Consider the following 72089-nt stretch of genomic DNA (forward strand, 5'->3'; position numbering starts at 1 on the left):
GACACTAGACATTTAAAATGCCGGAGCTTTATGTGTCAATGGACATTTAATGTGCTTTATTATTGTGTGCTGAATCTGTGTTTTTTAGCTTCACGCAATTTAATTTTGAAACTTGATTACTGCACTGATCATTTTATAATCTCTTCTGCTCATAATCTTACTTTTTCCTTTTTTCGCGTAATAGGACTCATTTCTATACCATCTAAAATTCCAGGGGATTGCGTCATTGGAACAATAAGCCCTATTAAGTGTCACAATATGTTGTGAAGTGCTTTCAGTGCTCTCCATGAAAAACTGTGATTGGGTTTCAAAATTAATATTATCCAAACTATAATGCAAATAAAAGACTGTTGATGTTAGAGTGGGGAGATGTGCCCGAGTGTGAACTGCAAAAAAAAACAGGTAGTGGGGAATTAACCTCTGCTTTTTCCATTTTTGTAGACCTAAATGATCTACTGACGACAATCAATTCAACATCAACACTTCAAATGCTTGCAGATATACACTTGCTTTAATACAGCAACTGCAGGACACAGCAAGAAAGTAGCATCTATCTGTGCATGATTAAAAACCACACGCTTTTGCACTCTGAAGCAATTCATCCACAGTGCCCCCCATTAAACATTTTTTAATTTCATTTTTGCTTTATAGCTAGACTTTAAAAACTGTTTATTACAGAGTACTTTATTACAACCCTTTCCACTTGCTACGTTTAACTGCTAGTTCCTATCTCGTGCACCGAAATGCGTTTAGCACTGAGCTTTAACTCCCCGTGCTAAACATCCTCAAGAAATGGTATTAGTCGTTTACTCCTAAAAATGTTCATTTCGTAGAGTCAATCACTGTGAATATCATAAATGATTGTTCGCTATCAAGCATAAATTGACGTGGATGTTCATTATTTGTAGTCTTTATTTAGTCTACATTAAAATCTAAGGAAGGAAGATGGGAAACATCCATGTTCACTCTACCTCCTAACATTTTCAAACAGTAAAAGAAAACGCTAACTAGAGCAGCGGCAATATTTCCTCGTAAATAATCATACTGCGGAACAAGCTAAAGTGTGATTCCCTGGAGTATAGTTGTGAAAGTTCGCAGTGTTTCACTTGAAGCATACAAAAACTCATCGGGCAATATAAGCAATTCTGACGGCAAATGTAGGAGTTAAATGCTTGTCTTGCAGATCTTGTATAGGACACATGTACGCTTAACCTGTCTTTTATACATAATTTATTAATTAACCTATAATAATATATTTTTATTTAAAGGTCTTGCCCATGTTATTTGATTATTGTTTTTTTCTCGTGAGCAAAGCATCGAGTTACCGTATGTAAATTGATGAACGTCCTGTGTAAACACAGTTTGGGTTCAACATGAAGAGGAAGTTGGAATACTAAAGCGAAAGTTTTCTCTGTATTTAATACGTCTGGTGTTTTTCAGGCTCAGCAGAAGACGGAGAATAGGCAAACTGAGAAGTTCGCGTCACGAAGGTACTGTTACAAGCTAATCTGTCATTATTTGCTGGTGATGTCGTTAATGTATGCTGCATATGGTCACTGTGTCTTGCCTAGGTTTAGCGTTATTACTACTGTAGCTTAATTATGACACTTTCTGGTACCAGATAAAAAACCGTGACACTAAGGTTTATTACTAACTCTGTTCAGCGATGTCTTCATTCTCGTGGACAATATGATGAAAGAGAAATATTAAACATATTTTCTAGTAATTACGGTAAAGTACTGTATAAGTAGTGAATTACACCTTAGATATTTGTCAGTGGTCTTTAGACTTCTGAATGTATTGCTCCTTTCTCAGAAACGCAGTACCGTTGTGGTGTATAGTTCGGACCTAATTGTTTTACTTTATTATGGGCTACGTGAGGATTACATTAAAATACTCAATTAATTAGAAGTGAGTGTTAACGGGTGTGTTGACAATATTAGAAACAGTAACAATTACTTTGAATAATAACAGTCCGTTGAGGAACGTCAACATTTCACCGTTTCCGATATACAGTACCAATAGCGCTTTGCAATGAGTGTTGTTGGTTCCAGCTGCAGTTTTCCACCAAACTACATTTTTATAAACTACATTTAAGTGTAGTGATTGTAGTATTCAACGCAAACAACCTGTTACCAAACTGATCGGATTAATAATCCTGTATGATTTTACCGCTACTTCTCTTGCCATTAAGATCCCACCTACACTTAAAAGAAGCAGTTTTAATTTCACAGCTAAAATGCCAAAGGTTGTCTGAGTGCAAATTTTCGTACTTTGCACGGAAAATAAGTATATTATATAGCGAATACGGGACTTCAGAAGGTAAGCTACCCATGCGTGGGTGTAGTTTTACAAGATAAATGTACTGTAGGTGTTATTCGCATTATATATTGTATAAGGCGCGGGGCAAGCCATTGAAGGCGTTTACAAGAATCCACTATGATGAAATGCTATGTACTACCCACTTATTTGTTTCAATTTGACAGTCCTGGTATAATGTTATATTCCGTTGAATAAGTCATGCACTATTTTGCTGACAACGGTGAGTGCCAAAGTAATGGGTGAAAATAAATCTGTCAATCGTTCGATAGCTGTATATAACAAATATGAATGACATTTCACTGTTGCATTTTACGTGGGTTGATGAACCAAAGTAATCCTGTGTGGGCAGATTTGATACATCGTACCAAAGGGAAAAGTATATTGCTTTTGATTCTTCCTTTCCGTTTACTTATAGCACATTACCGAATTAACTTTTGACATAGTTCGCGGTGTTAGTGCCAATTTCTGCTCTTCTTCTCAACATATATATACTACTGTAGTTCAGGTGGGTAGCTGCGTCAGCATGCGTAGGCTGCAAAGGAACAAGTAATAGGTTTATTCCATGCTGAAAAAAAGAAGAAAGAGAACACAACGTTACAGCCGTGGAGCCTTCTTCATACTTCTTCAACGTTGTGTTTCGTTGTGTTCTCTTTCTTCTTTTTTTCAGCATGGAATAAACCTATTACTTGTTCCTAGATATACTACTGTCCGAGTTACTGAATGGAAAGCGTGTTTTGCGGGAAATATTGACAAGGCTTGTGTGCTTAGATCATTGTATAGTTTTCTACTTCAATCACTACAGTTTATTTATCATCACAATTTTAGATTACTTTAAACCTTTGTTTGTCCAGCTGATCATACCTATGTGTATATAATCCTGTGAATCAAACTGTCTTCCAGTTTTTACGATTATTACTGTATGTGTTAATTGTTTCTAAGGTTTGGAAATGCATACTGTATGTATAGTGCAGTCCATAAGTATTTCGAAATTTAAGTGACACAATTTGTTATGTTTTGGCTCGGTACTCCAGCACATTGGATTTGAAATGAAACAATCACTATGAGGTTAAAGTGCAGAATGTCAGCTTTAATTAGAGGGTATTTACATCTACAGTATATTGGGTGAACCATATAGGAATTACATAGTCCCCCCAATTCATGGGACCAAAAGTAATTGGACACATTTATTATCCATACTTTTCTCTTTCCATCACTCTGGTACAGGTTAATCTTCGTCTCATCTGTCCATAAGGCTTTGTCCCAGATCTCTAGATGCTTTTTTATGTACTTTTTTGCAAACTATAACCTGTCCTTTCTGTGGCCTTTCTTACCAGTGGTTTGCATCTTGTGGTGAACCCTCTGAGATGATGCTGGTGTATTCTTCTCTTCATGGTAGTCTTTCACACATCTATGCCTACATCCTGGAGAGTGTTCCAAATCTGTTCAACAGTTATAAAGGTGTTTTACTTCACGATTGAAAGTATTCTTCGGTCTTCCGTAGTCTACCAGGTTGTTTGCTATGGCTAAGCTCACCATTGCGTTCTTGCTTCTTTTTCAGCCTCATGACGGCCCGCTTTAATGGCTTTAACACTTCTTTGGTCCTCATGTTGAGAGACAACAGCAACAGACTCCAGATGCAAATGCCGCATCTAGAATCATCTCTAGACCTTTTGTTAGCTCTCTTGTGCATGAACTAACGATGCAACAACACATAGCCAATGAGCAGCCGATTGTCCAATTACTCTTAGTCCCCTAAAATGGACTTAGTCCCCTAAAATAAGACTGTGTATATAAAGGGCTGTGTTTCGTATATGGTTCACCCAATATAAACATAAATACCCTCGAATTAAAGCTGACATTCTGCACTTTAACCTCATAGTCATTGTTTCTTTTCAAATCCAACATGCTGGAGTAGAGAGCCAAAACACCACAATTTGTGACACTGTCCAAATACTTACAGACTACACTGTATATGATGATTGTTTACTGTGGGTTGTATCATCAATGATTACTCATAATTGCAAAAACAGAAAATTGTGTGAAGGTGTTCATTTGTGATAGTTTTGATAGTATTTAAAATATTTTTGTTGAAAAGAGATGGATACAAGTTTGTCATATTGTTGTATGTCTCTCGTAAATAGGAATGTGACTGTTATACAGTGTAATATGTGTTGTGGGGAAGAGAGGAATGCATTGCTGTTAGGAAATGCTATTTTCATTAATTACTATATGTGAAATTAAAGTATATTAGTCTGCTGAATTTTGAGAAAGTCAGTTATATAGGTAATGTATGTAATTATGGTTATGTAGGTACTGTATTTACAGTATACTTTCTCTTCCTCTTCTAATACACTTTTACTATTCCTACTAAACTTTAAATAACAAACAGGATGTAAGACCACATTTTTAATTGTGATGGTGTTCCACATGAAAAGGCACTACAGATGAAAACTGATTTTATGAACTAACAGAAACACACATGCATTTTCTCGGATGTCATAAATTCTCGTACTGTAGGTGTTCAAGACACTATGTCATGTATCCCGTTATAAAGGTCCCTGCTTGGTTCTTTTTGGGTTGAGTAAGTGGTGACTTAATTCTACATTTTTGATTTGTGAAGGCATTATAATTTATGATACGATCTTCCTTAAACACTTTTGTGCCTTTTGAGTTAACAGGTAGTATTCTCACCAAGAAAATTGGAATGTATTGAACTGGTCCTCTATAGTTTGTCAATTGTGGCCTTCAGCTTTATTCACCTGTAATAAGGCCATTATAGCTTTGGAAATGTAACACAATGTATTGGCCTACCATGTTGTTTTATAACCCATGCTGTTGAATCTGACACCTTGGCTTCTTTCAGGAAATGTCTGGATAACTTTCTAACACCTTACTCTGCTCAAAAACACCTATTAATTTTTCATTTTTTTCAGAAGAAATCATAAAACATTTAAATAATTCTAACTGTGTTCTTTTAGTTTCTAGCAGGTTGCCTTTAAGAGCTTCGTTTCAAATTGGATTAAATAAACTTTAGCAGTAGGCCTTTTCCAAATTCCATTAAAATAATTGTGAATTAAAAACTGTATTTTTTTTTACTGGATAATGTTTTCTGTATTTTCAACTATTTTGTAAAGCAATGCTATTTTATAGAACATTTTTTATTTCTATTTAGATTATCCCCTTGGGATATGAAAGGTGAATGGACATCAGAACCCTGTGGATTTTCGTAACAAAAAACAAAAACTAAAATACCAAGATAAACCAAACACTTTATTAATATAAATTGATTTTGAATTGTATTCATACATTAATAAATTATACAAGAATGTGCTGTTGTTTCATCTTCTGTTGGGTTATTCAATCCGGAAATATCTTGTATTTTCTCCTCAAGCTCCATTTGTGAACATGTTAAAATGTTCACAAATGTTAAAGTCAATGGTTAAAAGAAATGTTAAAGTCAATGGTTGAAACATGTGTGTATTTTTGTCTATATTATACAATATATTAATTATGAATGGCTCTTATTTCTGATTACCTACAGAGAACCTAACAAAATTCTATTAATTTTATTCTCTGCAGAGAATCTAATCGAAAAATAGTTTGAAATCCCATGGAAAACATCCTACTGGTATCCCATAAAGTTTTGGAATAGGATTTCAGTAGCATTTCCTACTAAAATTTTGTTTATTATCAAAAATAGGAATTCCTTTGGAATCCAACAGAACATTCATTTGGAATCTACAGAAATCTATAGGATTTCCAGTAGTGTTTCTGACTCAATTACTTTCATCTGTGAGATCAAATACCATATTTTTTTTCTCCATTTTGTGCTACATGCACTCCACAGCAGGTTAAGAACGTTATATTCAACAAAACACTGGATGTTATCTTGGCTGGACACATTTGTACAACCTTAAATGGTTACTTTGCAATTTTGAAACAAGTAATGATAATTATGTAGAATAACAAAGCTTTCTTTTTTTGGTCACAAGCTGCTTAATAAGCTATAGAAATATTTATGAAAATGCAAACCATTCAAAATGATGGGGTGCAAGATTTGTGATTAATAGATGTGCAAATGATGTAATTTATTTTCTGACTCATACAAATTTGACAGATTAATTGTATGCTTTGTAAAGTTTCATCTTATTTGTTTTCAGGAGAAATGGATAACTCAGTCCTTATTATATTTCAAGTTGCGATGTGGCCTATGTTTCCAGGTATGAGTTATGTTGTTTTACTTTTTATAAGACTTGTGGAAAATGTTAAAAGTTGTTATTATCAAAAGAAATAAGATCTACAGCTAAGAGCTACAGGCTTGGCCTGTTTTATTTTTTTGGTGAGCAGGTCCACAGATTCACTGCTACTTATCTATTTATCATTGCAACTTTGCAACATCACATACTGTGTTTCCTGCTGTAGGAACTCCTGCTATAGTGTTTATAATTTCTATAGTCAGGTATACCGGACATTCTAGATATTTGTCTCCATTTTGTTGTGTGTAGGCAAAATGAACTACTGTATAATGAAGTAATGGCAGCTTAATTCAGCTCTAATGGAATCTGACAGTAAAGTAAGATCTGGTGCCCATAATAGATGTTGAAAATGAACAGCAATGCTCATTAAAGGTCTAAATTAGACCGTATGTCGGATCATTATTAAGTGGAATGATATTTAATTTGACCTTTTTTTTAATCCATTGTTAAACCTGGACTACAAATGCAAGATGGCAAATGAGAGTGCCTACATTTTTCAATTGAAGAACATTTGAAGAGTTTAAAACTTTTTTAGGAACATCCCAAAGTATATATCAGGGTGGTCAATCCCCTGGTTATGGAGAGCCAATCCAACAGGTCTTTACCAGCCATGCTTATATCATCAATGTGTAAAAGTGTCAAGACCTAGATTCTGAGACTTGACTCTCATGAGTAAATTAAGTAAGTTATTTAAATCAATTCAGTCTGGAACTGTAGTCTGTACATTAGTGTCTTCAACCATCTTGTGCCTTATGGAACACATATACTGTGTTTATAGTTAGTGTAGAACAATAGGGTATTGTAGAGTACTAGTTATTGCTTTATAATTAAAAGATTATGGGTTTGAGTCCTGGGTTGTGCTGTTGTACACCTTTGTAAAGAATTCACTTATACTACTAATATTTTAATCAATGAAATTAAATTAAATAAGTTTGATTGATTTACATTATTTTAGATTATTAATTAGCCTGCAGCCCAACTTTGGAAGAAGCAGTTAGAAATTTAATGGATGGATTACTTATTAATATAATACTGTATTTTGCCATTGGAAAAGTTGTTCAAGTACATTTTGTAAAGTAACATTTAATGGTGTATGTACCAAAAATATGATTTTTTTTCTGTTTTTCCAGCTCTTTTCACTGTGGATATGACTGAGTCTTCCTTTCTGGCTGAGTTTAGGGGGAACGTCACTATGGAGTGTCGATTCCCTACAGGGGGTGGCGAGACCCTGTCCAGCCTCAGAGTCTACTGGCACCGCATCCTGCCTGAGCCTCTCCTGGAAGTGTACAAGCTGGAGAGCGGAAAGGAGGACCTGAGCACCCAGCACCCCAGGTATAAAGGCAGAGTGAACCTGCAGAAGGACAGGCTGAAGCAGGGCCAGGCTGTCCTACAGATGTCCAATCTCAGCATCTCTGACTCTGGGAAGTACAGGTGCATTGTTGAACAGGGAGGAGCTGACTATAAAGAGGCCACCCTCAATGTGAGAGGTGAGTTACATATATTTGCATTTTTTATTATATGTCAATTGCTAATAGTAATAAATCCTAGATGTGCCAAATGCTTCCAGTGCTTCAGACCTTAGACAATCTAACTTTATACACGAGGAGAGAAGTGAGAGACAGTGATTATCCTTCTCTGTGCAAACACATTGGCTTGCATTCAAATGACTTGTGATTTGATCTGTAAATTATTTGTAAATTATCAGGAACACCAGCCCTCTGTCATGAATCAAAGATGCACATCACACATTAGAAAATCACATTCATACTCCTATATACTGTAGGTCTGGCCCAATTCTTGTGAAAAATATTTCACAGAAACATCCAAAAAACATGACAGATAACTGATGTCTGGTTAGTTTCTGCTGTTTCTTTTATGTTAAAAAGTCCCAATAATAAAAAGGTTACAGGACACTGTACACATACTGTACATGTGATATGTATTTCAGAACAAGGAAAATAATTAAGTTAAGGAGATGAAAATGATTCCAGAACCTCTACTACCATAATAAAACCCTAAACAGAAACACATACCTTCTTAATGAATAAAAATATGTGCTAATTGCATAGCTGAGAACAGTGCCTCTTTAAAACAGTAATTGATGTTAATTATTTATGTTATTTACTGTAAGCAATCTCAAAATGCATAGTGAAATCTGAAAAGATAATGAATTATAGGTTACTTAATAGGGTACAGGTGTCCTTTTTACAATTATACTTTAGAAAGTGGCTGGAATGGACCGCATAAGAATAACCAAAACTGGCCTTGGTTGAAAGCTTTACACCTGCAGAGGTGTGTGTATTTTCACACTAAGCAGCTCTGGCTACTGACTCTGTTAAATTTTTCAACCAATATTTTGATGCCAGATAATACTACTCTATAACATTTGTTTTCAAAGCCTTGAATAAACCTCTCTTTACCTGTGATAAATGCCTAAATGTCCTATAGGTGTTTTTATTCCATGTAGTTTTATCTTGTCAAATCTTACAAGGTCTGTAAGAGGCCCAGGATGAATAAATGAATATCTGTGAACAGATTGTTCTTACATATTTTACTTACAAGCACCAAGTTAAACTCAAATCTCTTAAAAGCTCCCCTCACTTATAATATTTCTTACTTTAATGTAGTTAGAACATGCATCCTTTTGTCTTTCAGCTGCCTATACACCTATAAAAACAGACATACGTCGAACCCCAGATGATGAGAAGGTGGAACTGACCTGCGAGTCAGAAGGCTACCCCTTGGCCAAGGTGATCTGGTCAGATGCAAGTGGTCTGAACCTCACCTCAAACGCCAATGAAAGCATATTCTTGCTCCCTGATCAACGGTACCACATAAAGAGCTGTGTCATTGTAAACAATACCATAAATAACACATACACCTGCACTTTCTGGAACGAGAGTATGATTAACTACGCAACGAATCTTACTATTCCAGGTATGATAGCAATCCCTTCCATCTATTGTTCCCATATTCTTCAAAAACAAACATCTGGCAAGAGCTCCTTTAGTGTTTATTACAATGCTCAATTCATAGTAGATGCTTTGTGTGTGTTGCACAGACCTATTTAGACACCTATTCCAAGGGACACTTTGAGACAACTGAATATTTCAAAAGTACCCTTACACACAAAATTAAACAACTGTTAATTAAAAGTTTAGTTTATTTAGTATTAGTTAATAACAAATTAAATAATAGCTTTATTTGGTTATGAAATTCCCACTTAAATTATATAACATAGCATGATAGAAAGTAGAAGGTTAGACCCTAATACTTTTCTAGCAATGTCATTTCTTAAATATTTTGTAGGCTGGGCTGGGATCTGACATGAAATAGGAATAGTTGTGTGGAGTGATGCAGGTACAACAGTATATCTGTACATTACCAATTGCCCCATACAAATTTAATTTATCAGAGGAAAGTCAAGATTAATATTCTTGATTAAATTAGGCATGTGAGGAAAGGGAAAACCTTAACAAAACAAGAAGAAGGAAAGCTGTTTTAAAAACAATCAATACTATGAGCTGCATGCATACTGTATAGTGTTATTAGATGAAAGGACAGTATTGTTTTAAATGTTCTTCTGGAAAACCTCATGACATCAAAAAGAGAAGTCACATACTGTATCTCTCCTGTCTGCAAACAAGGATGGAATTAGCATAGAAAATTCATGTGAAATCATTTAACATTTCCGTAAAACTAAATTTAGAAATGGGAATGATGTTTTAGAATTCTTCTGATATCCTTGTTCTATACACTACACCATAAATCCATCATGTGCCTTAACGTGGAGTACATTTGTTTAAAAAAAAATAGAAAAATCTGGAACCTGTTATTATGTTGGCCTCTGTTTAATTTGCCAGTTATCCATCGGAACTTGCTGTCGCAGAAATACAGTCATGTGTTAAAACTTTGTATCTGCAAACTATTATCATTTAAGGCAAGTAAGCAGAGATGGTTTTTCTCATAGTGAAGTTTCAGAACACAGACAGCAGACAATTTATATTTACGCAGGAGCGCAGTGTCACTGTTAGATACAGGGATCTCCTAGTCTATTCTGCAACACCAACCCAACCCTGGTACTTTTTGGGTAACTTTGCATAATCTCTGATAGACCTACTTGCAGCAAACAGTAGGTAGAATGATCAAGGCACAAGCTTGGGTCTGCAGGGCATGATGTCTTTCCTCATCTCCTGGCCTTTTCTAATATGAAAAAGGCCAGGAGATGAGGAAAGACATCATGCCCTGCAGACCCAAGCTTGTGCCTTGATCATTCTACCTACTGTTTGCTGCAAGTAGGTCTATCAGAGATTATGCAAAGTTACCCAAAAATTAGCCAGTCAAGACCCCCTCCACCCTAATAGTGATATTTAGTCACCTGAACTTGTGAGCACAGATATCCTCTGCAGAAGCATCAGTGATTCAGAATCTGTGAATAGAATAGATAATTTTCTAAAGGATATGTTTTGTTTCCTTTGAGAAACACAGCAATAAGCTCAAAATTGTGGATGAATTATCCATTTTCCTGAAGCTGTTTATTTGTTTCAACTAGTATGGAAATCCAGATTACATTTGTGTGTGAAAGTACAGTATATGTGGTAAGAAAACCATTTCACCAAATTTGTGATACATATCAACAACTAATACAAGGGGAGATGAGACTCTCTCTGTTGCAGGTGATACAACAACAATACAAGCATATTAGAATTAGGTATAGATTTAGATTATTTTTAACTTTTCATCCTTGAGATGAGAGTATGTTATTCAGATAAAAAGGTGAACATTTTTTAGATTTACCTACTTATCCTTTGCAAAATTAATCGATAGACCTTAGTGCATTTCTCTCTTATGTTTGCTATTTGTGTGCGTTGAAAGTGTGAATTCACATTGTGGATGATATTGCGGTCAGGGCCAGATTTAGACTATCACAGGCTCTAGGGCTAAATATTTTCAGGGAACCCTCCCCCCTCAAACACTCCAAACATCACTACCAACCAACAAACATAACTGTGCCCTACATGTCATTACATTTAAAGTTCAAATCTTGTTCAAAACATTGTACAAAACAGAACTTAAGACAAGTTAGAATCATTTCTTAATAGCACAGTATTATAGGCTTCCTGCATACTGGCTGACATATGAATTTCGGACACTTCAAAAACGCTTTTTACACCGCCACAGACGGTCTTCTCAACAAACACAAAATGCATTCCTACGTTATTCCCAGAACAACAGACTCAAAACTGCCCACCCAAAATCACAAGCACCATTATAAAAAAATGCAGTTAAATAATGCAAATCGCATAAAATCATCTAAAATGCAAATAGGTCTTTTACTCCTCCGTGGCGGGAGTGACAATCAGGACCATGGCTGTTAGCCTAGCTGATAAACCTAGTCAAGACAACGTAATCATTTGACCAGTGATTAATACAAATAACAGTAGAGGTACATGTTCAGTGAGAAAAAAACAAACATCTTAGTTACCCTCAGTAAAGCTGAAAGCAATGCATGTGACCTGAACTGAACTTTTAAGAACAGTGAAAAAAACAGTTTTGAGTGTGGAGAAAGAGTTTTCGTATGTTGCTGTCGAATACTGAGGCCTGTTCCTCTTACATTAGGGACATGAGGAATCGGCACGCAACTTGGTACACTTCATAAATCGAATCCAATCAAGGACGAACTGGCACCACCAGGCATTCTGGGTGAATTAACAAACAACTAGGGACAGGACAGAGAAGGAGCGCCCTCTGGCTACAGAGGGCGTGACAGTACCCATATGCACTATACTGTAAAACACACAGCACATAGCCTACGAAAGCAAAATGCAACATGTAAAACAATGCATAAGAAACTGTGAACCGTCTATGGAAAAACAGCTAGCTACAGACTAATGAACAAAGGCATTCTGATGCTAACACACCATCCCAACGAAATTATAGCAAGCACAATTAAGTTAGAAAACTTTACAGAGGTCGAACAGAGATGCCACGGTTGGCACGGAAATAATAACATAATCTAAACAGGCCTAATTTAGTCTAATATTCAACTTAGCCCTCCCTTTGATGTATTTTGAGTTGCCATGCGATGTTTGGTCTACATCGCAAAGCGAATACGGCAGGGCCTGGCGTTGAATATGATAACTGTCCAGAACTGGAACAGTCCAAGCATGCTTTTTTTAAAAAACAAATGACATTTGTTATCCATGCTAAACTGATTAACTTTGGCAAGCTCGTGTGCGAGTAGCTTACTCGATGTTGCACCACAACTGGCGGGATTTAACAGTACCGGTACTTAGCGATACATGAATAAATTGCAGCAATCTACTGTCGTTTCCTAATTATACCCCAAGTGCCCCAGTGGTCCTCCCCCCTCCCGCCCCCGCACCCAGTCGGGGAGCCTCAGGCTTGAGCCCCGGTAAGCCCGTGCATTAATATGTCCCTGATTGGGGTTGGTAGTGATTACTGCTTTTTACTCCTTGTGGCAGGTGCTGAGTAAAGGTTTTCTCTTTGGTTGTTGATAGATTGTGGGGCTTCCCCTTGCATTTTTCCTTAAATGGAAAAACATCATCAGTTTTTTTTTTACTATATACCCACCTAATTTGGAATTTCCAGTCATATCTTTATGTTTTGGCTCACAACAATGCCCTCTGCAATGAGAAAGTTCCAACTCCACCCACCCGTCAACTTTTGGACCCGTTACAAGTTTTGCAGCAACATGCAGAGGTTAAACATCAATTAGAGGAGAGGTTTGTCCCTCAGGGATGTCACCACGGTGCTGGAGATGTTGAGTACATTGCAGGGCATTTGCTTAGCTGTGAGTCAGGAGAGCTCTGGTCAGCTAGTCCCAGCCCTACTCTGATGGGTGACTTTGGCACCTCAGCTTGTGGCGGTATTGCCTCTGGCACAGTTAACCTCTGCCACGGCATGCTGGAATGAGCACGTCTGCAGGCTGAGCCCCCAGGGAGCCTCTCCCACTTGATTTTCTGCATACTGTACGTGTGGAGACCCTTGAGTGTAGACGAACCTGTTCTACTTGACTCTTGCAGAGCAACACTGATTGAAACTCCCTTTTGTATTAGTTGTGTACAATTAACAGATTTAATGATTTTCAGGTGCTTGCATTTCTCTTCTATGCAATCACTTTTAGAGAAGTGCTGCCTGTCTGGAATGTTCTTTTTGTGAAATTAGGTTATTTCCAGCTTGTATTAATGTCGTGGAACATTTACTGCTTAGTCACAGCTAAAGTTCCACAAATTCTAAATGAAGCTATCCAGTCTGCTGAGTAGAGTCCTAAAGTGCAGTTGAGGAATGCAGAAAACTTTAGGACACACTGAAGAACACTGATCTCATGGCTGTTTCTGTCTCTGAATGAGAAATGAGTTTTAGCTTCAATTAATTACATCTGTTGTCCTGTTTATTACTTGTACTGTAAATCAAAAATATTTTTGTACACTTTGTACACAGCCTTCTCTTGTTAAAATCCTATGCTCTTGTATTTTCATTTTATTTACTCATCTTAATTTTGTGAACATACGGTACAACAATGTACACTATGATACTGTTATTGAATGGTTTCTACTTTCTATAATGAAAGGTGGAAAAAGTACATATTCTATAACATACAAAAAGATCTGTTAACAGGTTTCCAAAAACAAAAGATTCATTAGCAAGCTTTACTTTACACATATCATAAATATTTCATATTTAAATAAATAATACATTTAAATAAATATTTATCATAATTGGTAATTTGATAAAATTAGAATAATCATAACATTTCACATAACATTCCATGTTTTGCCTTTCTTTGCCTCATAGATGATATGAAGAAAACTGAAGAACAATCCCCAGCAGGGAGAAAGTCTTCAACTATAGTTTGGGCCATAATGGTTGTGGCTGCAATAGTGGTGACTGTGGCTATCTTGGTAAATCACAGGTTTAAAGGTAATTTCTGTTTATATGTAAGATCTCTTAAAAATAACAGATCAAGCCTATGGTCTGAGCTGTGTTGGTTCCAGTGATAATGGGCCCGAGTTACCATTTTCACCAGGGGTTGTGGCAACACTGAATAATGAATTGCTAAACAGTGCTGCACCCATAAAGTCCTAATTACATTTGTCAGTTTTTCTAGTCTGTAACAGGGCTTTGTTAGCTAATGCTGTCATGTAATCTCTATGGGATGCTCAGTTCTAGTTTGCTAAATCTAGTACCTAAAAGTTAAGACAAACTCAGATGAGGCGAAATATAGAGCATCTTGTTTCATTAACACCTCTGTAGCTCTGCTTTGCTTCAGTAAACACTGTAGCTTTTAAACTTTTGTATTTCTTGAAGAGAAAGTTGAAGGTTCCCTGTATGCTGTGAAGCAACATATTGTATTCACCAGGGGAAGTCTATGATGGCCACAGAAGCCTTAGAAACATTGTATGCTGTAGCCATGAAAAAATATATATTCTGAGTATGACAATAAGTAGGACTTTTTCATTATTTTTAAGTATTGTGTAATTGTTTAACCGCATTTCTTGTTTATTAAGTGGCTTAATATGTGCTTTGACTTTGCATTTTCTATATTACTTTCAACTGCCTCTTTTGAAGACATCCCCTCTGTGGCCCATAACCTTAGGGAATTTAAAAACATGGGACTGTGGATTTCCTTTAAATTCATTTTTTTTTTCAAATCTATTTTCACAGATGTAAAGGGACTCAAAAGAAGTAAGAGAAAGGAGGAAGACTTTGATGCCTTATGTATGTATGATTAAGATCGTAAGTTAAGTATGTCAGTCATATTGCTTTGTTGACGAGGGTGCAATAGGGTTGTAACGTGTAACGTATTAGGACAATATGTGCAGTCTTAACACAAATTAACAAACATATTACAAATTGTATTGTGAAATGTAGCAATATGGTTTCAAAAAGATCAAGAATGCTTTAGCATTTGAAACCATTTGTGTTCAAATCATTCACAACTGTTAGACAGTAGATCTTTCACAATGTTATTGTGCCGCGAAAAATTGTGATTCAACAAGTATTCCAGGCTTGAAATAGTCTGAACATTGCTCTTTTATTAAACATGCTGATATAAGGTTCAGACACATCTAAATTCAAAACTGACAAAAAATCTCCATGTGTCCTTATGAAGGTAAACAGAATGTGACAAACAAAATAAATATAAAATAATTAAAATAAACCTCAGTGGTTGGTGTAATTTGCAACACCTGAATTCTGGTCATGTACATAGGTTCATTATTGTCTGGCACAGTTCTGGCAAAGGAGTAATAAAGCAGAAGCAAATGTGAAAAAACATTTATTAACAAATATCATAATGAAACACAACATTTTACATACAGTAACATACAACATTAAACAAAAACATGTATTCCAGTTACATTGTTTACAACACAAGGCATCTCAGAAGCCTACTTTCTACAAACCCAGACATTTCTGAGTGCTACCCTGTAACTTGAAATCTTATACAACACTTTCACAGGCCTAAAAGACAGATAAAAGAACACAATGCAGCTCTGAATCTCCCTTTCTATTACATGGATGTCCAAAAGCGAATGTGAATCTATCTTTCTATTCTAGGATTCCACAGTAAAGGAAATCACAATTTCCTAAAATAACGGATACCAATATGTCTAAAACAGGGATCCAAATAATTAGTCAGAGTCTGGTCTCAACCTGGCACAAACGTAGAGCAGGAGACGGGTGACAGTGTTTCTTCTCTCTGTCTCTCTTCTTTCCTTTCCCTCTTTTTAATCTATGTTTCTGGACTATTGAAGACTTTAACTAACTAGAGTAAACAGTGTTTTTACAGTGACTATGATCAGCACATTTTGCACACACCTATGTATTTATTTTTATTTATCTTGTTTGTCTTTTGTTTTATAACTATTCTGATGTCTGTTTTGCTTGTCTTGGGCTGGACTGCTGTAACACATCAATTTCCCTACGGGATTAATAAAGTATTATCTATCTTAAAATTAAAATTCCCTTTCATACTCTGTGTTTTTCTGTCTGCACGTTCAACTGCAACTAAGTTAAATTAAACATTGTTTAAACCCATTGTTTCTACCCATTGTTTCTAAATTTTACAATACCCCTCCATCCCTAACAATATAAAGGTGAAATGAGTAGTGAGGATCTCCATTAAATGTGTCATCTAAAGGACGGGTGCTCCCACAGCACAGTGTCTCTTGTCTCTGTACTGTGGCAGTGTTTTGGAAATTCTGGTGCAGGTGGAAGAGTATTACCCACTAAGCCAATAGTGCAACTTACAGCAGCTACAGTACCTGGTGCCCCATGCCAATACGGACCAGGCCTTGCTTTGCTTCTGAGATCTGTCAAATTTACACAACAAGGTGGTAATGCTGCCATCAACTAATCTTTTGATTAGTCTTTTGAATGACGAGTGATGAGTGATGCCTGTCTCGAATCAGTATACTGTACATCAATTATACATCACTTTGTTTCCCTTGAAAGACGTACTGCATCTTTAAATAAATGCAAATAAAATCAGTGAATTTAAGTGTGCTTTAATTCCTTTCTTACTTTCTTTCACTCAGAGGGTAATGGTCCCCTGCAGCCTTCACTTTGTATGATATGTAATTGATGCTACAGGTAGTGATTTATGTGTCTGTTAAGTTGTTCACTGATTTTTATGAAAATGTTTTCTTAATATAATGAAATGATATCCTTACCTGTTATGGTTAATATATTTGATATAATACGTCACTTCCTATCTGCTTCCTATCTGATTTTCCACTTCATATCAAAAGTAATCTTCTGTGGAAGTTACTGGGTGTGAGGTAGACACATTTTTTGTTTTGTTTTGAAGCTGTCGCACTTTGTCTTTTTTAAAAAAAAAATGTCAAACTCAATTTATATTGTTTTCTATACTGACTATTGAAAATATTATTTTTCTTTCAAACAGCCACTGCCCTCACCATAAATAGTGAAGTTCCAACTTCTATTGTCACCCATGAAGAAGGTACGTCAGTTAACTTGGTATTTCAGCTGTACAGAACTGAATCCAAGCAGTTCTGTCAGACATACTTGCCTGTATGGAAAAGAAAAAAAAAACAATTGGTCAATATTGGATATTAGAAAGAGGCCACATCTGTAACCTGAGGTCAACAGCCCTCTCAAGTATAGAAAGGTTGGACAAAAGGTTACGTAAGAGAGGTTCTGAATGATTGAGTATTGTTCTTCAGGAAACCAAAATACCAAATTAGTGTCACCCTGTGTCCTCATGACTAGAGTCACAAGTTGTTTTTATTAATTTTGTCAGCTTGATTACTGGTGCAGAATTCCTGTCACAGAGCAGTAAAAAATGATGAGGAGGAACAGTTGAAAAGCCACAAAGCATGTGATCTTCTTTTAAAAGCTGTTTTAGCTATTGCATAAATAAAAGCACTTCTAGTAAAAGGAATAGGTGGAAGGGGTTAATTTGAGGTAAAATGTGAGGTACATTACCTCACATTAACTGCTAGTCTAGGATGGTCACTACAGAAAGTATACTAACAATACTGTACAACATATCTCAAAGAGCTTACAAAAATACTTTCCTAAATAAATTCCTAAATTCTGTATATATAAAACACAAACAAAAGTACACTCCTTATAGAAATGCAACAGATATATTATTTATTGAAACAGGACAGACCCCAGGCCTGGAGAGTGGAAGCTCAGGCCTTGTTTATCCATATTGATAAAATATCCATAAAAACATCCAGTCACATCTGTTGTGGAGACATATTAGGAAGGACCCAGTAGTAGAAATAGGACCTTCATTGTCATTTCATATTCTTTGTCATTTGCCAATAAGAATAGACATTCATAGACTCACTGTGTAGGTGGGGAATACTAAACAAAAAGAGAACCTGCTTTTACTAGAAAGTATGTATTTCTAAACTATGTCGCTAGGGGAGGAATGCTGATGTTAGTCATCCAGCAGGGGAGAAGCATTTAAATAACACTGAATTATCTAAGAAAACAGTTAATGAGGAGTCTGGAGCTTGAAGCATGTATAATGAAATAGAAAGTGAAATCAGATTTCCTTTATTGTGCAGTGTCTGTGGTCTGAGTTTCAGCTCCACCCTTGGATTACAATATGTAAACCCTGAAGGAATGATTATTTAACAAATGAGATAAACCTTTGGGCCATCTAGACTGTTTGCAAGGATGTCATCTAGCCTTTTCTTAAAAGACGGCTTCAACATCATAGCTGCGTGACTTGCTTTATAATAAACATGCCTCACTGTATCTGAAAAATGTGGAAGGCATATACTTTGTTTCAACATTTTTCTACCCCTATCTTTGAAATACTTTCAATATTTATTTACTTACATAAACAGTAGGAGAGGTTATTCCAAAATGTTGGATAATTGCTATTTGTTTTTAGGGTTATCAGATATAATTTCTGTAATAAATATACTCTTGTGAATGCACTGTGTGTGGTAGCATGTACTATACCTTGCAGGCTTGGAAGGAGAGAGAGTGAGCTCTTTTATGCTTACAGGCCAAAGGTACAGCTTAGTCTGTAGTGGCAATAATAATAATAAGAAGAAGAAGAAAAAGATGATGAATTCCTTACACTTATATACATGTAGAACTTTTCTGGACACTCTACTCAAAATTCTTTTCTGGTAATAGGGACTCCCCTCCAACACCACCCATGTGCAACATCCACCTGGATGATGCAACAGCAGCTATAGTGCGCCAGTACGCCCACCACACACCAGCTATCAGTGGGCAGGAGAACAGAGTGATGAAGCCAATTCATAGATGGGGATTATTAGGAGGCCATGATTGGTAAAGACGGACGAGACATTTGACCAGGACACTGGGGTAACACCCCTACTCTTTTTGAGAATATTTTTTCCTGGGATTTTAATGACCACAGAGAGCCAGGACCTCAGTTTTACATCTCATCCAAAGAACAGTGGTGCCTTTTTACAGTATAGTGTCCCCATCACAATACTGGGGCATTATGACCCACACAGACCGCAGGTCTCTCGTCCAGGTACTGACCAGGCTCACACCTGCTTAACTTCAGTGGGTTGCTAATTGTGAGTTGCAGGGTGACATGGCTGCTGCAAAACATGAGTGAGGGGCATCACAGTTTCTGGACAGGAGAGCTGCATTAGCTCATTCAACAGGCCCAGGTCAATAAGGAATGAGGAACAGGGAAGGCCTGCTGTACTTGGGCTGGAGGTGTTGACACCTGAAGGAATGAGGCATTGCTTAGCAAGGAAACAGCATATCTTCTCCCCAGCAGCCAAGAGGGATGTGCCCAGAAAGCAGGTGGAAACCTTTTTTCTTCCATATTGGTCTTATAATCCTCTTACTTAGCCCAGAGGAGTGACTGATTCCATGCACTACCTATTCTGACAACCTCTTTCCCTCACTCAGACTAGCTGTGCCTTATTGTACAGATTTTCCCAGTTAACAAGTCATTTAAATAATAATAAACTTTATTTTATATAGCCGCTTTAAAGGTGGCTTCTCAAAGCTCATTTTGGCTCAAAACTACACTGCTGAGCCTGGAATGTCAGCCAAGATGGTGACTATCTCATGCAGCCACCTCTCTCTATCTCACACACTGACCATACAAATTGAATAAAAATGAAAAAGCCAGATACTGTCCTCAATTAATGACAAAGCAACCTGTCGTAAGTGGTGGGCTCAGCAGTGATTCTTTGGTCCTGTTTTCATCAGTTTGTTTATAAATGATATAAGCAGATATGCTCATATTAGTTGTTTCAAGCCCACCCCTTCTCCCCTTTTAAAGCCCTTATTTAATATACTTTTGCCTTGTTTTCATGCTGCTTGTAATCAAACTAAATTCTAGATTATAAAAATATCTCAACAGTAACATTAAATTTCACTCATCATAAATTAACAAAAAAATATTTTAAAGATCAAAAGGTTGCATCTAATGCCATGGATCTAGGCTTCAGTGTGAAATGTAAATAAATAATGTTCATTCAGTTATATAGACAGCTACTATGGAAATCTAGTTCATCTTTCCACATACAGTGTTGTACATCCGGAGAGCAGTATTGGAAGCTCTGTGCAAAAACAAGCCCTTAGAGATCAGTAAGCATATCTCCTCCTGCCCAGTCTGAGGCCCTGCTTAAGTGAAAAAATATTGTAGCACTGTTTCTGAAATTGTGATACATTCTTCACTAACAATTTTCTCTAAACTACAGTGCAAAGACTTACAGTACCAATGGTTTTGTACAACATTTTAAAATTAGGTTCTTACCCTTATGTTCTCTTTTTTATGCTCTCCTGACAGGCAACCTCAAGGCATGACAGCCTTACTGCCAATGTCACAGAAGCTGACGATAGGAGAACAGTCTCCTTGTGGAGAAACCGTCCTGGTCAATACCTCGGTTACTACTTGGACACAGGCCAAGAGCTTTGGCGCCTTCAGTCTCCATTCATGCAAACCGATTGCTGCTTCATTTGGAGGGTGCCAAGGGAGACTCTGTATGATGAAATGGCATACAGAGAACAGTTATATCAGTGCAGCCTGAGGGCATCTTTGACAGGTCCTGTTGATGGTGTGTGCATTCTAGTTGAGTACTGCCAAGAGAATGCAAAACTACAGGACTCTTTGAAAATGTTTCAAGGGGACCATCAGTGTGGAAGGGTTCTAGTCAGAGCTCGCAATGGAGGATGCAGTAACTTCACAGACTGTTTGGATTCTGCAGCTCTGCAGATAGCAGATGAGCCACTAGATTACAAGAGGGAATGCTGCAAAATGCCTTATTATACGTTTGCAATGGGACTTGTTTCATGTGTAAGCTGTAGCCAATGTTGTGTTTTTATTTTGTTTGCTTTTTCAGCACTTTAACTCCATGAAAACACATTGAAAAATGTGTTGGAAAGCACTTTTACCTCAGTTTGGCCTCTAACTCTTGTATTTATTATATTATTTATAAATGCAAAACAGTTTTGTTTTACTGCCGTACACAGTAGATTAATCTAAACCAGGCAATTGTTGCATTAAACATAACTACTGCTTTCAAAAAAGAAAGGCCATAAATGTCAGTTACCCGACTCTTTAAATGTAACTATAAAAGTTATTTTTTTGCAGATTTTCAATAGCTTTTATTGTTTGTGTAGATTTAATAGTAATTCATAAGATTTAAAGCATATTTGCTAATTGTATTGCCGTCAGGATCGCTGTTACAAATCATTCAGGAAACCAGAATTTAAAACCAGATTTTAACAAAGAATATCAAGGTCCTTCTTGAAGTTGTTGATTGTAGCTGAATTGTTTAACTTCTGTGATAAATTCTTAAAATGTGTTATTTATTCTAAAAGGAATGAAAAAGAACTAAGTCTCCTGATTCAGCAAGTGAAGTCATAAATGATTAGGACAATTAATTCAGGATGATCTGGAATTTCATGAATAATGAAGTATTTAAAAGGGAGAAAATAACATGCCACTGATTAAAAGACAAGCCACTCAGTTCTTATGTCTTATGTCACTCTATGACAGAACATCAGGGAATGAAGTGTAAAACAAATTGTTTGGACCAAATAGTATTTACCCAGCTCTGCTTAAAGAAATCATCTGAGCTTGTAGACCACTCACTAGGGGATTTCAGATGACTCTTAGGGGAGTGAATGTGTACACTGATGTCAAATAAAAGGGGACAAAATACAGCCAGAATTATCGCCCAATCAACCTAATACCAATTACATCTGAAGTTAAAAATGTAAAGAACTAAATCTGAAAGATCCAAATTAACACTGTATTCTAAAATGCAGTCAGTACAGATTTAGATTTATAAGACACAGTTAATGCACAAATAAGCCATAGTGCGCCAGAACGCTCACCACACATCAGCTGTCAGTGAGGAGGAATGCAGAGTAATGAAGCCAATTCATAGATGGGGATTATTAGGAGGACATGATTGGTAAGGGCCAATGGGAAATTTGGCCAGGATGCCGGGGTACACCCCTACTCTTTTCAAGAAATACCCTGGGATTTTTAATGACCACAGAGAGTCAGGACCTTGGTTTTATGTCTCATCCGAAGGATGGCGCCTGTTTACAGTATACAGTGTCCCCATTACTATACTAGGGCATTAGGACCCACAAGGACCGCAGTGTGAGTACCCCCTGCTGGCCCCGCTAACACCTCTTCATTTGATTTTGTCATAGCAAGTCGTGGGGGCTGTTAATAGCGCTATGACTGAGTATCTGTGGGTGTTACACTACAGAACTGACGGTAATGGGTGCGCGCTGCGACTCTCTACAACTTGCTGTGATTTTCTTAAGATTATGTAAATGAAGGCTATGACTGAAAATCCTAGAAAAAGTTGTGTAGTGTGGCATTAAGATGATATGTTGTTTCTTCTATTGTGAAACAGTTCTCAATTCATGTGCACATTTTTTCTCAGTTTTCTATCACTTTGTAATTATTTATAAAACCTCTTTCCAAAGCAAAGGACACCGTACATAGTGAAAAAGAAAAAGACAAAGTACAATAGAAAGTAAAAGAAAAAATTTAACAAAAACATACAGGATAGAACATAGGTCAATCAGACATAGGCCCGAGTACAAAGGTGAGTTTTGAGTTCAGATTTGCAGAGAGTCAAAGAATTTGTCTCTGTTAGAGTCTGAGAAAGAGCATTCTGTAAAGGACCAGCGACAGAGAAAGAACTGTCACCAAAAGTCTGAGATTTAGTCCTGGGTGCAGTGAGCAAAGGAAAATCCTCAACTGAACGGAGTTTACTACATGAGTTCAGAGATATACAGTATGGGGACCCAGATTATATATAGCCTTAAATGTCAGTAACAAGATCTTGTATCGAATACGTGACTTTACAGGCAATCAATGTAGAGACTTTAGTGTAGTGATATGCTTCCAAGATCTGGTGTGGGTTAGAAATCTAGTTTTGTATGTTGCAACTTACTGTATTAAGAAGAGTGTTAGGGAACCTATAGTGTAAAGAGTTGCAGCTTTAATGTTTGATGCATGAATCAGGTACTCACTTTTGGATATGGATAGAAATTGTCTAATGCTGGCAACATTTCTAAGTTGAAAAAATGTATTTTTCTGCGGGGCTCAAGTCTTGTATGTGACTCCCAGATTCCTGAATACGACTGACACATGAATAGGGAAGCCATACATCATTATTGTAAAGCTCTCCAGCTTTTACAGCTAATGTTTGCTGCCCACCAGTAAAATTCCTGTTTTGTTGCAATTTAGATTCAGGGAATTTAATGTCAATCAAAGCTTGATGTCATATAAACAAGAAATAAGTGATGGATCACAGGGGGAAGAGGTCTTAATGTAAACCTGAGTATCATCTGCATTACAATTAAACTGAAGACTATTTTTGTGTACACTTTGACCAAGAGGAAGCATATAAACTGTTGAAAGTAATGTGCCCTGTTGCACACCATGAATGTGTGAATCAGTCTTTTTACAAGAAACCTTATCAAGAGCTTCTTTAAGTAAGATTGATTAATTCACCCCTATCACGAGACCTGGCATGCATGACTGTGAATTTAAATCAAAAGCCATTTACAAATTAATTTGGCTGAATATTTTAAACAAAGCAATGTACAATTGTACTCATTCACATAGCTTTGAATGTTACTTAAGTAATGTGGGTGTAACCTTTTCAAGAGTAGTTTTACATCTAGTATATGAATCCACAACTTTCTGGAGAACCATAACCACTGTTCCACACTGCTGCCAATCTCTGTTTTAGGACATCTGAACATCTAAAAATTCCTTCAATCCTGAAATGAGTCAGATTTCTGTAAAAAAGGCACAGGCTACACAATTTTAAAAGCCAGAAAGCTAATTAACCAGTAGAATTTTGAATTGATCTGAATTCATGCTTGAGTTCAATGGGGCAACAGTGGTTAGCAATGTTGCAGCACTTTAAGTCCTGGGGTGCTTGTGGATTTTGTATATTCTTCTTGGTTCTCATGGGTTTAGTCTGGATACTCTTTTCCTCCCACCATCTAAAGAGATACTCCAATGTAAAAACAATTGCCCTGGTATGAGTGTGTTCTGGTGTCTGTGCATGTTGCAATGAACTGGCTTCCCTTCCTGGCTGTGTTCCACCTTGTGACTGTTGCTTGCCAGGATAGGCTCTAGCTTCCCCTGTACTGGATAAAGCACTTGAAAAAAAATGAATGGACAATCAATTTGAATTAAATCATTAAAATTGAAACAGGGGCCACACGCAAAGAAAAGTGAAGCTGTACTACTGTCTTTGGGATCCTGAGAACGTAAATTGTCTCTAGGAAAGTCCACCATGCAGGTGGAATTGATCAGGTCTATCAGGGAACTGGCAGGTAGTTCTCCGGGGATCCTGAGCATAGCCGTGAGTCCTGCAGGATGCAGAGGCAAACAATCCAAAACCATAATCCAGAAGCAAGGTTGATGGGAGAAGCTAGAGATCACTAAACCAGAAAGAGCCAAGATCAAAAGGGAAAAGTTAAGTCTAAAAACCAGGAAATTCAACAAGACAAAAACACAGACTGGAAAACACTAAAGGAGGCTTTTCAATAGTGAGCAAGGTTTTGTGCGTGGGAACTTTAAATAGTGAAGGGAGAGAGACGTGGTTGGATAATTGGTTCAGGAGTGAGAATATGTGGAATCTGGTGCATGTGAGAATGTGATGGGTTCAATTAGGAATGGGATCGTGAAACAGTGGGTTTGGGAATATAATGGCATTTGCGAGGGAGAGTGCAGGGCGTGACAAGGTCCTAGTGGATTAATGACGTTACAATTCTTTTGAAAGTCTGAAGCCTTGGCCAAGCTTCTGAGAACTGGGAGACACTGCTGACAGACAACTAGACACTTATTGTGTAAATGGAAAAGAAGCACCCACACAGTGCCCCAAAAAAGACAATGTGTTTTGCAGGTAGATTCGTCTTTCTTTTTATTTGTTCACAGACAAGCATATACTCAAGAGACATGTAAGCTGGAAAGAGGAAGGCAATTTTATGGCAAAAGGTGAAATCATAAAGTCTAATTACATTGAGTGCCAGATAATTATCTAGGAGACCTCTGAGGACCACAATCTCATAGAATTCAACCAAATGATACCCATCTATCTGAGACCCTCTGCAAAATTGTAATCAGAATATTTTCTTCTGTTTTTTTGAATAACGTTACTCTTGTAATTCTCTTTTTAAATAAAAAAATGCCATTTTAATACCAGTAAAATTAAGTTTTTAAAATTAGGAAAAAATTGTCCTATGAAATAATCATTACATATGTCATCAAGGGTTTTTGGTCCTGTTGTTTTATTAAATGAAGTTCATTAAACTTTACTATTTTAATTCTCACTTCAGTTTTTGCTTGGAAATAACAAGATACTGTAAAGTGTACTGTGACTACCACTGGCATGTTTAAAAGGGACGTTAGGAAGAGGGTCACCATTGCATTTTTAATCAGAGATAAGTGAAATGGAGCTACAGATGACAGCAATATGGACAACCTTACTATTGATTTCATTAAAGGACTTCCTAGCTTTGCCTTAAGGATTCGCAAATATTCTTGAAAGTTGTTTATGTTCTTTATGTAAAAACTGTAAATGTGTACTTCATAGCAATCAATGTAGCTTTGTAGTTTTTAGACAAAGAAAAGAGAGATAGCAAGAAAATCCAATTGTAGTTGAGTAATTTGTAAACAGTAAACTTTCTCTACAAAAATAAATATAATTTAAAAAAAGAATTAAACACAGTAATGTTTTTATTTGGCATATTCTGTTGGATTCTGATGCACTAATAAAGTACTATTAAAACCTTGCATTTTAAAATTAATGACTACATCTGTTTACATGCAGAATTACATTATTACAGTATGTTTGCAGTGTTCTAACAGTTGTGCACTTTCTTCAAGATTCTGTTCCTTCTGAACTCTGGATGCAATAATGGCATACATATTTTACACCCATGTGATCATAGTGCTATACCATTGACATTTCTTACTTCAAAACAGTTGTCTTACAGGTGTCTGTATACTTTGTAAAGAACTTGTGGCTTATTGACAACAAACAAAACTAGTGATTCACAACCGTGTGACTTCAGGTGCACTGTCATACGTTGAAATATAATTAATACTATTTGGCGGATCCACATTTCCTACAAACTGATTTCAACACTTAATATTTTGCATGACTGAAATAATTATTGACAAAAACAGAAGTTCAAATGTGTGATGCAGTTTCCAGTCAGTACTGTTTTACAATTATGTCTAAAACAATCTGTTAATCCAAATTTAAAGCATCATGCATCATTAGAGTTTGTTACTGTAGCTAGTTCTATTTTGTATTGTCTGTGCTTAGAACAAAGATCACATTTCTAAGTAAGGTTGTATCTCAGTATTCCTCAGTTTTATAGAAAATGCTATACACATGTCTTAGTACATATGCAATTCCTATAGATTTTGTTTTAGTTAGAAGTTATGATTGAACAGGTTTGAGACAAGCAGTTCCTAATGTCATGAGTTTAGACAGTGCTAATGCTCAGCTCAAATGGCTCACCATGGTAAACTTTCAAGTAGTTCACCACCATAAGCTTGCATACTGATTTTGTATACTATTATTTAAATCTTCACCATTAGTTTACACCAATAATTCATATAAAAAATGTCCATAAATCTCTGCATTTCAGTGTGCCTTTGCCAGGAATTGACTATGATTTACTAGAATATAGATTATTCAAAAGATTACAGAATTCCTTTTTATTGCACATTCTATACAAAACAGCTCCAGAATGTAAGGACTGAGTATTTACAGTATTCTTCAGTGTATACTGAAAATGTAAAGATAAGATCATTTTGATCATATGTAGGTTTTTTGTGAGCATGTTGCTAAATGGCAACCATAAACAATCCTTAAAGCCAATGTCATGATATTTGATTCAAAACAGTTTTCTAAAGCAAACAAAATCACAGTCTTTAACAGATAAAAGAAAATGGGCTTTTGTGTCTTGTGACTGTGCGGGGAAAAAGACGGACTGCCCCATTTTGATTTTATCTGTTAAGCTGATTGACTTTCTCTCTAAGGGCCAAGCCAGTAGAGAATTCTCAGAGCCTCATGCACATGTCAGGTACTACACGCACACTGCAAGCTGAGCTTCCTCTTTCTGACGTGATTGCTCATGGGACTTTTGTGTGAAGTTTCCCTATGCATGACAGTGCAAATTTCACTGTCACATGTATGGGCAGTTTGCAGAATTTACAGTCTCATGGTTTTTACAGGTAATAAAGTCATTAAAAAGCTTACAGCTTTAAGCACAAATATATTGAAATGCTTCTCATGGTAGCAGTAATGGTTTCCTGTGTTTTTCTTTTCAATAGGCTGTGTGAGCCATGGTTTCTTAGTTATTGGATTTGGGCATTATTGAGACCTATTAAGCTGATTTCCGCTATCAGTTTTTTCAGTTACCTGTTTCAGTGAAACTTCTCATTCCTGGCATAAAGAGAAAGATTATTCTGGGTATCAGTCACTAAGTGTTTTCTTTTTAAAGCAATTAAAATTTATTTGATGGATTAAATGTTAAATGTTGTCAAAGATGATTCCCTTGTGAAGAAAGATGTGAAGACGGGGGTTTGAATTTAATCTTTTCTGTAGGGGGTTGAGACTTCCAAGTCACAAGCAGGGGTTTATGGCAGGAAAGGGGGTTAACTGATAAGGATTGCAGATGCCAGCTAGGAACCCCCCTGGGTGTAATGTTAAACTGACCATTTGCCCAGAACATCATAAACTGGCCAAATACCATGAACTCCCCTCTTTACCATCAGACCGAGTGACGTCAGAAACGGAGAAGAAAACTGTATATAACCCAAAAGTTTGTAACAGTACGGGGAACAATACTTCGGTTTTGTTGTTTCTTGCGGGAAACAAGACTTCGGCTTTATTGTTCCTTGCATGCAATAAACTCATCTGTTTTACTTCATCTCGGGATCAAGAACCTTATTTCTCCTGTTACAACTCTTGCTTCTTTCAAGAACTGGATACGATTATTGGATAAATTAATCACCAGGATCCAGAACAAGACAGATGGACTTTTTTGTCATCTTTCTTGACTTTTTTTTTAATATACTGTTTATTGTAAAATCAATAGCAGAAAACATGTGATTGATTTTCAGAATTCAGTAGCTTTACAAAGATCTACAACAAGTCTTTATTAACCTTGTTTAAGTACGAGGGTATTATGGCCCAAAATTGTTATGAACGTTACTTTTACTCACAGTGGACATGATTTTAAACATATTTTATCCATAAAATTGTTTATGTCTTGCATTTTTTTATACAGTGCTAATTTTTAGAACATTAATAGCAGCTATTGAAAAATTAGTAGGAAGAAACAGGTTTGTATTTACATTCTCTGATACATATTACATTTTAATTTATAAAATCTTCTAAAAAACCTTGAGAATAGATTATTTGAAATCTGAGATAGCCTTGCTGGGCAGTATTGCACACCTATCTGAGAGCACCTTTGGGCACAACCATGAATTTGTAAACAGCTGAAAATTGTCTTTATTGTTCACTTCACAAACCTTCAGAGAATGCTCTATGTTTCTTTTGATTGACTTTTGAGAGAAGTAATGCAATTCACCTATCCTGTGGCAGTTAAAGTGATTAATCTTTAATTTCTTCCTAGGCATTGTAAGGGATTTTTCTTCTTTTTCAAAAATGAGTTTTGAAATGCTTCTCAAAACATTTCCCAAGATTTTTCTTTAATCAAATGAAAACAGGAAAGTAGGAGGTAAGAAAATGACAAAACAGAACTGAAAAATGTTATATACTGTAGGAACAACTTTATCATTTACATTAACAAATATGAATAAGGTTGAATATAAAAAAGATGCTTATTAATTAAGATCAGCAGTTTCTCAAGACCCACAGGAGTGTTGAGGGCCAATCTGTCTCTCATTTGGTGTAATCGAAAAATAAAATGCAGACTATACAACATAAGAACAGGTAGTTAATTGATTCATCGACCTAATCCACCTGTTACTTGAATAAAATGGAGTATCAGCTTCAAAAACATGGCAGGGTAATTTATTCCATACTCCCGCAACTCTAAAGAAGCAGGTATCTGTAGGTAAAGAAGCACTTTACTAAAAATACTTTGAAAATAGCACAAAAAGTTCACTAAGCCTGAGACTGGAACATGAGAAGGGAAACAATGAGGCCATTCAATCAGACTATTGCAGTTACAGTGTGTGGTAACTAATAATCAAGTGACGCAAGGATCTCAACAAGCTGTTTCTTAAAAGAAGCAAAAGCATCAGCTTTGAAAAAATGGCCGGGTCACATGTTCCTTTCTTTCACAATCCTATGTGCATATAAGCGCTTGCTATTCTCAGGTAGCTTCTTACAGAGCACTTCTCCGTAGTAACCATTTGTACCCCCTGTTTCACAACAGGACAACAGGCCCTGAAGAAGCCCATTAAGTTGTCTTAGAAAATATCTTTGAAATCTTGAATACTTGAACAAAGCTGCTTTATAGACTTCTCTGTTAAAGACTTAAATTAAAAGCAAAGGTTTTAACCATCAGAATGGTGGTGTATAATTTCAGGAAGTGGTACATCAGACTGTAGAGTACATATAAAAGTGTCTTCTATGCCTATGTCTTTTATGCCAGCAGCCATGTCATCCTGCAGCCCACTGAAGCTAAGCAGGTGTGAGCCTGGTCAGTACCTGGATGTGAGACCTCCTGGGAAAACCTGCTGCTGGAAGAGGTGTTATTGGAGCCAGCAGGGGGCGCTCACCCTGCGGTCTGTGTGGGTCCTAATGCCCCAGTATAGTGATGGGGACACTATACTGTAAAAAGGCACCATCCTTCAGATGAGATATAAAACCGAGGTCCTGACTCTGTGTGGTCATTAAAAATCCCAGGGCGTTTCTCAAAAAGAGTAGGGGTGTAACCCTAGCGTCCTGGCCAAATTTCCCATTGGCCTTTACCAATCATGGCCTCCTAATAAACCCCATCTATGAATCAGCTTCATTTCTCTATTCTACTCCCCACTAAAAGCTGATGTGTGGTGAGGGTTCTGGCGCACTACGGCTGCCGTCGCATCATCTAGGTGGATGCTGCACATTGGTGGTAGTGGAGAGGAGTCCCCATTACCTGTAAACCACTTTGAGTTGAGTGTCCAGAAAAGCACTATATAAGTGTAAGCAATTATTATTATTAAAAATAATGCATCATAATGCATCACAAACTAATGCGATGTGTATTGGTGTTAGCTTCTGATTCTACCAATTTATATTTCACATTCTGAATGTCCTGCTGAAGCCATTTATAACAACTCTATCTCTGAGACTCACAATAGAAACAAAACTACAGAAGAATGCAAACATACTTAATTAGCAATTCATAAAACAGATTTGGCAAGATGTTGAAATCATAATTTTTCAAAAATGACATACTTCTCTGAGCTAATCACAGCTCAGTAAGAACAATAAGAACAACCTTAGATTTTAATTCTTCACTATTGATAAATTGCTATTATCTCAGAGGGTTCTTATCTTCTCAGCTTCATCTGATGCTCAGTGTCAGGACCTCATGGATTATTTCACTAATAAGATCTTTGCTTTGTAAACGGCAGCAGCCACACCTCATGTGCACAATCACACATTTAGAAATTCAACACCACTGTTCCGCTGTATCCCAAGTTTGCTCCTGCCATGGTAGGAACTGTTTTCCACCCTGAAGACCACCTTTTGTTCTTTGGATCCTTTCCCATCCCATCTTCTAAAATCTTATTTTAGACTTCATATGATAAATCTGTCTCACCCGCAGTTTTCTTCCAGGTTTTTTAAAAAAAGCTGTGATTACCTCTTTGCTTCAAAAATGTAATTTAGATGCCTATGCATTTGCAAATTACCATTCTATTTCTAATCTTCTTTTCAAAGATATTGGAAAAACTAGTTGCTTTTCAATTACAATCTATTTTGTACTCAAATGACCTTAATTTGCAGTTTTGATCTTGGTCTAATTTTTAAATGATCTAGTAAACTCAGACTCTAGCTCTGTTGGTCCTATGAGATCTGACACTCCATAATCTCTTTTACAGTCTTTACATCTAGACTAAATCTGCTTAGTCTTTTTAGTGTTTGCCTTTTTGCCCTTTTCCATTTTTTTATCTGTCTTTTTTCTGTTTAATGTTATTTTGATTATATTTTTTGTTTTTTTGTGTGTGTTTTTAGTTTTACCATGTAAAGTGCAAACACTCTGGTGTACATGGGCACTATAAATACTAGTAAATCACAGTCACATACCAGCTTATAGTCAAGAAAATTACTGCCACATGCATGGACTAGAACTGGGCAAGTACTGAAGATTGCCAGTAAATTCGATTTTACTATTCTTATAACACTCCTAAGAATAAATCTGTATGAATAAATGTCATGAAAATGATAAAGACCACAATTTTTCATGAAGTAATTGTGCCACAAACCAGTGTTTTTCCCTGTATTGAAGTGGTCTTACATACAAAAGGGAATCAAAAATTGTGCAAATGTGAAACTAAAGTCCAAAAACCAGAATGGTTAGTGTAACTACAAGGGCTCAAGCATGTACAGTATCTATGGTTTTATTAACAGGTTAATTATGAGTGGTATAGTTGTGTAGTTTCTAGTTTTCTAGCTGTGGTATAAATGAGGAAGCCAATTCCTAAAACCAGAATGCCAAATGAATGTGCATCACCAAGAAAAGAAAGTAAAAGTAATTGAAGGTTTCCTACCATGATAATTCATGTACAACTTTCTTGGACAGTCATTTTTTATTTCAATCAATGCTGACAGGTCAGATGCTAACAGTTTAATTAACCCAGTAGTTAATGTAGAGGTGAAAATATGCAGCATTTTAAAAATATTTTTAGATAAATGGTTGATCTGTAATGGGCAGATTTTCACTTTATCACATATGACTACCACAGTCACATTATATCACTTTCTACCTGTCTCTGGTTTTACTCTAGAACAAAGTAGTTAATAACAGATTATAGTTACTATATGTTACTCTTTCCAGAAATGTCAATTTTTCAGTGTCAAGGTGCCCCTATGTCAACTGTTGTTTAATGATGATGAATTTCACAAATGCCCTGATGTCTGTCCCATTTCCACATTCTTTTGAGAGATTGTTACGATTTTCATTAAAGCGGTTGAAGACAAAAGGTCATTTTCCCACTTTAATAGGAGCAGTTTTGGCTACTTGCTAAGTAATAGATTAGTAGAGTGTATAGTGGCTTCTTTAAAGAGGCAGTGTTCACTGTCAGTGCTGTTCTCTCTCATTTCTCACATCCATTCATTAGCAGTGCTATTAGCTTGGCCTACATTTTCTAGTACAATGTCTCATTAAATGAATAGTACGATGAATAGAAACAACATTTCCAATAAAATGATTCAACAAAAGATCTCAGGAATTTATTTTTATCCCAGTTGCTTTTTAATTGGATGTTTGAGGGTATTTCCCAACAGTATAACAAAAATCATACAAAGTACACATTAATTTTATTTCTTTTCTCACATGCTAAAAACATAAAATACTTTATATGAACATAAATGTAGTTGTAAGGAGAGAAGGCTCATCTAATTAACCTGGTAAAGAGCTGCTAATAGATCAGAAATGCTGTAAATATTCATATAGATAAATATGAAAAGATATGTAATGATTAAGGTCAGACACAGCAGACACACAAGATCTGTAATAAAATTAAAGTTGTAAGAAATGCAAGTGAAAGCCATGTCTCACCCAGTGAAAGTAAAACTTGAAATGCAAGCCTCAGTCTAAATTAAAGTGAAAATAATTTGAAATTAGCATAAAAGCCTTACTGCTGTTTTACTACCTAATAACAATTACGTTTACCATGTAGACCAAAATGTTCATACCCTATCATATTCTCTTATGCATATGCTATGCTCTTGCTCTTATGCATTACTCTAGTTTTATTAAAAAACTCTAACAAGGTAAATAAGGCATTTTTTCAGACAAAATAGTCATCTAGAATCCTATTGCCAGATGCATTAGGTGATTTCTAATTTTGTTCCTATTAAATTAATGTTCCATAGACTTCCATATAAGTACAATAACTGTTTGTTTTGGTAACCTTTTTATGGATGAATAGTTTTCCAGTCAGTGAGTATTGCACCTGTTGCTCTGTTTCGAGTGACTGCTGGAAGAGTTTTGTTATGAATAACATTTATTTTTTTAGTACAACTTATAAAACACTACTAGACACTGAAATATTGTTAATGTTAAGTGCCTGTAGTGCTTGTAACACATCTGCCTCTTCTGTACTTATATTATTTCCCTCAATCTGAGACATACTGTCAATATCTTCCGTAGCAAACGTTTGTGACGTTTTTATTTGATACATCAGCTATTTCAGTTTTTATTCAATCTGCAGATAGGGAGATTGCACAGTGACAGAACCCTTCATCATTGAAACATTCTGAAAAATCAAAAGCAGACACAATTGCTTAAATATACCTTATTTGCAGTCATAAAGCCTGTCCATTTTACAAAGAACTATCCATTTGACCAGATTTTGTTACTATTCATTATTTTAACTTGGGAAACCAGTCAAGCACATGCTGTCCTCTCCCCTTCCATTTACACTCCCTTGTTTTTACTTTCCTTTAATTCCTTGTTAGTACGTCTGTCTTTCTCATGCTTGTTAGTGTGTTAGGTTCTGCGAGTTTAAGGTTAAGTGTTCAGCCTGTACAGCCCGAGCTTTTTTCGCCTTCATTGTCCAAAAGCTTTCCATTTACATACATACTTTCCATCCCATTCATCCTTTACTCTACTGCATATTTACTTTTGTAATACAGAAAAACTTATTTATTTAATTTATTATTTATTTTATCCTCAATTTTAATGCTCTTTTCTCACTTTTTATTCATTTTGGAAATTGTTTTCTCTACAGATTTTCCTAATTAGATGTGTTAATAATTTCTGTCGTGTACACACGAACACAACCGTCATCTGTCATGTTTTTCATTATTATCACTGACCGAATTCAAAATCAGTACAGATAGTAGTGTAGTGTAGTTGTATAGCCCAACAGTGTCAGATCCCTTGTGCTCTTTCCTGACCTTGTTAACTCATCACTCTTACTTTTGGTTGAATAATGCAACATATTGAATATTTAAATTGCGCTATTTGCGTATTCTGCTGAGTGAACCCACAATGTATCTTAACTACCTTGCACTCGATGAGTTTCGGGAACGTGAGCAATCTACTGTATATGACCATGACAGACAGTAAATGGGTCTACAAACTACAGTAACTACAGTGTCAGCTTGAGTCATGTTTCCTGATTGTGACAAGATCAGTAGACTGATTTTCAGAATGCAAGATGAAGCTTTTGTATAGTAGTTCCTTTGAAATGTGATCTTATTTGTATTTAAACATATTAGGCACAATAAAAAATGTTTGTGTATTATGCATGGATTGCAATTAATATGAAAATATGACACTTTTAGAGCATATGTATGTTGATTCCTGTTGGTATAAGCCTTAAAAATATTTGAATATTTTGTCTTATATCAAATATATCTGGTTTAATTTGTCCCGAAGAACACAGGTACATGTTCCTATTATGAAAGGGATCAAAACAAAACAATATTGTTCTTTCCTAGAAGTCAGAAATATCAGTCTTAAAAAATACATCAGCATGTTACACCTGGGGTTGCTTCCTTTCACTGTCTCTATGTGGATTTCAGAATGAGATTTAAAATACTGCTGCTCATCTTGGCTTGAACAGTTTAGCTCCTCGACTACATCAGTGAACTCTTAAACTACCTTACTTTTGCGTTTTGTTTTGTCCTCTTCAGACTGACTTTCTTTCATTTCTCAATACGAGACTCCAGACACTTGGGGACTGTACTTGCTGTTCTGTTGGCCCAAGACTGTGGAATGATCTCTAACCCCATATAAGATCTTGCAAGTCTGTCTGTACTTTGAAACCCTATCTAATAACTAACTTCATATTGTAGTTTTTAATTGTTTTTAATTTCATTTTTATTTGTTTATACTGTACCTGTCTCATTTATATGATTGCACAGCACTCTGGATGTACAATACCATGAAAGGTGATATAAGGCGATATCATAGGTTTGATGTGTTAAAACACCTCAAAGACATTTCAGTAGAATAAAATGGAAACTGCAACACAGATTTTCTTTTGTCTCAAGGAGTTATTCCTGGAACGTGAATTTTTACTTATACAGTAACATGATGGTAGAGAGTAACCTGTGCAAATGATTTTAATTTATTTTTGTAAATATAAAGGAGGTATTTGTGTTATATTGTGTTTCAAGTCAATTATTTAGGAAACAAGTATTTCATTTTGAAGTCCAGTCTATCTGTTCATTGGTGATGTACTTTTATATAAACGCTTTTACTGTATGTTAAGGTCAAGAACTGGACTTCAGGCAATGAAAAACTCAAGTCATATCTGCTGTACACGTACTCATGTGACCGCCCACTGCGTCTAGTTCAGCACAATGTATTTCGCTTAGTCACGGCAGTTCATAGGGCTATTCATTTTTTCACCGATAATTAATAATACATGGTAATTTACTGCACATAACAATAGCCAGTAGAAAAATGTACTGTATGATAGGAAATGTAGATGCAGAACAATAACTTTGGAAAAGAGTAACAATTTATAATCTACTTCTAGGAATCGTTCCACAATTCAGAACAATGACAGTGGATTACAAAGCCTAATCGTAAAGGAACCGAAACTATTTGAGCGGGCATTTCTATACACTTTACAAAGGCACAACAACAATATATAACAGCCCTATATGGCATAGAAATTATGATTTATATCACTATAAATAATCTATTCTAAAAACAATATCCAAGATAAAAATGAAAAGTCACAGTTAACATGGGACTCTATTACTGTATAGTTTAAAATGACATGCGGATTTATGTTTCCCAAATACCGTCGTCAGTGAGATCAGTGCTGTTAAGAAAGTTTTCCAACCACTCTCACACAGATTGAACGTCTTCACAGAATAACCAAGAGGGGGTTATAGGAATTTCATAGAATTGTAATATGTACGTCAATTCATTGCTCCGACATACGAGAGCACTTTTTTCAATGTGTAATTTCATAAACACCTTGCTGTATTCTAAAGTAATTTCGAAGACAAAGCAGTGTAATATTTCTGTAATGACTGCTATTATTCCGTTTAGGTTGTAAGGTCTGCTATTTTATTTTTGGATGGGTTCCTTCTACTTATATCATATATATTTTGTTAATCCATAAATAGCATATTTCTAATGTAAACTGTCACATCCAGCTGTTAATCCCAACTAAACCGTGACAAATAAATCTACATCCTACTTTCGCATTGACATCCACGCCCACGGGAGTTAATTTACAGAATTTGAAAAATATATATTAAACGCATTACGGTCATAAAATACAAAATTCAGCCTTCCATTTGGGCTGTAGAAGGCAGATTCTTGCCACTGGCCCCAAAATATAAATGGCCTCAAAATGTTTTAGAACTTTTTAAAACCATCATGTAATAACGAAAGGTCTCGATAGTCAGTTTGTGAATCGAATCTGAAAGAGCCAACTTTCCTTTTGAGTATGAGAATGGTGCTAAGTGACTGTTATCTCGTCTTCATTAAACGGTATACTACCTGAAGAGTCGGGTAAGGCATTTGTCTGTTTTCTACATCGGTTGTCTACAAAGCTCAAATAATATTTTTTTTATTTGTGCAAAAAAATAAAAATTATGCGTATTTTTCACAAGCAAAACAAAAATTCTTGAAATGCAATCCAGGATAAATTACTCACAGATTACGTGTTGCTGGGAAATGTTGTGGAGTGTTTTATTGTAGTTGTGTGCTGATTTACGTTATGGTATGAGATGCTCATTGATTTATTCATGAAAGCTAAACAAAAGTCTTCTAAATTGCTGAATATTTGGTTTTGCCGACGTAGTGTCTGTGATGGGGATGAGAACTTATTTTTTTGTACTGTATGAAAAAAAAACATACTGTGCATGCGTAAACATTTTAGTATATGGTTTTGCGAAAGAGATTGAAGTAAGTAGATTAAACTATATAATATATGTATACAGTAGAACCTGTCTAATCTACGATAGCATGCCCACACCACAACTATCATAATAATGATACAGTTTTTACAGATCATGTTCTTGTGATAAAAATGACACTCTTTTCAGTCTTCCGAATAGTATCTCCTTGAGTTAAATCTTTTTTTCTATCAAAACCAAAAACCTGCACGTCACTTTCAAAATGATAATGCAGTTTAAAATGTGTTCTCTCAGCTTTCAATTTAATCGATTTTTATTTTTTATGTTGTGTATTGTGTACCGTGCAGTGAGGATAATGCTCTTATTTCTGAGTTTTTGGGATCTGGGATCAGTTCCAGAATGTGGTTCCAGAATTATGGAATTGCCACCTGATATACTGTAATATGGTTGTAACAGTCTACTGATATCCATGTGGACATCACTGGGCCTAGTGACATGATAGGCATCTCTAATCTTGTAGTTTTGTTAGAGAATCACAACTCCTTTTGGAGCTCTTCCCTGCTAGGACTAAGGGACGTGCAGAGTGAAACAGAATGGCACTGACCAACACGAATTTTAGTCTGGATGTATGATTTGAAATAATTACATAAAAAGAGCTGCTCCCCTCTATCCATTTGAAATGACTATCTAATACAGCCCCAGGGAGAAACTTCATACAGAAGGTTTCCAACCAAACACAGGAACTACCGCCATGTCACCCTACCCAGAAACTGCACTAAAATAACTGCAGATAACTAAAATCAAAATACATATTTAGCTCACCCTTAGTTTAGCACTTATCTAAGGTTTTCTGGTAACATCCTGTTAGATGCCTGAGCTTTTTGATATGGTTTAGTAACCATCACTTTGGTGCTTACAGAATCATGATACAGAGACCCCAACCAATGGTGTCATATTATGGACTAGCAAAGTTCAGTTCAATTTCCTTCTGTGTAAAAAGATTCCCTACATGCTTTATGGGATACATAATTTTCTGGAAGAAGCAGTGTGACAATTTACAGACTAAATATGTTTTTAATGGGAAAATTAAAAAATATGCACTAAAACTAGCAGACTAGCAACATTACAGGAAATTACAAAATTACATAAAAATTCCATTGTGTAGAAACATTTTTTTTTGCTGATAAGAAGGCTAATATTTTTCTGAGTAACTACTTTCAGCTACAAAATGACAATAAAATTAGTGACACGTTTTTTGTCTTTTGAAATACTTTTCTCAGTACACAAAGATTCACCAGTCTGAATCATGTTTATGAAGACTTTATTGTGTTTTAGTTAGTTATTGTGTTTTTGAGATTTCCAGTGCAGGATACTTCTAAATTCTTAAGAGGTTTACTAACAAAACCATCAGTAAACAGGTTTCTTTAGTCTCTGCAGTTCCAGTTCCCATTTTAATGATGTGGAATTCCCTTGTCTTTTTTGTCCTTGTTTTTGTTCCTCACCCAAAATATTCCAACACTGTACTATATACTTACTTCTTGTATACGGTGAAAAAAAAAATTACACAAGAAAAACAGAAAATATAAAAAACCTAAAAAGTTAATTAACGCCATTATGGATTAATTTCAAGCATTGTTGAAATATATTCACAATTATACTTTTACAAATCACTTTTTTACCTTTAAATTGCATGTTATATACTAATATCCATATATATTAAGAATATAAGGACAGTTACTTTCCAAATGAGAGCAGACCATTCAGCCCATGTAGCCCACTTGTAGTTAGTGGTTAATTGATCCAATGCTCTCATCCAGCTGCTTCTTGAAGGAAGCCTGGATAACAGCATGAATTGGTACCCTGTTCCATATAACCACAACTTTGTATAAAGAATTGCCTACTCTTTTTTTTATATACACCCACATAGCTTTCATTTATGTTCTCAGGTATCTTTTATCATTTACTATTTCTTCAGAAGTCCACTGCATTGACATTGTCAGTGGCTTTGAGGACTTTGAATATTTGCATCAGGTTCAATGTTAGTGTTCTGTGTTCAGTGAGAAAATGGTTCAGACTGTTTGGCCTGTCAGTGTAAGTCCTGAAATTCTTCTGGTTCTTCTCCTTTGATTCCAGAGCGGCAATACTGTACAATTTGTGATATGTGGTGACCACAATTGTGCACAATATTCTAAATGAGGCTTAACTTAATTGACTATATAACCTAACATTTTGATAGCCTTTTTACTGTTTCTCCTCATTGTATAGAAGATGTAAATCATGTGTAAATATACTGTAAGCACCTAATTCTTTTTCATACGTTGCCTCTTCTAGTTCAGACGTATTTTATACGTCTTCCGCCAGGTGTCTGCTCACTCTTAGAACTTCATTTGCTGCTTCTAGAGTTTTTGCTGATCCTCCTAGTTTGGAATCAACTAGTTTAATAACTGTACAAGAACCTAACTCACTGATATAAATTAAGAGAAGCAGCGGTCTTAGTTTAGATCCCTACATTTCCCTGAATCTTTTATGACAAACTTTATCAAAAGCCTTCTGAAAATCTAAATGCACCATATCATTTGCACTGTCTGTATGCATTACTGTTCATGCTTGTTCTAAGAACTCCAGCACATATGTTAGAGAAGTCATGCTTTTTCTGAATCCATGTTGACTATTCCCCCTAAGTTATTATTTCCATAAGTGAATCCTCTAGTTTAGCTCTGAAAATTGTTTCCATAAACTTACATGTAATATAACTCATGCTTATTGGTCAATAATTACTCGTTTCAGTATTTTTGCGGATGTATTAGTTTTGAGTGCTTCTAGTACCCAAAATACATCTTTTCCATGTTTATATTATTTAATATAGATTTTGCTCCTTCCACTGCCTGAGGCATTGTGTTGACTGCTTCTTTAGTAAAAACCTGAGCAAACACTAATATAAAACATCAGCTATTTTGCTTTCATTTCCTTGAAGTTTCCCATTTCTTTCCCAAATGCATTTTACTTCATTATATTACACAATAGTTATATAATGATTAGTTGCTTCTATTAAGAATGCTTCCCTGTAAAGTGCTTATATACCCACTTTTCCTAAATAGATTAAGCTTAAGTTTAAGCTTATGTTGAAACCTGCTATCAGCATTTCTGGTTAGGTCTCTACCTACTTTTCACAGTGGAATATTGTAATTTTGTCCTTCCTTCACTGCATGAATTCTTCTGACACGTTCATTGGAAATAGTTGAAGGACTAAAATTGTCAAGCATCACCATAAATTTTCAATTTACTTCAAGTTAGAACTTTGATTAATTAAGGCCATTTGATCTCTTGTCAGATCACTTCAGTGTGACTTTGGCCTTGTGCTTTATAATAATTGCTTACACTTATATAGTGCTTTTCTGGACACTCCACTCAAAGCACTTTACGGGTAATGGGGACTCCCCTCCACCACCACCAATGTGCAGCATCCACCTGGATGATGCGACGGCAGCCATAGTATGCCAGAACGTTCACCACACATAAGCTATTAGTGGGGAGGAGAGCAGAGTAATGAAGCCAATTCATAGATGATGATTATTAGGAGGCCATGATTGGTGAAGGCCAATGGGAAATTTGGCCAGGACGCTGGAATTACACCCCTACTCTTTTCCAGAAACGCCCTGGGATTTTTAATGACCACAGAGAGTCAGGACCTCGGTTTTACGTCTCATCCGAAGGACAGCGCCTGTTTACAGTATAGAGTCCCCATCACTATACTGGGGCATTAGGACCCACATGGACCGCAGGGTGAGCACCCCCTGCTGGCCCCACTAACATTGCTTCCAGCAGCAACCTTAGTTTTTCCCAGGAGTCTCCCATCCAGCTAATGAATTTTCGAAACCATTTTTATATTCTTGTGTGACTCACCTCTACTTTATATTTAGGATTCACCTCTACTTTGCACCATGCATTTTTCCCTCAGCCCTGGCAGGCTTTCTAGTCATTGCTGATGAGCAGCACTATCATAACATGTTGTCACCAACATGCTTGACAGACTGGATGATGTGTTGTGTTGGTATTGTGCCAGACATAACACTTTGAATTTAGACCAAAAGATTGAATTTTTGTTTGTCTGAACATAAAACCTTCTTCCACTTGTCTGCACTATATCTAATATGGGATTTATGATGAGTCTTTTTCTTTGAAGTCTTCTTTTGTATCACTAACCCATACCAGCTGACTTTGCGCAGGGGACAGGATGTTGTCAATGCATAAACAGTGACCTAGACACAGAAATACACAACCCTTCCTCACTGTTGGTTTCATGGTGGTATCCCTAACCAGTTAACTGCTTACCTGATTGCTCAGTTTGGAAGAGGGACCTGATCTAGGTAATATCTGTATGGTATGATGTACAGTACATTCCATTTTTTGTTGATGGACCTCAATATACAGTACTCAAAGGGATAAGTAACTTGATCTGTGTAACCCTACTACATTATTCCAGATTTGTTTTTAAAGGTACTTGGTTTTCATGACCAATTTACAATGCGAGTGTTGCTTGAAAGAAACAAATGCAATTACACTAATTTTGTAATCTTTTCTTTTGTACCTGAACTGATTTAAGTTTTCCCATAGCAAAGTGGGTGAATAATTATGCAATAAAGGATCTTCTGATTTTCTTAAAAAATGTTATTAATATTCTTACTGTACTAGAAGCATTTTGTAGCCTCTTCAGTTTGGAACGGAATGTGTAGATTCTATATACAGTATATATCTAAAATACCTATTTACTATTACTTTATAGGGGTGGATGAAAATAATAATAACAACAATAATAATAATATGTATATATAATAATATATATATATAATAATGAATGATCAATATGTTTTGGCTGTATCATACCTTGGCTTTTATCAAGCAGAAGACTGCACTCTGCCAGCCACCCCCATGAGAGTCTACAGTGTTCTGGTCCAGCCACATCACAGCCCTGACCTGGTGCCCAGGTGCCCAGGTGCCCAGTGTTTTCTTTGCTTGGACATTGTCACATAACGAAGAAGGCTCCACAGCTGAAACGTTGTGTTTCTTTCCTTCTCTTTTCGGCATGTAATAAACATTTACTTGATCATTTAGACTATGCCACTATGCCACCCACTCACAGGGTAGACATTCAGTGTTTAAAGTTTGACTTGATTGTGAACATGACATTTCTTTTATAGGATGTTTCTAAGATGAGTAAATGAGACTGCTGCTCATTTACTGTCATGTTCAAGTCCATTGATTTCTGTATTTTTTTTAGAACTTTCAATCTCAGTCTTTTCTGTTTGTCTAAATGTTCTGCTGCCCTGAGCATAACAGTAGTCTGCCTGGTCTTCCTGTGCCTCAATCAGTCCCTGGCCCTACGATTCTGAGACCTATGATTCCTTGCTGCAACCTTTGCTAGGAATAAGCAGCTTTCTTATAAATGACAAGTGCTCTGAAATCATTTTCCAGAACCCATGAACTGTAAATAACTGAAAAAATTGGGAAAATCTGTGTTCTTCTCAGTCTTTTCTGTTGCTGTTATTTTCTTGTGATCAGTATCTATGTGTCCTGGTTGGACTTCACGTGTAGAAACTCCACATCTGTGAAGTGGCAATCTCTTTTCGTTTTACATTAGACCAGTACAACAATTGCTTTTGCAGTAAATTTACAGTATTAGTGACCACAGCTTCAAATATATTGTAGATTTAACTTGTGCAAATTTACAATATAGCACAAACAAGTTACAGTACCTTGGGTGCAGCCTCACAGAAGAATAATGTACAGTAGATCTTTGATATCCCCACAGCAACCAGTATTTTCAGTGTGTAGCCCAGTTTGACCTCACTGTGAAATATTTTATTAACATCAGTACTACTTTACTTGCTTGATGTTTTAAATCCTCAAATATACAATGGTAAAGGTGGAAATTATAAAAAATAATATTGATCATATGAGATCACTTTCTCTTGGAATTACCAAATAGCCTCTGAGTACATTTTTATGGTGGGCTGTCAAAGAAGGTTAAGAAAATGAACTGTTTCTGTGGGCAACAACAGTATTGCTATATTGTAATACTGTATGTTCTTCTACGCTATGTTATAGTATTCTATACTATCAGGCAGAATGGTGATGTGGCAGATAGTGATGTTGCCCTAAAAACACTTTGAGGACTCTTTGGTCCCGGGTTTGACAGGATGAGCCTCTGTGTGGAGTCTGCATGTTCTCATTTGATTTCATAATTGATTTCCTGTCAAGTTAATTGATGTCTCTATATTGTCCCTTTTGAGTGTGCTTTACATTGGACTGCCATCCTATCCACCGAGTAGTCCTGCCTTGCACCAGGAATATGAAAACATTCCATTATTACAAAATGAAGAATAGTGGACCTTACCTTATAGTGGCCTTGTGTATGCACACACTTCTGACACCAATTCAGTGCATTATAAAATGATGTTAGTTGCTGCCTGAGCCTCTAATGACAACTTGACAATCCTCTCTTCACTGAATTTGCAGTCTAGGAAAGCTTTATGTTTTTGGCCAGACAATTCAATTCAATTTAATTTATTTTTGTATAGCACCTTTTACAACAAGGTTTCCCCAAGGCACTTAACAATGCAAGTGACCATACATTTTGTCAATACAGAACAGAAGACCAGAAGACAATGGAGGAGAGGAACCAAAAACTCCTTAGTAAGCAGAAAAGGTCCAAGGAGGTCCACGGTCAACTGGTTGCCCAACCCCTTTGGGCATGCTTACATTATATAATTTAAAAAAAGGAAATGAATGAGGGTATTAATCCATCCATCATGTCTTCTGTGTTTTAGTACTCCATGACATTTAGTACTCCTCCTAAACAATAGCTTTATCCACAATGTCCTTCTTGAATCCATGGCTGTGATGCGGCATCCAACTCAGATGGTACCCAGCCCGCACACCATCCGGACATGTTGGGAGGAGAATAGGATAGTTTGGTCAGAACAGATGTATCTACCTGGTGGGCCAACACAGAGACACACAATGGCATGTACTGCAGCACCAGTAGCCATGGTTGCAGCAGTCTGTAATGTAAGGTGCAAGTAGGCTAGGCTGAAGTAATAGTCTGGATTTGAATACTGAGATTGACTTCCCGAATATGGGGTGGGAGACTGTTCCATAAGCTAGGGGCCCTGTAACTAAAGGCTTTACCGCCAACTGTTATTTTATTAATTTGTGGAATATGAACAAGACCTGCATTCTGTGATCTAATCAGACAAAGATAAAAACCAACAATTGAAGGTCTGTTCTGTAAGATCGGTGGAGTAATAGCTATAAGAAGGTGTCAATCACTCTACAGTTTGGACATGTTAAACTCTACTTCTGTCATATGACTTTCAATAACCTTCCTAATAAAATACTATTTTTTTCTGTAGGTGACCTGATATGAAACTTTTCTCTATGGCAAAATGTCCTTGCCCAGCAGCCCTGAGTATCTCCTTAGTATAACTCTCAGTTGTATTTATTGCTATCTTTGTATAATCCTAGACCTTTGGTCAATGATCTTTCTTCAGCTTCTTTCTTTGTAGTGGATTTTATGTAGTTAGATTTATGGCCAGGCCTCACAGAGGAAATGCATTTTGCATCATCTATCCATCATCTGGGTCAGTACAGTATTCTGTCTTCCTACTGTTTATCTTCTCAAGCCATCTCACTGATGCTCACTGATGCTACTTTGGGCTGTTATCTAACTATGACCACCACCTTCTGGGAGAACAACCACAAGGCTCAATCTGCCTAAAACACCCCTCTTTCTCTGGATTGACAGAGGTGATAGGGGCCAGTTTGGTTTTCTATCTTTTGGCTCCCCACTACTAACCTGGAAGAACCCTAATGTATGACCAGTGTTTCTGCTTGGATAGGCAAACTACACAATAAATGAGAACCAGCCTAAAATCCAACATGGTCACTGACTTCTTTTGCATTTCTGACACAGATGCAGTCTGGATCATGAATGAATAGAATATGAGCTCTGTTGTAGGAGGCTTTTGTCCTCCTCTAAGCAAGTTGAGGTACAGAATGCAGTTCTCCCACTAAGCAACTCTTTTATACTCTTAGGAACGAAGGACAATTGTGATTAGGATCTTCATGTGAGGGATTAATAGTGTAACTTCATGGAGAACAAGTACAGGGCTTGATGGCACCCTCATGTGGTTTAAGGCAGGACTACAGGTCTCTGTTTCATTGCCAAAACCAAGCTCTTCAATGCATTGTATTGTAGCCCTCGTGTGGGTACAGGTTACCCAGGTGAGCACCCCACTACCCATCTACAGTACACCCCACTTCACATCTACTATACACCTCACTCCTCCCCACTACCCATCCACACAAATCCAGAACCATTCAATTCTTGTCCAGTTGTCATAAAATTGACAGTATTTGGGATGAGAAGGGTGTTGCTCACCTGCTTAAATGTTGACTGTGAAACAGTGTGTGAAACTGAATGCCAGCCATCTGCACAAAGCTGAGTTAACTGCCTGCAGAATTTGGGTTTGCAACACTTTTCATTTAAGTAATTTTCAAAAATCACATAAAAAATGTATACAATTATTTTGGAAAACAAGCAATGTGTTGGCGAATTCTCAGATATTATTCACATTCCCTTTTAATCCCCTTGGTTATTAATGTAAACATATTTGAAAAACACACGTGTTAGTGCAAGTCTGAAAAGATGTACCAAATAAATCATTTCTTAAAGCCTGTTTTTTTTTATTTTTCTAAATTAATCTATTATGTAGATATACATTTGTCAAAAGATTATAAGAATTATATTTAAACATTTACTAGGTAACAGATAAACCATTCCTGTAGCAATATGGGAAAAACCCTCTGTAATACCTTTCTTCATGCTACATTAATTTCACAGTGCCATTGACAATATGATTTCTATCTTATGCCAATGAACAAGCATTTAATTAAATTCTGTAGAGCAAAATTCACTTATTGTGAAACACACACATAAACTGATTTTTGCTTCTTAGATGTTAATTGATTTTTTAACTAAAGAGTTTCAAGGTCCAAGGCCATTTAACATCGAACATAAATGATTGATCTCCTCTTGTGTGACATACATTCTCTTTTAAATTAGTCTTAGGGAAATTACTGTGACTGTACCAGAGTGTAAGTGGCTTCTTCTCTTGCACAAGCGACATGATCATGATGGTTTCCAAGATGGAGGGATTGCCAATGAAAATTATATGTCAACACAACAGGATATCAACACATCCTATGTTGCTGTCTTTGTGTGAATTGGCCTTTCTCTTATTTTTCACATGGTCCTTTCCTTCCATAATTTTGGAAATGCCAGTTCTGTGTCAGAAAAGGTTTAATATCACAGTCACACCTGTCAAATTGCAATAACTTTTTATTATGCCTTAAAGTAAATGCAGTATTAGAACATGTGTTCTCCTAGTCTTAGCTTTAGAGTCTTAGCTTTATACTCTAAAAAAGGTACTGCTAGCACTCTCACCACCTTATGCTTGGTTAAGGTCAGAGATATGGCACGCAAATGGACAGTGACCTTCACAAGTTTGTTCAAAAAGTATCTTTAAGATGCTGAATCTTACACATAGTGTAGTCTACATTAAGAAATTTAAAAATACTAGCATAATATCATCACTTCCTAAAAGAGGACACAAGTGTATCTTGTCATCGCAGGCAGTGAGACAAGTGGTTTGGGTGGCAACCCTAAGTCCAAAGACAACAGTTGTTCTCAAAAATATCCTAGCATCTTCAGGATGCAAAGTGTCGAAATCTTCCATTTTGTCATTTTTGGCCAAGTTGTAAGAAAAAAAGGCTCTTCTGTGGGAGAAACACAAAAAGAGACATCCTAAAAATACCAGAGTAATGTTAGATGACAGATGGTCATGGTCATCATCCCTTTGTTTGACATACTGTAAAAGGTGAAGCACATGCTGATAAAGCACTCGATCACTATGGCGGCAGACGTTTTGGGAATATTATTAATCTATGGCACAGATGATCCCAGAGCATTTGTTAAGACTGATGAATTCTAGCACTTACTATGATGTTTTGGTCAAAGACCCAGCTCCCTTTGTCAAGAAACTCAGTGAACCAAAGCATGCTGTACATCAAAATGGACAAATAGAATGTCTGTGTGTTGCCACTGTCAGAATATCATTCTAACTGTCTCAGGCCAAGTTGATGAAGAGTTGAAGACATACCAGGTTCACTTTGAAATATCATTTACTGTTTTATATTAATAATTTACAATTTCTAGAAAATAATACAATTTTGAAAACAAATAGTGAAGTTGAAAATAAACTGAAAAAACAATATGCCTTTCCTTTTACTCAAACATTATTTCTTGGGTCAGTGTCCATCTGTGTCAATACAGTAAGCAAAACGTTCACCACCCCTTCTTCATTTAACCCCAAGGCCAGAGAGACTCAACAATCAGATGTTTCCTTTTTATAAATGTGATTCTTCTACTTAACAAGCAGTAGCCACAAGCCTTCATCATCTGTCATTCCAACAAGGTGGTCATGTCATATGGTACGCAGACCTTACTTGGTGTACAGAAATTGAGGCAACATCTTCATGACTGACGTTTCATTGCCTGTGGTGCCCAAAGATGACAAGTGGGGGGGATTGTGAATCAGAAGAATCTTGTGCACATTTAATGGGTAGATAAACAGTATTTTGTACTTGAATTTGAACATTTATGAACATGGCTACCTCTGTGTTCAATTTAATTTAATGTTGCTGTAATGAATAGTAATTGGAGAACATGAGAAACTCATTTCTGTGAGTGAATGGCACAAGAAAGCAGAGGTTGCAAGACTGGAAAGAGCAAGGTTGTCAAGACCCAATTTCACATAGTATTTTATATACTGTATATATTTTAAATATTTACCAAAGAGTTTTTAAATATTTAACAGAGATTCTACCGCATATTACCCTGAAATCATAACTCGTAACATGCAATGTACTGTGAGAGCCCCGGAACATATAGTTGTACAAAGTAAATGTGGCCAAAACCTTTTTATAATGCTTCTTTTATAATAACTCATTTTAATGTTTCTTGGCAGGGGCCTTTGGTTCTGAAAAAAAAAAACGTTAAATGTGTGAGCAGAGCTCTGGACTCAATGGGAAGAAATGTGTTGATCGTTCTGCTCTTGATCAGATGTCCCTCCTTTTATACAGGTATGTAAAGAAGCAAAGCTGTTCCACATGTGGCTGAAAAAGTACAACCAGTAAATGGAAGGATGGAAGACGTTGCTTCAAAGATATTTTAATCTGTTTCAGATTCACTCCAGTTTGTGGCAGGGTGTTTAAGATAGTATTAAAGATGTTATCCCAAAATGTTAGTATTTTTACTTCTACCAGATTGCTGTTTATATTCAGTTGCTGTGCAATTAATGATTTGGAAATCACACATTTATTGGTCATAGAAAGCAGGACATTCAGTATTATTAAGGAGCGCTTGAGTCATATCTTCAGAAAATCATATACCACTGAAGAAACCAGGAGCTCCATGGCATGAAATGAGCACCGGTGCCTGATGATCTCAAGCCTCCTTACCCCATTCAGCCAGGAGTATGCAACTTCCTAGGAGCTCACAATCACATCGGCCTAGTGGAACAGGCTTGACACAAACCAGCAAACTCCAGGTCATGCAGAATTGTCAGCACTCCTAATGTATCTGTAACGGCACTGTAACCAAAAATGAGATTTGAGGGACCCTGTGCAAAAAAGCTAGATCTCACACGTTGAGCGAGAGAAAGGGAAAGAGAGCAACAGAGAAAAAGCCAGGTGTACTAAGCCAAATCAAGGATAAAAAATCATAGTCTAGGTTCAGTCACAGGTGAGGAAGCCAGAAGATCAGAAGTTTTACGACAGTCAGGAGTTTCTAAAAAAAGTGAGAGTTGGGAGCTCCACTGGTGAAACCAATACTGAGCGTTGTGGTGATGGTAGTGAGCCCTTAAGTATACTGGGATGCAGAAGGTGCAGTGAAGAGTGAGAGGTGCGATTGGATGATTAGTTAATGCATCTGCGTTTGCGGGAATTGGGAAGAACTGGTGCCTGATGGTCTATGGTCATGAGAATGCGTCAGCATTTGCAGGAAAGGTCTGATATTTGATTATGCGTGGTCGTGACAGTATCTCCCTGCTCTTCTTGTGCAGGAATGGAACAGGAAACTGCAGATATTCTATCAGACATTCAAAAGCGATTTCATTTAGTTCTTATTAACAATTCACTTTTCCAACACAATTTAGATGATCTCAATAGAAGACAAGTCACTGTTCATCAATATGTCATTTGTTTATCAAATACTGTAGGCAGAAAGTAATGTCCTTTTAAACTTTACTAATTTTTTTAACTTTACCCAGTTTTTAATGAAAACATGGTTGGATTGACAGCATCTCTTCTTCTCCTCTACTACTCTAAGTCATACTCTTCCATTATGTCACTTCCCGAAAAAGCTATAAGTACCATAGAATGATCCTCTCTTTTCCTTGCATTCGCCTTTCTGCATCCTTCCTCCATCTCGTCTCCACTGTTGCAGCTATCTGTCTGTGAAGTCCTCACTCTGCATGGTGTTCCTAACTTCCACCTATTAGCAGGTGGTTGACTAATCAGGCCAAGCAGGTGAAAACAAATACTTTTTTGTGTAACTTCTCAATAAACATTCCCAAAAGAATTTTCTTATAGGCTGTTGTTATTCTTTGTTAAACTCTGCCAATTACAAAGCAAGGTAAGATGCTTTTCACTTCACAGCCACTGACTCTTTTGTAGTATCAGGTCCTAAAGCGGAGTTTGCAAACAATGCTGAAACAGAAAGAGGTTAAGGACCTGGTGGTATGATGACAAGACCACAGCCTCTCCGTCAACGTCAACAAAATTAAGGAGCTAGATGATGATTTCAAGAAGCAGGTAGGAGGATGCCCCTGTTTTTATCAATGGGGCTACTGTGGAGATGGTCAGCAGCTTCACGTTTCAAAAAAGCATTGAAATTTCTACAGATGTATAATAGGAAGCATTCTCACCATTCTTACAGTTTGGTAAGGTAATTGCTCAGCTCATGACCCTAAAAAAGTAAACTGGAGGTGGAGCCCAGGCCATCACTGGTACAGAACCCCCCTCCATTCAGACCATCTTTACTACACACAGCCTCAGAATGGGAGATAAGGTAATTAAGAAAATGTAAACCACCCTAGGAATGCAGGGAATGCAAATTTTCCCTCTGCAGATTCTGCCTTTCTTTCTCAAAGCCATAAAACATCTGAACACCACCTCTTAATCCTTCTTTCCCAACTTTGCAGCCAGCTGCTTTTGCACTAAACTCACAATACTGTCACTACTTGGTTTTTCGTATTGTTCCATAAGATCACTTTATTGAATTTGTCTTTTCGCATACCCCAACTTGCTCTCCATGAGACACACAGACAGGGAGAGAAGCTTGGGGTCAGAGCGCAGGGTCAGCCATTTTTATGTGGCACCCCTGGAGCAGTTGGGGTTAAAGGCCTTGCTCATGGGCCCAATGGAGTAGGATTCCTCCGCCAGCCATGAGATACAAGCCGGTAAACTCCCAGCCACAGGCTCAGATCCTTAGCCAAGGAGACACCACACTACAGGGGAGATGTAAAATAAATACAAACACTAATGATACAGTAGTACATCACTATCCTCAAAACCAGTGTTACACATTTCTTAGGTTTGCATTGTTAGTATCTAGAGACAACTGCAGCAGGCAGTAACATCTTTGGATAACAGTAACTAACTACGTGACAGTAACTATGGCGAGTCATGAACTTTTCTTTCAAAATCTTTTTTTTAATTTTTCCCCATAACCTTCTGTTTTCATTCCATTGAAAAATACCAGATTGTAATGTTGGTGGTGTATCCCATCATTTTCTACCTTTGAAATCTTGAAGGTTGAAAGCGATTGGAGACCAAAATTCTAAAAGTGTGAAACAAAAAGGGACCATATTCCTATTAATTGCAATGATTCAGAGCTACAGTATATCCTGCTATACTGTTTTGAATAATTCACAGCAATTACAGGGGTTATTTCTAATAAATATTCAACAGTTGTAAGAACATTTTGTAAAAGCTTGGACTTAACTTCATTTTTCACAGTTACTTTAGATCCACATCCTTAAGTACAAAAATCCTGTGCAATGTATTTAAAAGGTAAATGTAGAGCATACCAAAAATAGACAGTAACAAAAAAGTTTATGTGGTTTTGTGTAGAAGCACATATACTGTATAGCTACTGTAAGTACAACTCTCACGGGTTTTAACTCTAATGGTTTTAACGTAACCAAGAAAGAGAAGTTTAAATGAAAATAATGATTAATCTTTCCAAATATCATGGAAATTCTGAAAATTAAATTGTCTTGAATTCCAAACTGATAAAGTGCAATACAGTTTAAAGTATTCCAGTAAAGTGGAACATACAGTATATCTATCCACACATCCATTTTCTAATCCCTTCATCCAGTGCAGGGTCATGGGGAAGCCAAATCCTATTCCAGGAAGCAACAGGTACACGCTGGATGGGAGGCCAGTCCATCGCAGGGTAAACACACAGACACAGACACGAGGGCCCATTTTCCCAGAACCTGACAGTATGGTTTTGGACTGTGAGAGGATACCAGAGCATCCAGAGAATACTCATGTAAACAGTGGGAAAACATAAGGACTCTACACAGATAGAACTGGGGATTGAGCCCAGGGCCACAGTACCACAAGGGAGCAATGCCAGCCAGTGTGTCACCATTCCACCATAGAGAGCATATAGTTTTTTTGTCATTTTTCTTTTTTTTCTGTTTTTTTTCCAGCTCTTTTCACTGTGGATATGACTGAGTCTTCCTTTCTGGCTGAGTTTAGGGGGAATGTCACTATGGAGTGTCGATTCCCTACAGGGGGTGGCGAGACCCTGTCCAGCCTCAGAGTCTACTGGCACCGCATCCTGCCTGAGCCTCTCCTGGAAGTGTACAAGCTGGAGAGCGGTAAGGAGGACCTAAGCACCCAGCACCCCAGGTATAAAGGCAGAGTGAACCTGCAGAAGGACAGGCTGAAGCAGGGCCAGGCTGTCCTACAGATGTCCAATCTCAGCATCTCTGACTCTGGGAAGTACAGGTGCATTGTTGAACAGGGAGGAGCTGACTATAAAGAGGCCACCCTCAATGTGAGAGGTACGGAGAGCTGTTTAAGAACCTACCTTTTACACATGTTACAAAAGCTTATTGGGACTTTAATATGCAAACCTTTAATGTCTAAACAAAAGAGCAAAGAGCATGCTGCAGGTGCATAATATTACTTTAAGCCCTTTATATCTATTTATATAACCTTCCTTTTGATACAAGTAATGTATGTCCAAAGACCTATAACCTTGGAAGTCTGAGTAAAATATAGTTACATGTTAAAAATTAGATGGGATTGTCCAACATTTTCAGGACAATATGGCAACAAGTATCCACTATACATTGAAGTTCTATAAGCACAGACACACACCTTACTGGTAGGAACTGACTGAAAGGGTTTGGACATTGTATTTCTGTATCTTTGGGCAATCACATGTTGAATTTGATTGCTTCTTAATTGGTCTCCACCTTACTTTATATAATATCTTTTAAACCAACTTCAGTGCTTCAGTATATCTTGAAAGCAGTATGATTAGATCTAGTATTCTTATTCAGTTCATTTTGTTCAAACACTGATGTTCCTGCATAAATTAAAAGTGCATTATGTGCGCTTCTTTAGTCTTCAGTCACCGTGTTTACTTGAATACTGCAGTCCCAAAAAGGAAAGGAAAATCTGAAGAGATATAATGTAAAAAAATATCAAAGGAATTCTGATTATAAAATTAATGCAACAAAGACATGTAACATGTTGTTTTTTTGTTGTATTATTCTGGAAATGCAATTGACTATATTTATTCAGTATATCAGCATTCAAATGTCAGCATTCAAAATGCAGAACAACTTCTTGTCCTTTTCGCTTCATGTACTATGGCCTAAAATAGCCTGAGAATGCTAAAACATTTTTTGAGAATGCACACTATTTACCATTATCTTCATGAGTGGGTGTGGGCCTCTTTAAGGCTGTTTAGGTGTCATATACTCTTTGACTTTGTACTTGTGGTTCTTAAATAATTATTCTGTTTTTAGTTGTATATTTCTTGTCACAGGGATTTCAAATTTCCACTATTTTCCAGCTGGCTTTCTTAAACATAAAAATTGAAAGTGAAGGTAAACATATATTTTATTGTTAAATATATTCTTGGAACTTTATGTTATATGGAAAATAATGTATGAAATGTTCAATCATCATACTGAAATCACACAATACTTGATCATCATAAAACACAATATTGCCAGTCATTACCCAAGAATCCCATCCGACCCATAGTGGTAGGAATTACATACCTGTTGTGGTACATCCCATGATTCCTGAAGACTGTAAAGTAGTAACAGACCAGGCCTTTTCTTCTGTGAATTGTTGCATGGGAAAAAATCTGATAAAAGCTATCTCACAGGAGGCATAATTGTTGCTCTACATTGATGATGGTAACAGCAGGCATGGCTGTGTCATTTCAGACAGCCTCAAGGATTTATGGGCAGTGGTGGCATGATAAAAACATTGATATGAAACATAACAATTGAAACATAAACTCAACAGACATTAATAAATAGAATTGATGCTTCAATTTATTGCTGCTGGAATTGCCACTGGAAATGGACCAACTCACCGTTAGGGTAATCTCTTATATTTCAGTAGGGAAGGATTATTTCTGTTGTTATTGGATGAGATTTATAATACAATAAACAGAGTCCAATGTGTTGTTAAGTGTGCCTGTTTAGCAGTACTAGCATTACTATTCGGAATAGAACAGAATATACCAGATGTTTACCAGATCTGTGATCTATGTCACATTTAGTTTTTTATTTTCTCCTGGATGAATTTTCTCCTTAATGAACATTTATGATCATGATTGTCAACTGAATGGAGAAAACAGGACAATGAAGCATCTGTAAGACAAAATATTTACATTGTTTCATATCATGTGGATTTTACATGAAAACTTGTACTGTCTTTAATAAGGTTACTGACATCACAATAACACAAAGGAATCCTTTATTTTTACAGAGGCCAGGCTTTTTGTGTTTTATGTTGTGTGTATTATCCATTTAAATAACTTTTAATTATTTATGCTAAAAGTTAAATCCGATAGAAATAAGGTGGAAAATCGTGATGGAAACAGAATTCCCCAAAATATACATGAAAAATCACAATCAGAGTGCATAGTTAAATGGGGCAACTACATAAACAAGTAATTAAAATCACAAATATATATAAGAGCAAATAATAAAGCAGTAAACCCAGCAATTGTAATCTTGTTGGCTGCCAGTAGAGCAAAACTAGAAACTAATTTCAGTTGTTTTTCATGTTAGCAGTGCTTAGCATGCACCTTTTTTCAACATCTCAGTTCCTTTCCACTTCAGACTGTTGGGAGAACTAACAACAAATATTTGTTTGTTTAAAACAAGTGTCATTGATAGGTGACCCCTCCAACAAGAATTACCCTTGCTTCATGCACAACTATACATCCTAGCAATTATGAAGTTTGCTAGGACCCTTTTTTCTTGCCACAGGTTCTGTTCATCTCCCAGAATCACCAGTGCACGCACAGACCAGCACTGTCCACTGAACACTCAGAGCACATATTAAGAAAACACTCTAAAGACATACAATCTTGATGGGCCACAGATATTCAGTCGGATCCCAGTTACCCATTGAATGGCCCAAAATAATGCTGTTTGTGGTTCTGTCCTCCATGTAGTTCCTTTGATGGTTCTTAGGCATCCTCTCCAGTCCTGGCTGTGCTGAATAGCATGCTTCCCTTATTCCCACCACCCCCCACCTTGATTTCAGAGTCGAGTGTCAGGTGAGGGGGAGTAAGATGATTCTAGAGCCTTTCTCAGCTGCTCCCTGTAGAGTCCCTGGTGTCAGCATCCTCTTCTGAGTTGAATGCTGTGATCTGTCTTGGCCCCTCTCTCAATCACAGGTTTAGTCGAACCTACAGTATTTGCAACCCCACACATTATCCCTGCATGGTGTGGTACTGTAATTGCCTGGCGCTTATGTTAAGAGGGCCTTTTATCAGGACTAGAAACACAATAAGGAGCAAAACTGCATCAACAGTGCTCCACTGGCTCATCGTGTGACTTAACATCAATATAGCCCTTAGCACCTGGTGCCCCCCCACACCCATTCTTTTCACTCTGTGACACAGGCTCAGGTTAAATGTTTAAACATTTTTACACAAAAAACAAGTCAAATGAAATGTTTAAACTTGACACCAGAGTAGAGTCTATTTTAAATTAAACTGAAGACCTATCATATTCTAAAATAAACACCGAGCATCTTCTGTCTTTGTTCTGGTTTGTTGTCTTTCCTTGTGTAAGTTATTTGTCCACCCCATACTGGATTACAAATATGATAAGTGTGTCATTGTAGCCATTTTAGCTCTATTCACTGCTTCAAACCCAGATCCAATGTGGCACAGGTCCACTGGATTTAGCCTTTTTCTTAGTATGTGCCATATTGTTTTATTTCTGTCATTGTAAATTTCATCAAAGGTCTCTCTCCTACATACTGTACGTACTGTACAAAGACAGTGTGACGTTACCAGGACACTAACTTCATCCAATTCATGGTTGCTGGGAGACAAAGTCTAACAATCTTAGAAACATAAGCAATTAAAGGAGTATGAGACTTTAATACCCTGATAAAACAAAGAAAAACCAATGAGCTTATACAGTAGCCAGCGGCCATATCACCCTGCAGCACTTAATTAGAAACGCACTGAAGCTAAGCAGGTGCAAGCCTAATAAGTACCTGGATGGAGACCTCCTGGAAAAAACTAAAGTTGCTGCTGGAAGAGGTGTTAGTGGGGCCAGCAGGAGGTGCTCACCCTGCAGTCTGTGTGTGTCCTAATGCCCCAGTATAGTGAAGGGGACACTGTAGTGTAAAAAGGAGCTACCCTTCGGGTGAGACTTAAAACCAAGGGCCCAACTCTCAGTGGTCGGTAAAAATCCCAGGGAGTTTCTCAAAAAGAGTAGGAGTGTTACCCCAGTGTCCTGGCCGAGTTTCTTATTGACATTTACCAGTCATGGCCTCCCAATAATCCCCATCTATAATTGGCTTTATCACTCTGTTCATCTCAAAACTGAAAGCAGGTGTGTGGTGCACCATGGCGGAGGGGAGTTGTTGTCCTCATTTTTTTTTTTTATTATTATTGTTGTTTTTATTAATAATAATAATCAAAATAATATCTAAATTAGGAATACCTTCAGACCATATTGTTTTCTCTACTGCCAGTGTTCTGGAAAAGTAGATGTTTCAGAAGGGTTAAGAGTAAATACCTTAATTCATTGATTCATTGAGTAAATTGAGAGCCCAAAGAAGACTTTTTATATATTGAAATGTTTTTTTTTATTTGTGTGATTTTTTGTTTTATTTTTTGTTAATTTTAAGTTAGTCTATATTAGATTACTTTTGACCCCTGATAAAACTGGTAAACATGTAATAGCTGTTCAAAGGACAAAGAAAGGAGAATAAAGACATTTAATAAAGTCATCTTAAAGCCATTGTTTATACAGATGGTTTCATACAACATGTATATACATGTACATTTACAGCATGTTTCACCTTAAAGAGGCCTAGGCTTACACTAAGAAAGTATGTAACCGTTGTCAGCCCCATACAGGAATATAAAGACAGCAGTTACAGGGAAATGCCAAGGGCTAAAAGGCCACCTGGAGCTCAGCTGTGAAGCAGAAGGATTTCCTTTGGCTGATGTGCAGTGGACAGATATGTCAGGCCATTCCTTCAACACTACAACAACCACCCACAAAAAGAACGAAGAAGGCCTGTTTATTGTGAAAAGCTACTTCAAGGTTAAGGCAGGATGTGGAGACATCTACAATTGTACCTTCAAAAGCGGTACAACAAATGAGGAGACATCAGCTTCCCTCCTTTTTATGGGTAATGTTCACCAACTTTAAGATCATTTTAAATTCTGCTTTAGAAAGCAACACTGTTTTATCAAAACAAGTTGTGGATGTAGAGACCTTTGAGATCTTTTCGAAAAGTAAGCTTAAAAATTAAAGTATTAGAATAGATAAAATAATAGAAGGTAACTAAAAATGATTACACTCTTAATATAGACTGTGCCAGCTTGTGGCAACCATCAGACACCAGGATCCAATAGTTTTCCGACAGTAACAACTGCTAGGTTTGTAACCTGTTTTCCACACTGCAGATATTAGACAAGTTAAGAACGACAGAATAGATAGCAAGTCATTTTTCTTCTATAGGTTCATAAAAAAAACTAAAAGGAGGAAACAAAAGCTTCTTAAAATCATAAGAAGCTATTGTAAGAAAAGTTACAAAGGAGAGGAGGTCAGGCAGCCTATTGAGCCTCCTTAACAGCCCGATGACCTCATCTAGCCTTGTGTGAAAGGATCCAGCGTATGGGCTTCAATAACAAAGGCTGGGCAGCTTGTTCCATACTCCCAAAATGCTACTGAATCTAAAACCACTCAAGAAAAACTAGAAAGAGTCCTAAAAATCCTAAAAAGGCAATAAAACAAGAAGTCCTACTTCACTTCTCCTTGTGGCTAATCTGCTCAAGTGAGTGTTTCTCATTCTCTATACCCCTGTTCCTTCTTCTCTCCTTAAAGGAGACAGTGTCAGGAAGGGCAGCTTCATATGGGGATATTGACCTCCCCTTCCACTCCAAGGGGCTGCTGACTACCACATTTTGCAGATATCTCTTCTTTATGGATTTTCATTTTGGATAAATCTCAAATAGTACGAAACGATATAATAATAGCACCCCCACAAACATAATATAGGAATAAACCTGTGTGTAAGGGAGTGGGGCATACTGTAGCATCTCAAAACTACTGCACATTATCCCTTGTCACGCGTTTCCTTTCATAGCTCTAGAAGTCATGTCAACTAAAAAAAAAACATTTTCAAGATGTGGAAAGATGCTTAGAAGCAAATGGACACTTAAGTTACTCCTCCATCAAAGAAGCCTAAAGATTTGGTCTCTACCAGGAGTAGATAAGTTTCTAATCTTTTTTTCTCTTTTCATCCATCTAATTTGCACTTACTGAAGAAAGAAAATAGATTTACAGATTTGATAGATTTATTTATTGCCTTCAGACAGGTTGCTACCTACACTCAGTAAAAGGCATCCCTGTCATTTAAGGTCTCTTAATTTATGACTGGTCATGCAGCTCATCCATCCTTTTTTTCTGCTTCAACCCCTGAACGATCAAGTATTGACATTTTACCTATGTAAGGTCTTATTGCTGAGAACACTGATTAGACTCTGAATCCTTTATCCATAAACCTCTGTTTAAAACTGTAATCAAATGTAATAAATATTAATTTTCATTCCTCATATTTTATGCCATCAATCAAGAGTGTAAATTGATCATGTCATTTAAAAAACATTTCAAATGTAAAGCTTTGCTCTGTTGAAGAAAAATGACAAACTGCAAACTTCAGGTTTATGAGCATACTGTAGTTTGGTTGAGACCAAAGTATAGTGTATTCCCCAATCACTGTTGCCTTTTTCAGATATGAACATGACTTTGGAAACTATTGGAGCACACACGTCTTTGGAGTTGGTGGTGCCTTTGACTGTGGGATTAGTTCTTCTGCTGCTTTTATGTCCAGGATTCCTGTTCATCATGAAAAGGAAGAGATCAAAATGTTTTCACTCTGCAGGTATGCTTGTAACTGTAGAAAAGTCTAAATGAAACCCTGCATTACAGCACCACCATTAGTAATATCATGTGTAAAAACCTGATTTATTCCAAACACGCCCTCAAACTGTTAAGTCTTCTGCACAAAAATACCACTATTCTAAGTTTAAAATTGTGTTGTAATATAACACAGGAAGCAGAAATTAAGGGAATCTTCTAGTTTTCCAGCATTAGCACACAGGAACTAAAGTTAACACATCTACAAACCACTTTTGGATGTATCCACAGACCTATTTTGGAATATATAAATGACTGTAAAATCTGTTTTGAAAGAAATACAAATATGTCATTGTAGAACGTTTCTATGTGTACTGTGAGACTAGCTATTTCCACAGTCAGATAGAAATACCCATGGTGTCACTCCAGAAAACTCAGTTCTGCTTTGTTGTTTGTTATAATGTGCATAGCCATATTCAGAGGGCTGCATCATTATCCTTAATAAGACATAACAAACCTTGATCTTGAGCTAACAAGTATTTTCCACAATTGATTCAAAATCATAGATTAACAAACTGAATGCTATAACTCCACCAACCTAATAATAATAAATTGTAAACTTAAATAATAGCACTAATCTAGATCAAGACAAAATGGTTGATAAGTATTCTTCTTGATGATTGTATTGCGACATTTTCTGCTTTTCTCATGTTTTCAAGATGTATATATCAGAGTACATCAATAAAATGAATGTTTAATGTTACTAACAATGCATGTGTGTAGTACAATTTTATATGTCAGCGATTAATAGAGACAAGATGGGAATGCATGAAATGCATGTGGGGGTGTCAGGAAGCATAAATCAGGAACCTAAGCAGACACTGGCAGGAGACGACTAGGAACTGGGCAGGTTGACAAACAGAGGGGCGTGACGACGGTGAACTGGTGCTCGGGGGGCGTGACCATGCCAAACAAGTCCGAGGGAGTCCGGGGGCGGGGGGGGAATCCGGGGTCCAAGAGTCCAAGAGTCCAAAAACCGGGAAATCCAGACAAGACCAAAACAAGACAAAGTTAAAAAACGGAACGGGATCCAATGCAGGGAGAGGGAATAAAAATGGGATAACGAGGCCAGGAGCTCTGAGCCCCGGACTCAGCTGGGTCAGGACGCCGATAGGAGGCCTATGCCCTCAAGTCTCAGGCGTAGGGCAACTTGGTGGTAGGCGGGCCTCTGGGTGTCCGTCTTCCAATGCATAGCCGGGAGTAGCGAGAGCACCAGGCTTAAATAAGGAGGGGCAGGATTGGAGGCAGGTGCACATGATCAAGTAAATTGTGAAAGAGCCAGAGCGCCCTTAAGAGGAGGGATTATAATCATGACAGGGGGCTCTGATGTCCCACAAAACGGCATGAAACAATCATTTCAATCTGTGTTCATACAAATATGTGACTGGGCTGAGTAATGATGATGATAATGTTATGCGGTCAGTCAGATCCGACTCTCGGCGATTCTATAGGCCATCTCTCGCCACGCTTTCTGGTCTTGGACTTTCCCTTTCAGCTATTCTATACCTAAGCCAGTGTCCGTTTTGATGGTGTCGAGGGCTGAGTAATACAAAAGATAAATCCAAGAATTAAATTCATGAACAATATTGAATTTCAACAGTGCAAAGTTTAAATAATCCAACTCTATTATAACCTTTTTAGAATCTAAAGAAATTACTACTTCATGAACAGATGACAATCAGGTTAGCCAACATTCCTGCATCTGAATTGCAGAAAGACCTGCACTTAGTAGGGTCACTATCTTTCCAATGAGATGGGGGATTGCTGCAAAATGATATTGACTACTGAATATGTTTAAAATAATTCAATAAGAGAACAATAAGTTACTTGTGTCTTCCATTTTTGCATTGGCCAAAAAGCCGAAAGAAAAATCATTCAATTTTGAAGGTTGTTCTTATCCTTATTATTCTAAATCAATTGTTGGAATGTCAAAATGATTAAAAAAAGGATAATGAGAGAGATGTTTACTTGGCCGTTCTTTGCTTTCATAAAGCGTGTACGTGTCACAATCATGTCCAATTGCCACAACTGTAGCTGACTAACCCAACTAGCAATTTTAAAGGTGCTAGGACCCTTCTCCCTGCACATCAGATGTGTACCAGTGTAAGCCCAGACCAACACAACACAAGTATATACAATTATTGCAGTATTATTCTACTAGATACTAGCAATAATAATAGATACCAATTACAATAAGGTGTCTCCTTCTACTTAAAAACAAGGAAAAAGTATCTACAAGGGACACACTTCTAAAAAAACATACACCCTAGTAAAAATAAGAACTTCATTAAAGGAATAAAAACTAGGGGGCACTCTTTACACGCCACCCAGTCCGGTCTCTCTCCATTTCTTGTCACCTTCCAAAAAAAACAAACAACGAGCCACCCTCATATAAAAACAAAAACTCCTCCACCAGAATTCTCTTCCATGTGAGTACTTAATCAGCTCAGTCCAGCAATCGGGGAATGCTTCCTTCTACAGTGCGAAAGAAAGGAGAAAGAAAGTTCTGGACAGTTCTTTGGTCATCTCACTAGGATCCTCCTCCATCCCAGCAGTCCCAAACAATGTGCTCATTTAGACATCACTTACCCTGCTTATCTACAGAAAGAAAGTGTGAGGAAGAGAGCGTGCAAGTCAAGTCCTCTATCTCTACTGGCTGGGTTTTTCTGTCTCCTTTCTGACCACAACTCCAGAACCTGAATGAAGGGCAGGAATGTGCAGCTGATCATATAAACAGTACATTGCCAGATATCATGGTATTTTGTCTTTTCTTCCTGTCTTTGTTTTCCTCTTTTCCTATCCCTGTCCCCCTGTGTTTCTCGTCCAGAGCCTAAATCTTATTCATTTTCTTATGAGACCAGTGTCCATCGAGGAAACTGTACACTTATGAAATAAGATTGACCATAAAGGAGAATATATTGCACTAGTTTTAAGTAGAGTATTTATTTTCAATGTTTAAGTAACATTTCTATAGCACCTTCAAAATCAGTTACTTAATTTATATCTGGTATACCTCATTACTTTCTTCAAATATTACAACTATGTTTAATGTTTAAATTTTATTTTATTCTCTCTGTTCTTTCACATTCCTTAACACATTTGTCTTAACTTTGTGGTCCTGACTATAGGCTGGCTGGATTATTCTCTTCACAGATCTTGAAATCGCTTGATGCTTCTATAGCATGATGCTACACACTACATAAAGCACCACTACATAGAACAAAACTCTGGTCATAGACTATATCCCACCTCAGTTTTTCTGTGAACAAGCAAAAGGTGTTTGTGGATTTCAGGCCACAATGGTCTGTTCTTTATCTGTTTTTCTTCTTTGAAGTATGTACTGTATATATATATTGAAAGAAATTAAAAATTACATTGTTGCATTTAAAAGTAAATCAATACATACAGTATGATTTCCACCAGTGTCAAACCTTTAGGCAGTCTTTGATATGTATTTTTTTTTATATTTCTCTTTATTTATTATAATATATATAGTAGTTTTATAAAAGGAGAGGTGGAATACATCATATGCACACTGGAATACTGCCAGCTCAACAAAGGGGCTGAGGTTGAAATAAGGTAAATCTCTAGTTTGGGATCATAAAGGACAAAGGACTTTTCTAGATACTTAATACCCATTCAGTAAATTATTCATACTGTATGTATTATAAAACATGGAAGATATTATAAAAACATTTAAAACAGGAGATATTAATGCTTGTGAAAGGAATATTAGAAAATTAGCAATAGGAAAGTACAGTATAAGAATATGGTAAGCTAAATATTATAGAGGATGAAATGCCTCACAGTAAGGAGACAATTGCTATCGTATCTGTCAATGACATGAATGGAGAGGGCCTTGTGTGGAGCAGCCTTTTGAAATACATTAGTAATGTCTTTCTGTGTTCCAATACATTTTATTTCTGAAGATAAGCAACTCTATCAGTTCAGTATTCTTACCAGTACAAGTTGTGATGATACAAAACAGGATGATTCAGGTTACCTGGAAGACATCCAACAGAAGAAGTTACAAATACAGGAAATTCTCCAGTGTAGAAATACTAGCTGTATAAGAGATTACATTTTCGTTTTGGGCAGCTCCATAAAATAAATATAGGGAAAGGGGAATTATTCTGGTCAAAAAGGCACATAAAACACAGTCATGATTATATACTTGTAAAACAACCAATACTGGGTGACCTTACTTACAAGAGTTTTACAAATCTATTATTCTCTTTCAGTAATCAATATGCACGATTCTTTGCTGCTTTCATAAAAGCAGTTATATTATTGTATGTGCATGTTTTATATTCTCCTGAATTATGATCATAAACACTAAAGCCTGTCATTAATTGCAAAAATGTCATGCTTATTTATTGAGGAGGAAATTTCCAAGCAATCTTTTTCTATTTTTAAAGTATATAACACATAAGAACAGTTAAAAACAAGAGGAGACCCGATTTAGCAAATTTGGTAGTTAGCAGTTAATTGGTTCAAGGATTTCACCTAGCCATTTCTTGAAAGAAGCCAGGGCATCAGCTTCAACAACAAGGCTGTGCAATTTATTCAATAGAGCCTACAGATCTGTACTTTTTTAAAGTTTCTATTACTGCTGGGGTTCAACAAAAGACTAATACTTTTGCTGGAAAATATTATGAGTTATTGTTTTAGGAAGCACACATAACCCTCATAGTGCTTACGTTTTCATATGAACATACAGTACAGTACATAAGGTTGTTATGGTGAAGCGTACTAAGAACTGGGAGAGTGAAAACACTGCCAGAAGGTATTTAATTTAATTATGCACAGTGTTATATGGAAGTAACAAAAAACATCAAGAGATTATGCTAAAAATGTACAATGCACTAGTAAAACCCCATTTAGAATATTGTGTAAGATTTTGAGCACCACAATATGAAAAAACAGAAGAGGCACAGGGGGACCTGATTCGGTAATTCGAAATCCTCGAAGGCACTGACAAAATTAATCCTATGGACTTTTTCAGAATTAACAGTGATGTGTGAGAATAATAATGGAAGTGCAAAGTGCATTTAAAACATAGAATGGGAGGACAATTTCACCTAAGGGGTTGTGGGAGACTGAAATAAGCCACCCAGTTATGTGGCTGAAGTGAGTACCACCAGTGCTCTCAAGACTTAGGTGGATGAGTTCCTCAGATCAGTGGGTACAGAATACTGCATACTATGCAAAACAAGGCATGTTACCTCATCCTGTTAGCAGGCCTTTTGACTATCTCCTGGTGTTTTCAAGTGGCACACTACATTATTACACATAATTAAATAATTTCTGATTTAATTGTAGCATAAAATTATATTTGATTGTTTCTTATTCCAATTGGGAAGACATTTTTGCATCTGAAACTGACAAAAAGAAAGGAACAAAAACATACAGTATGTGGTTAATGAAAGATAAAGAAATATATTACAGAAAATACAGGGGGAATTCATGACATAGATAATGCACATTTTCTTTTAATAAAATTAAATGTCAGTGTTTCCTGCTTCATGGGGAGAACTAACTTTTCATTATTACCAGGAAATAATCTCAGCATATTCCATAAAATATTGTTAGTTTCCTTTTGGCAGTGTAATTGTTTTGGTGCTTGTAGCTCTTAAGATCCAGTGTTTCGTCACACTTTCTGATACTCCAGAATGTGATTAAACATTTAAAATGAACAAGGATTTTTCTGGGAAAAAGCTTTTGAATAGTCATGGTGATTCATTTCTTTACTGGAAACACAGTTGTGAGAATCTGAGATCCTGCTGTGTGATTTGGTAAAATTACATCCAAGCAAATGAAATAATACTGAGTTATAAAATGAACAGTCGTGTGGTTTCAGATACTGTATACTACTCACCTGTTATCTTTGTTTTCTTGTTTTTGTTCCTTTCCAGGATCTATTTAAGATACAGCTGTCTATAAGCAGCAGGAGGAAAAGGAAGTGAGTATTACCATTACATACCATTTTAAAATACTGTACATCAGCTGCTATAAAAAAACAGGAAGTACATATACAGTATTGATATATGAGCTCTTTTATATTTGTAAATATTCATTTATATTAATCATTAAATAATTAACCACAAGCATTGTTTTTTCCCCATAAAAATATCTAAATTTGCTCTATTCTACAAGTTATAACAATATAAAAGTGATGTCCTGTAACTGTAAAACACTGAGTAATGATATAATGAAATCAGTTATGGGTGTTATATATACAGTACAATGTAGAAGACTCGTTGGAAAACTGACAGTATGAAACTTTGTGTTTTTCTCAGGGTTAATTCAAATAATTTTATAGTAACTATATATTTGCATTCTGAGTCACAATTTCTTTTTTATAGATCAGTATCCTAGTAGCTGTCTAGATTTGGTTTAATGTATAACTTCCCTTTAATTTTCCAGTTTATACATGTTACTGGAATGGCATTCCCACAAGCTTACCTCCCTCAACAAAGTTTTGCCTTGGTAATTATATCATATTATTTTGAACTGGATTTAGACCATCGTAAAACAGATTAGTTTTACAGGCTTGTGGCACTCATGAAGCAAGGAATGCTTGAGAAGATGTAGCTTAGGTTATACAGAGGAGATCACAAGTGCTGGACAGGTAGGCTGTATGGTATTTCGGAAAGGTTTTTTCCAACAGACTAACAAAGGTTAGGGATGTGGTGAAGACTTGCAAAAAAAAGGCTTGAAGAGGAATGAACACCAATCTCTTTCGTGGGTCATGGTAGGATTTGCCAGGCTCAACAAGGTTGAAGAGTGCTGCTGAGGCAGGGGGCTGGCCAGCTGAGCCAGGGCTGATGAGGAAGTCTTGTACATGGAGGAGTAGGACATCACCTTGTATATAGACAGATCGATAGATACTTTATTGATCCTGTGAGGGAAATTGCAGTGCAACAGCAGCTTAACACACACAACACAGCCACAGTGTAACAAATGATACAATAATAATAATAATACAATACAATACAATCAGTACAGTGAGAAGTGCACTCAGAAGAGTTACTCACAGTCCAGAACACACAAAGAACAAACCAGAACAGAACAGTACACAAAAAAGTCGTATTGCACAATATGAATATAAATATCAATGTATTGCACAGTTCTCTGGCATACAGTATATTGATCTGATCTACTTTATTGCTTCTTACTTTATTGCTAACTTGTTAACTGCTTGTAAACTGGTGTGATTACTTGAGAAGATGAAAGGCAAACTGTTATGGAACAAACATTTTTGGAAAATTGTATTACTTTCTACTTATTCGGAATGTCAGCTATCCATAAATAATGTACACATAGTGCTGTTTATTTTTTTCAGCCTTTGGAAACACAGACACCCTGAAGACTTTTCATTGCATCTTCAATGGATTTACTACTAAAAGCATCCTAAAGATAAAACTGCTTAGTAAGTACAGAAAAAAAAGGCACAAATTTGTAAAGTCATGACAATAAGCATAAAAAGTTACACTTCTGATCTATTATTTCTGTAAACATTTTTCTATGGTGTTAATTAAACTTCATTTTTTTCTGTTTTGATGCATAAGTGTTATTGGGTTTGTTTAACATGACAACAAAAAATACATTTTTTCATACAGATCAGCCTAATATTCCAGAAATGTTTTCTTTTCCAAATGTATCACTGTAATATTTAGAATGTGCTAAGGTTTGTACATGTGTTTGTAGTTTATGTTTCTGTGTACTGTAGGTATGCATGTACACATAAGAAATATTAACAGTTGCTCTGTTCTTCTGTATTTCATACAAGTACAGATCCTTTGTACCTCCACACACGTTTATGAGTTGTGTGCAATAAACTTACAGTTGCAAACTTTATCTGTGTTGCTGTCCCCCAGGGTATAAATCACAACTCAATAAAAGAGAGCACTGATTTTGTATAAAAGTAACAGTAACCTAATCCTGCAACCAGTTTAAAATAAATACCAGATAACACACACTTTAAAGGAATGAAATTCAGCAATTTCCTTGGGATTATGAGATGGGATTATAAAGGGAAGCAAAACAAATATAAAATGATTTTATATGATTTATAAAAACTGCTAGTCTTGACTTTTTACCATCCAAAGCTATCCTGACTTTTTCCTACAAATATAGACAAACCTTGTGCGCACCAACAGAGACACGATTAAGAGTGGTAATGCAGGTTTCTTAACTGCAAAAGACCTTATATAAGGCTTTTTTCCTCTCTAAAACTAATGCAAATGTATGAATATTGTTTCTCTAAACAATATAATGCATCAATATAATGCATATAATGCAAGAGATACAAGCTTTGTCTCTTAGTAAGTACTAAGAGGAAAGATATCCTCCCTTAAATATAAAAAGCATGGACCTTTGCCTTTAAATATTATTTCTGTTTTGTTCCTTCATCAGAAATACCTGTTATCTTTCAGTCCTCCAGGAGTAGGCAGAAGTGCTGGTGCTTTGGATCTGTAGGGAGGTGGAATTCACAGCATTTTGCCTCTTCAGATCTGTAGAATGAAAGAGAGAAAGTTATGTCGTACTAAACTGGGCTTTCTGAACCAATAATACACCCCTTGACTTGTTGTTTTATTACCTTGTTTGGGCTTCTTTAACACAGCCCTCCACTAAATTGTACCTTCTACTCCAATGAAAGGAGCTCAGTATATGTGGCTAGGGATTGTCAGTGCCAGTTCTCCCAATATTCCATTCCTAGCGCAGCACAACTCACCTCTTGTCTTCTCCAGGTCTGCCTTAGTCACAGATTTCCAGTTGGTAGATAGTTGCAGAGAACACACTGAATAAGCCTCCAACCTGATCAAGTAGCAAATGTCCTAGCTCACTAGACATAAAGGAACAAATAAAAGGATGGCCCCTTGTTAGCTGGGCTGTTTGGGCTAAATGGAGTAGAATTAAATGACTATGGTCATAGTCCAGATTAGTAAAACTAGTATACCTCCAGAGCACAGCAATATATTCTTACATTACAAAAGGTTTTAAACCTCTATGAAGTATAGGCAAGAAAACAATAGTTCCATGTTTATGTACAAAGTGAAAAAGGGTCTTAGACAACATGTCAAAGAGACTACATTGACTTTAAATTTGCCTAGAGTGGCCACTGTCTCTATTTCAGTCCATTGTCCTTTGTCCTTTGAGCTTCCTCCCCACATCAAAGTGCAGACAGTGGGGCAGGTGCCAATAAACAGAGGCTGAAGGGCACACTGCTTGCTCAGACATAACTCAATTACCACACAGTAAGGGCTGAGCCTGTATAAACCAGTCCTGGACCAGAGAAGGACTCAAAGGCAAGGAGGGAAATAGACAATGCACCTTTACAGTATACCTGATCATCTGTATACAGCCAGTTTGTTAATTAGCCCTGTGCTGTTAGCTCTGGCCACACCCAAGACATACTTTAAGTCCCAGTCAGAGAACTCACACAGGAGACACAGTAAGTACCACTAGGAAAGGACTTGGACACCAGGCATGCTACAAGGAGCAGTAGAGGAAGGCTCTGGCACCGTCTCCCCCCCACCCTATACTGGACTCAGATTAAACAAAGGGGAGCCTAAACAACCACTTTGTTCAGGGTGGCCAGAGATGCCCAAGATCACCAAAAGACTACACAGACTTCTGCCGTGTGGCAAAAGGACGCACACCAGGTCACTGGCCAGAGCTGATCTTGGGAGAATAATGCTGCACGACATTTCCTTCGGGACATTAGTTTGGGTTGATGGGCTCCATAGTGTTCATATGGTGTATGAGTGGTTAAACTGTGTCATGTTCTGTGTGTTGGGTAGGAAGTGACAGACATTGTTGTGTCACGGGTATAGTGATGAATGTTGACTTGCTAGGTAATAAACAAAGAAATCATGTGGGATGACCTTCTTGTCTGGTCCATGGGTGCACTGGAAGATATAAGGAACACGTTGCAGGGGAAAAGGTGTCCAAGCACCCTTAAAATATGTCTCAGACCAAGAAAATTGAAGGCAATGAAAAAAGGTGACAATGAGCAAACGTTATGCAAGTGCTCAAAATCCCGAAAAGTAGTGACAAAGTCAAATGAGGGGACTATTTCAGGTACAGTATGGACATAAAAACCAACCAGTGAGTGGAAAATTAGAAGATGTGTACACACAGGGAGAAAACAGGGAGACACTGCTTTTGGTAGTGGGTATCTGAAACAATCTACAAAGCCATGTTGTAGAAGCAGATTTCACAGGATTCTTCAAGAACCAACTGAATGATATCTTTGTATATTCTACCGTTACTCAAACATGAAAATGTTTTCTTATGTTCCTATGTAATTGTTCTTTGAGGGAAAATGTATGTTTTAAATGTGTACTGTATTCTGTAACACAGATCTGTATACTCTAGTATGCAGTTTATTTATTTACTCTTATTTGTCTTTGTACCATCTACTGCTTTATTTTTACTCAATGTAGGTTTTTGGAGATATGCTATTGTGTCTATTTAGATTTCTGCATCACTTTCCAGTTCTCTGTAGAGCTAGAGATCACCTTTGAAAAGATTAATGTCTGGAAACAAGGAGATAGAATGAAACTCTCAGTTATACACCAATTTCTCTCATCTGAAATTTACAGTTTTATAAACTTTAGTAAAATTCAGTGTGAAAATTCCTAAAATGCACTAAAGTACTTTCAACTTAAAAATGCCAGAAAGGGCCTACCCCTTTGTTGTCTATGCAGAGAACTTGATGAACCATGGGGTGTCACACTATTCTGAACAGCAAGTCAAAAGGCAATAAAAATTCTTTCAGATGTTCCACCAGAAAAGCACAATTTATACACACCGTTTTTTATTTCCCTGTCTTGTCAAAGCAATAGTAGGATAGGTAATAGGTAAATAAAGAAACAAATTATATTAACAAAGGCTTATGAATATGAATAGGAAATACTACCTTCAAGGCATTTTTTATAAATGCTCTGACTGAACTGCCTAAGAATACTGTGATTCATTGTATGAATCACAGTAATCACAATACATATTCTGTTTGATTTTGCATTCATCAGCATACACATGTGAAATTACTGGAATGGGAGTCAATTGTCAAGATGTGGGCTTGCCAGACTTTCAATTCTGAATAGTCAGACTAAACAAAAACAGCAAGAGTCACCCACTATGTGCATTATTGTGACAGAGGTAATTTTTTTCCTTTACTTTTGGCTGATGCACTTAATTCACCACCTGCAGAACATTTTATTTTATTTTTAAAGTGGACTATTGTATTTGCATAGGTTTATTCCATGCTGAAAAAAAAAAGAAAGAAAACACAACATTTCGAACATGGAGTCTTCTTCAGGTGTGAGAAAGACAGGGCAGTAAGCAAAGGTAATGTAGTGGGAGAACAAAAGCTGGAAGAGAGGAGGAGCAAGGGTCGCGAGTAGGGGACAGAAAGAGAAGCCAATCAAGAGGTGTGAAGTTAGGATAGGTGTAGAGAGGTTTGAAATGAAACTGCAATGAATAGAGAGAATTTAGAAGAAAACAAGTCTGTTGTTAAGAGAAGGGGGAAGGTGTGATCCTAGCTGCAGGATAATTTTGGTTTCAGTAGTCAGATTTCTGATGTATGAGTTCAGAAAACCATCTTTGAGAACACAGACGGAAGGATTAGAGTGGTCATGGCCTTCAGATGGTGAAATGAGAGACAATAGGCTTGGAGCGATCTTTAATCTTCATAGCCCTAACATGTTCTCTGAAGCGGTCTCCAAGTCTCCTTCCTGTTTCTCCAATGTAGATGGCTGGGCATTTACTGCAAGAGATACAGTAAATAAGGTTGCTGGAGGTACAAGATGCCATCTGGGTGATCCGGAATTGTCCTGAGGGGCCTTGAATGAGTGTGGTGTTAGATGTGTACTTGCAGGTGATACAGCAAGCTCTGTTGCAAGGGAAAGTGCCTGGTGTGGATGGTTGCTGAGGGCAGTCAAGGGAGCTGTGAACAAGAAGGTTATGCAGATTAGGTTCCACGGCCGAAACGTTGCGTTTTCTTTCTTCTTTTTCCAGCATGGAATAAACCTATTACTTGTTCCTTTGCAGCCTACACATGCTGACGCAGCTACCCACCTGAACTACTGTATTTGCATGATAGGCAAGAGACTAATATTTGTTTATTCGAATTGTTTTCACAACTGACCTATTGTATGACAATTAACTGTACTGCGTGACGCTTACAAAAAAATTTAAAACTGTTAAGCTTACGTATACAGTATGTAGAAACTATAGTAGTTAAATAAATCTATACATACTTATAAACAATGGAATCTTTAATACATCTGAAATAAATGAAAGCACATTTCCTCTTAAACCAAACAATATTTTCATTGAGGTGTGTGGAAATACACCTAAAGAAGGCGCCACAGCTTAGACGTTTCCTTTCAATATGGAATCAACTTTTACTTGTCCCTTTGATTTATAGATTTTTCTGACCCATTTTCTTTTTTCTAATTTTTACTTATTTTTACACTCTCAGCCTTAACCCAACGAATGTGCACAATAACAAATCACAGAATATACTTTATTTGCTGATATTTTGGATGTAAAGTACTGTATAATAGAGGCTTCTATAACTCTTCCCATCCATCTATTTTGTAACAACTTTTTCTAAT

The 72089-nt window shown here is 36.7% G+C and overlaps 2 protein-coding genes across 10 annotated transcripts; both read left to right on the forward strand.

Moving 5' to 3' along the window:
- Positions 1-1336: 1336 nt before the first annotated feature.
- LOC148673128 (programmed cell death 1 ligand 1-like) lies at positions 1337-26372 on the forward strand. 7 transcript variants are annotated; one of them, XR_015935941.1, is made up of 9 exons: positions 1745-2322; positions 6483-6542; positions 7709-8065; positions 9234-9515; positions 14397-14522; positions 15267-15320; positions 17509-17565; positions 19657-19880; positions 20878-26372. XR_015935941.1 is itself a non-coding variant. In XM_088629420.1 (8 exons), exons 2-8 carry the CDS (start codon positions 6488-6490, stop codon positions 19289-19291), a joined length of 993 nt encoding a protein of 330 aa, XP_088485546.1. In that variant the 5' UTR covers positions 1337-1490; positions 6483-6487; the 3' UTR covers positions 19292-19650. The 7 variants fall into 7 exon arrangements, 4 of the variants coding, with proteins under 4 accessions (XP_088485546.1, XP_088485547.1, XP_088485544.1 ...); XR_015935943.1 differs by having other exon boundaries at positions 1748-2322; positions 15267-15338; XM_088629420.1 differs by lacking the exons at positions 1745-2322; positions 19657-19880; positions 20878-26372 and adding exons at positions 1337-1490; positions 19230-19650.
- Positions 26373-37000: 10628 nt separating this feature from the next.
- On the forward strand, positions 37001-60170 carry LOC148673129 (programmed cell death 1 ligand 1-like). 3 transcript variants are annotated; one of them, XM_088629423.1, is made up of 5 exons: positions 37001-37265; positions 48700-48814; positions 52505-52812; positions 57380-57667; positions 59276-60170. In XM_088629423.1, exons 2-5 carry the CDS (start codon positions 48732-48734, stop codon positions 59455-59457), a joined length of 861 nt encoding a protein of 286 aa, XP_088485549.1. In that variant the 5' UTR covers positions 37001-37265; positions 48700-48731; the 3' UTR covers positions 59458-60170. The 3 variants fall into 3 exon arrangements, with proteins under 3 accessions (XP_088485549.1, XP_088485550.1, XP_088485548.1); XM_088629422.1 differs by having other exon boundaries at positions 37005-37265; positions 52456-52812; XM_088629424.1 differs by lacking the exon at positions 48700-48814 and having other exon boundaries at positions 37004-37265; positions 52456-52812.
- The last annotated feature ends 11919 nt before the right edge of the window (positions 60171-72089 follow it).

The sequence above is a fragment of the Lepisosteus platostomus genome, chromosome 4 (assembly GCF_059453375.1).
Source record: "Lepisosteus platostomus isolate fLepPlt1 chromosome 4, fLepPlt1.hap1, whole genome shotgun sequence".
NCBI classification, from domain to species: domain Eukaryota; kingdom Metazoa; phylum Chordata; class Actinopteri; order Semionotiformes; family Lepisosteidae; genus Lepisosteus; species Lepisosteus platostomus.

Bases quoted from the DNA above. Each gene is read 5' to 3' on its own strand.
- LOC148673129 (XM_088629422.1), top strand. From the start codon at position 48,757: ATGGGAAGAAATGTGTTGATCGTTCTGCTCTTGATCAGATGTCCCTCC. The intron at 48,815-52,455 runs GTATGTAAAGAA...TTTTTTTTCCAG, and splicing joins ATGTCCCTCCTTTTATACAG to CTCTTTTCACTGTGGATATG. The intron at 52,813-57,379 runs GTACGGAGAGCT...AACCGTTGTCAG, and splicing joins GGCCACCCTCAATGTGAGAG to CCCCATACAGGAATATAAAG.
- LOC148673128 (XM_088629418.1), top strand. From the start codon at position 2,163: ATGATTTTACCGCTACTTCTCTTGCCATTAAGATCCCACCTACACTTA. The intron at 8,066-9,233 runs GTGAGTTACATA...TTTGTCTTTCAG, and splicing joins GGCCACCCTCAATGTGAGAG to CTGCCTATACACCTATAAAA. The intron at 17,566-19,229 runs GTACGTCAGTTA...TTCTGGTAATAG, and splicing joins TATTGTCACCCATGAAGAAG to GGACTCCCCTCCAACACCAC.